We start from the raw sequence: 72,089 nt of genomic DNA on the forward strand, positions 1-72,089 counted from the left end.
AAATATTCTAACAATATATTTTTAACCTGCGCCGCGTAACGCGCGAGAATTCGTCTAGTATACTTATAAATGAAGCATTTTTCCTTTCACCACATTCATTTGAAACTCCCATTCACTTTTCCTTTCACCACATTCATTTGAAACTCCCACGGCTTTTCAATTTCTTTCTAATAATGATTATAAGTTGGTTAATAAGGTTAAATAAATATCAAACCTAAAGTGTAATCATATATAAGCTAAATTTCAATATTACAATAATACATTTTCTTCTACTTATAAAGTTATGTTTTTAACTTTGAACATATTATACTTAATTTATTAGGTCTAATATGTTGTTGTATGTAAACCATTATCATTTTAAAGCTACAACTTTTTAAAAATTTGTATAAAATACTTAAATAGTTAATTTAAATATAATTTTATAGGATCAACTTAAATATTAATTTTAGTTCAACTTAAACAACTCAAACAATATTTTAGAAATAGTTAAAAGTGATAAATTGTAGTGTCTTTCTAATAATGTTTATAAGTTGGTTAATAAGGTTAAATAAGTATCAAACCTAAAGTGTAATCATAAATAAACTAAATTTCAATATTAAAATATTATTTTTACTTCTACTTATAAAGTTATGTCTTTAACTTTTAACATATTATACTTAATTTATTTGATTTAATATGTTGTTATACGTAATCATTATCAGTTTAAAGCTACAATTTTTGAACAGTTTGGATAAAATACTTAAGTTGTTAATTTAAATATAACATTACATAGTCAACTTCAATATAAATTTCAGTTCCACTTAAAAAATCTAAAGAATATTTTGTGAATAGTTAAAAGTGATAAATTTTAGTGTTAAATGCAAAAACTAAATTGTAATATCAATTTAACTAATAAATTTCCTAAAGGTTAAAAGTTTTCAAATAAGTAGCTTAAAATAACTTATAATAACAATAGTTAAAAATAACTCTGTATAAATGATTATATTGTTACCTTTAAAATCAAAAAAAAATTGTTTGATGTTTTAAATAATTACAATGATAGAAATTAAAACGTTAAGCAAATAAATTTTAAAAAATTAATTAACAATAACAACAACTATAAATAACATTAAACCATATATTATATTTAACTTTATTCATGAGTAACCTGCAGGTAGAGATCATTCAAAAGATTGAGCTTATGTAGTTTTAATAGATGTATATATTATCATATAACTCAAAATAATCAATATATTATATCAACTTAGTATACGAATTATTATATCAAATTTAACAACAACATTATTGTTATATTTAAAAAAAACATATATTTTGTAAAGATTTCAGCTATATAGATGTTTTTGCGCAACACGCGGTCATTCGCATAGTCATACATACTTATAAAACTAGCATTTTTTTTCTTGAATCTCATGTATTTGAAACCCCCTTTTTTTAACTTCCTCAAACCACATTCATTTGAAACCCTTTTTCTAACTAATGCAACTCAAAAGTTTTCTTAATTATGATTGAACACTCAAAAGTTTTATAACTTTTATTATGTTTAATTAGCATTTAATGAAAAGTTTACTATAAAAAGGCCAATCTTTTGGGAAGACATGCATACAAATCATATACAAATTTCAAAAAGATAACAAACTTAAAGGTTTTTGTGTTGGGTTGAGGTCTTATGACCACTTTTGGAGATATATGCTATTATGTTAGAGCTTTTAATTTGTAAGTTTGTTATACTAATTCGTTTTTATATTTTCTTCGTTTTTGGATTATTGTAATACAGTTGTTCCATATTGTGGTTTAATCATTAATATATTGATCATATGTTATATAGGGTGATGTCGAAAATATTTAATTAAATATTTTAAATATGTTTGTTTTTGTTTTGTAATTGTACCGTTTCAAAAAGATAATTAATTAAAACTCATACATATGTTATACTTTCTATCTCTCTCTCTCTCTCTCCCTCTCTCTCTCTCTCTCTCTCTATATATATATATATATATATATATATATATATATATTATAATAGAGGTCAAAACACTTCAACCAAAATTCATTTAAAATCTAATATTTCAAATGCTTTTTAATAATGATTGTAAAAATTTCAACATGTGTTACTTCATTGATTGATTAATAAAAATATTAATGTTTTGAAACTCCTAACTCTTAAACTTATATTATTTAATTTGTTATTTAACTAAAATATTTTTCCTACATAAAGATAACATTTTTATGTTTGGTTACTCATATTTGTTTATGTAATTAGAAAACAAGGTGTACATAGAATGACTACTTAAATTTCACATAGGAATCGATACCACTAGAGATGTATGTTGTCTTTAACCGGTGGTAGGAGATCCACATACCCTTTTTAATTATTTATATTAATGCTTAGTAATATCTATTTTATATTCCTATTCACCTTAATTTTTTAGGTACAAATTAAGGAAAATGATTCTCGGCGCACCAACATAATGTCAAACGTACGCCTTGCAAAATATGTAATTAAAATTAAATATAATATTTACTAATCGACTTATTTTAAAACTCTTGATGGCATTTATGTATAATGATATATTTTGTATGACTTCATTCTTAATTTCAATGGTTAATATTTGAAAGTTCATATATGAAACATTGGATGTTTTGGTGTAATATAAGTAGTGTAATACAAAGTTTATTAGTTCAATATTGTTTATTAATAGCTCATTCAAAACAACTTATTTCTTATTTTATCCAAAAAATATTATCGAACATAAGAAAAGTAGATTATATTAATGTTATACAAAAACTTATAATATATATTGGATATTATAAAAGTAAAAGTAAAGTTTATAAGGTATGAACTATATTAGATAGTATCAAAATATAAGTTGATGGATTTTTATGTTATTTGATAATTCGGTTAATGCCCAAGACATGATTAAAAACGTAAATTTCAACATATTTCTATTTTTTTCCATAATTATTTTAACCACTTAAATGCATTCTTGTGCAACGCGCGAGGTTACGCCTAGTGTATATATATATATATATATATATATATATATATATATATATATATATATATATATATATATATATATATATATATATATATAGAGAGAGAGAGAGAGAGAGAGATAGGTTTTGGTGTTCAAAGTAATTATTGTGTGATTGTATGCATAAATATGGGTCAATCAAAATTAAATAAAAAATTAAATAATTAAATAAATAAATAAGGGTAATTTAGTAATTTGTTTAATAACTTCCAAAAATAATCCCTATAATCATGGTATTGACTTTTAACCTAATTTCTCCAGGTTTATATCTAGAGTCGTTCCCCTCTTTATCTAAAAACCAAATCTTGGCCAATCTACAAAATTGGAATAGACTACAAAATCGATCTTGAGTTCTACAAAAATCGATTGCCATCGCCATCTCCGATTGCCATCAATAATTACTCATCGACGTCATCTGCCTGCCATGTCTACCCCGTCACTCGTCGCTCCCTTCCGACGTCCACACCTCCGACCGATCCCATCAGGTGAAATTGAAGTTTATTCGAGTTTTACCGGTTGCCATCACCACCGCCGTATATATAAACTTTTTTTGATTCCTTTTTCGTAATCGATCAACCATGAAGACTCAGTTGGAGTCATGTTCCTTTTTCTTTGTGTTTCACTGCTGTGAAAAACCACCACTAAGGGGTGGTGGTGTTGCTGCTGTTGTCCATCAAACACCACCAAGAACCACTTTTTCCTCACCATTCTTACCGATCAGCAACAACTCAAACTACCTGCCATCTACAACAATCGCCACCTCTCCCTTTTCAGTGTTATTGGCGATTCTGGAGAGACCTCGAGGCAGCAGTCGCCTAGCATCGATTACATGTAAGCTTCATCTAACCTATCAATTTTGCAAGATTATTGGTATTTCTAGTTTTTTTTCTTTCATTCTTTGTGTAGCAATCCTTGTCCGCCAACTGTTCGCTAAAATGGCTGAAAGAAATTTTTTGTTCATTTCGGATGAGATCCATCTTTCTTTGTATATTCCGGGAGAATATTTACGGTATCCATCTTTCTGTGTATGATTCATATATTTGTCCATCAACTTAATTATGAAACTACTTTCTAGTAATCCCTTAGTGGTTTGTGTATTTTATACAATTCCAATTCTATCGGAATGGAATCACAAATTCAAATTCTATCGAAATGGAAACACGAATTCTAATTCCGTTGGAATGAAATATAGATATTTTCTCATTGATTATACATGTTCTACAATTTTTGGTTATTGGTTTTGGTGCAATTAACAAGTCCGTATATTTTTCCAAAGGAATATAGTTTTTTATTTATCATTTGCTAATGCGTTATTGGATTCTAAACTACAATTGGATTTGTTTTCACAGAAGTTGATGCTTGAAGAAGTTGATGCTTGAAGAACGGACAACAAAATTGAAAGTGTTTCTTAGCAACATTATTCTTTTAGAATGAATTAGTGTATTTGTTAGATTTTGATGTTTTTTTTTCCCGATTTGAAAGTTTTTTAGTTTTATTTTTTAACAATAAATGTAATTCTTAGCAATTGTTACATGTATTCTATAAGAATTAATGTAAATTTTGTTTTAATTCTTCAATTGATGGTTCGAGAATTTTGTTATTCTACAAGAAATTTTTAAAGTCATGATCAAGAAATATGTTCAAGAATTTTTTTATTATTTTATGGTTCAAAAATATTTTTATTTTTGAACATACTCAAACATATTCTGTCAGAATGTCCGAATTAAAAACCTTATAATTTGTAAAATGGGATTTTTAAAATTAATAGAATCTATGATCCCTTAAAATATGTAAATTTCCTTTATTAAAGTTATATTAATTGACTAAAATACCCTTCTAGTTAAATTAGATGGTATTTTTCAATTATATTTAATTCAATAATATGTATTAATCACTTTCTTAAAATAAGTAAAATGATTGGCCCACAATCATTCATACATTCACACAATAATTAGTTAAAATATAATAACCTAAGCTTTTATATATATATATATATATATATATATATATATATATATATATATATATATATATATATATATATAGGCACATTTTAAGAGGAACAACTATTATAGCGTCAAATACCATCATAAGATGCTTGGAGAAAATGCTGAATAATTTAAATGGTAACTCCTATTCTACCCACCAATCTCGGCCCTAATCATCCATTAAATCTCGCTACCATACAATTACTTTCCCCTTTGTGCATGGTTTCACCCTTCTCCGCCATCCATGGCCGCCCTTCTTTTCACCCTTGTCCGAAACCCTAATTTGTCACTTAGTTTTCGTCATCTTCTTTACAGATTTTTTTAAGCCACCCTTCCCCATTCATCTTATGAGTGTTTCTTCCTGTTCTCTCACTTTCTCAAAAACCTAGCCATCTCTGCCACTCTTAACGCGCCCTCCCCCTCTTCCACCATCTAGAAACTCTTTTCTGCCGCTTCCGCTGCCACTGATCGTCACCACATTCCCTCACCTCTGTTACGACCCATAAACAGCTTCACTTTTTCTCTCTATCCCCCACTATTTCTTCAAGAAAACCCTAGCCCTAAAAACAGTCGCTAAGTTTCACTAATTTTGTGTATGGTTTATATATATGATAGGCTTCGTGAAGAACAAGATTACCAAATTTGTGCAATGGTTGAAGGTTTGTCAACACATAACTAAACCGCTAGATGTTTAAGTTCATCCTAGTTCACTTTGTTATGATAAATCTTTGTATGTTTGAATCTTGAATTTGATTTAATTTTGGTTGATTTTAAGGTTTTCATTGAACTAGGTATTGTTTTATGGTTATTTACTTATTTATATAGAAAATTGATATATAGTGTTACGTTTTTAGGTGAAGAAGATGACGAAGATGAATTGAAATGGCCTGATATGGATAGATATTGACTCAAATGCAGACTCTGGAATGATATTAGAAGTTGTATGTGTAGAGTATATATGCCAGTGAGATTGTGTGCTGCAAAATTCGTTTTCGCAAGTTAAAGATTTCATTAAACTATATACTTGACAAATCCATTTGCAAATTACATAAAATTAACTTTTGTTGCATTTTAGTACAGGGCATAGTGTAATTTGAACTACGGTTGGTGTTGCTGATCTTTTTTTTTTCTGCAAAACACATATGCTTGTAGCGTTAGATGATTTTATTAGTTAATTAACTAAATGGTATAATCCATGAGTTGATCTAGGGGTTGTGAATTTTCTCATATCATAACCTTTGTCTATGTGAAGATATGGTACTTTCAATGTGAATTTTTCCCCTCCCTGGTATATGTTATGAATATATAATTTCAAATGACCGAATTCTGAAAGGTTAAATAGTTTTTTGGTTTCATCCACATAATGTGTTTGATGTATAGTCTCATCGAGTTATTTGATTGGTTTTTGTTGCTTCCAACATGGATATTAATGGATCTAAGGGATAAGATTCACAAGAAATGAAAGTAAGATGTTAAAAAATATACTGAAAATTATACATGTAGTCAATATATTTTATAGAGGATGTGAGTGAATGTTTTGAAAACTTGCAGATACATGGGGCATTAATGAAAAGTAAAGGTTTTAGGTTTTAACTTTTTTTGGTTAGATAGCGATGTACTTATAATCTGCTGTAGTGCATACCTTTTACTAGTAAAAATGTCATTTTTTTACCTTCAAGTGCATATTCTGCGTGAATAAGCAAGGTACATTCAAGCTTCCTCATGAGCTTTTTTTGTTCAATAGTTTTGTAATTTTAATGCTTATAATGTCATATTTTCATTGATATAGCAATGCATGTTGAACCACTTTTAGTGAACCTTTAAAACGACTATTTTTCCTAGTAATTAATTAATGTCTTTTTCCATCAAACTCTCATGACAGTATAAGATAGAAAGACAAAGCTAAGAAGAGAAAGAATTGGATTTTTGGTTTTGGTATATGGAGGTCATGCTCTTGTAAGAGACTGAGAAATTTTGTTATAAGACAATTTTTACCGATTAAAATAAAATTGGAAATATAGTATTAAAAGTCAAACAAGAAAAGAAGTAAATGCATGAATCAGTAAATTATTTTGCAAATTAAAATAATGAATACTTTCTTTTGGAACGGCTGAAAAAATAATAATAACTTAATAATTCTATGATGGGTACTGATTGATTTTATCCTTTCACTGAAAAGAATAATATATATAGACAATTATACCCCTAACTTCAACTTGTAAATATTTAAGAGAGAGAAAGATTTTTTTGTTTCCAAACTAATTACCATGAAACACACGGTTTCCTCCTTCCTTCAATTCAGCAATACGTTAGTACCTCTTCAACATGGCAGCCTAGCTTGGGCATTTGCAAACCTCCATTGCGATAATTGATTTTGAATAATTTCCAATAATATTGTTTGATTTGGATATCAATATTGTACAAAGTCCATCCATTCATCTTCTTCATCAATATGACCTTTGCAGTGGTCATAAAATTGGCGACTGTTCTTGTATGTGCATTGAAGGTCCACAAGTTAATGAGATGTGTTTTTTTCTTGGCAAAAATCGAACAAACGTTCGGTCTCCAGCCTTCTTTTTACCTGTCGGATTAGTAACGCCACTGGAAGAGGACGATGATTCATTCCCATTTGTTGAGTCAATTTAATGACAATATATTCAAGTTTAACAGAAATCAGACATCACCCATTGTTAAAAACTCAAATCAGATATCAGAGATGGATTCAAGTCGAGAGTGGGACGAAGAAGCAGCGATAGAAGGAGCAGCGCCGAAGGAAACAAAAAGGATCTTTCTCTCGTGCATCATTTGGAACAAGAATGATCTTTCCTTAATCAGGGGTATAATTGTCAATGTATTATGTTTTCAGTGGAAGGATAAAACCCTTCCGGTGGAAAAATCAAGACGCTTCTATGATGAGGCGAACGTGCGTCTCTGTAGGTAACTTTCGGCTTTCTTTGACGACATGATGTTTGTTGTGTAAATAATATCAGCAAAGCACCCACATCGGTGCAATGTGGCCATGTGGGGATCTTGTAAAACAATGTCACGTAAAAACAATTGAATAAACAAGTAATTAACTATTCATAAATGTGGGTGATCATTTTTTTTTTTGCAAGGCTTTCAAAACTTGAATGAACTAGATGGACGTGGAATATAAATATTAATACAAGTGGCATTGCAAGTTGCTTGAAAAATGGCCATGTGATAATAATATATATAAAGGAAAATAAGCTGTGTACAGTTTCAGAAACAAAATAAATAAATTGACAAAAACTAAACCAACTAATCCCTCACCAGGATCGCATCTTAAGGATATTGTATGGGGTAAGAGACATTTCCATAAAGACAACACTAAATATTATATATTTGTTTTGGAAGTTGGCAACCGGCCCATTGTTTTAGAAATAAATTAACCATAATCTACTTGTGTGTATGTGAGAGAGTATATATATATATATATATATATATATATATATATATATATATATATATATATATATATATATATATATATATATAGTAATCATTATCATTATATATTATATATTACTAGCTAGAGTGATGAGCAACTATAGGTGCGATAGATATGCGATAGATATCAGATCTACTAATCACTTGTAATTCTTTGGTGGTCTTAGTCTAGCTTGTTTTCTATCTTTGATAAAACATCAAGATGATGCCTGTCCAGAAACAGTTTCAACACCTGAAAATACGACTAGAAGTTATATTATTAGCAACAAACAACTTTGGTGAAGACCATCGCATCGGGGAAGGCGGATTTGGGAAAGTTTACAAGGCAAAACTTCTCCTTTCAAATGGGCATACCACAGTTGCTTTAAAGCGTTTAGATCGTATACGTGGACAAGGGGATACCGAGTTTTGGAAGGAGGTCATGACACTTTCGCTTTACAAGCATGAAAATATTGTCTCCTTGTTAGGGTATTGTGATGAGAGTGGCGAGAAGATCCTTGCATACGAGTACGCATCTAATGGAAGTCTGGATTCACATCTCAACAACAATGATCTAACATGGTCTCAACGCCTTAAGATATGCATTGGGGCTGCGCGTGGACTAGCGCACCTTCATAGTGATGTTGGGACTCAAGAAAGAGTATGGCATCGGGATGTCAAAAGTTCTAATATTCTTTTAGATGAAAAGTGGAATGCCAAGATCACAGACTTTGGTCTATCCAAATTTGGTCCAGCTAATCGGCACTACTCGCATCTTTACTCCAATCCTGTAGGCACGTTGGGGTATTGTGATCCGTTATATGCACAGACTGGGCTACTGACAAAGGAGTCAGATGTTTACTCTTTTGGTGTGGTTTTGTTCGAAGTTTTGTGTGGAAGGGTGTGTATACCCAATATTCATGAGCGTCAATCTTTACTTACCTTGGTACGAGAGAGTTATAAACAGAAAAAGCTAAATGAAATTATTTATGGTAACATAAAGCACGAAATAAATCCTAATTCGTTGAAGGCGTTTATATCAATTGCTTATCCATGTTTGAGTTTAGAGCGCGAAGAACGTCCATTAATGGACATGATCGTGAGAACACTTAATACTGCACTCAGCTATCAAGTAGGTTGCTTTTTTCCTTCTTATTTCACTGATCATTTTCTTTCAATTCATCTAAATCTACTTTTTATTATAATATCTAGATAACCAAAAAAAGAAATATGTGTTGGGACAAAATTTATTATCAATTTTGCGTTATGCTTTTTTACAAATTCTATGTTTCCAACTGTCATATACATGTACACCATCTACGTTTGTTTACAAATCATCATAATCATCTTATTCTACATATATATATCGATCATAATCATCTACACCTTGTGTTAGGTTCCAACTCCGGCTCCAACTCTACATCGTAATGTGCCACCATCACTTGCAAAGGTAATTCGAGCTCTATATATGTTCACAAAAATCTAATGTGACACCTCTTTCCATACTATTTGGTATTGTTTCATTACTTCCTAATTCGTAAAGATCTGGGGAGTCACATTTTAACATTACCAAGTACCAACTTAGATCTTTTTGTTGGTAGTTTTTAAGTACAAAAAGGAATTTCCTTATATTTTCTTTTGTGGTGTTATTCTTATCGTACAGACTTTTATTGCCCCGGAAGTGAAATATTATGGTGATGCTCGTAATCCAAAAGGGAAGGAAACTGATCATGGTATTGTTTCCCCTTTCAACAATCAATATTGGTTTTTTAGTTGTCTTATCTACCTATGGGTAAATAAAATTAATACGTTACTGTGTTGTGTTTCCCTTTGAATTCTATAAATATTCTTTTTTTAGGTGTCACCATCAGTATATATTCAGAACCGGGTGTGGCGAGTGTGGTAAAGGTACCACGAAATGTCAATAGAGAGACAACACCCAAAAAGCTTACAAAAAATGGGAAGGATGATAAGTTTTGGGATAAAATTGCACAAGAACAGATGAATAATCAGATAAAGGATATGCAAATTCATGGTGTTAAAAATAACAAAAACCAGCAGCAGAAAGGAGGACAAACAAAGAAAAGTAAGCAACCCCAACAGTCAAAAGGGTCTCAAGATCAGACGTTGCGATATTACAATGGGTATCCTGGTTATGGTAGTGGCGGTGGAGGAAGTAGCAGCATGATGAATCCAAAGAAGTCTGTGAAGTCTAAGGTGGTGGAGAGTGATGAGAGTGATGATGATGTGTACTATGACGATAAGGATGTGGATGAGCACGTTATATAGTTAAGAGAACGTCTACATGGCTACTTCGATAAATAAATAACCAGAGTTCCCTTATGTCAAATACACAACCTTATTTGACTAGAATACCAAAACTAATTCTGCTTCACACGTTGACAATGCCACACAGTCTTTTGTTTTTGCAATCGCCACATGATAGCGCTTTCTGCAATATAGAAAACCATGCCACTTATACTTTTTATCGTCCACCACATCTACTCCACCAAGATCACTATCCAAAAAACCCATTTAAACTTTTTCTTATTGTGTTATTTTTTTATTGGATTATTGTATATTAAAAAATATATTTTTTAATATATTATATTTATATATTAATAAATATTACTTTTTTTTAATTATGTTAATTAAATTTTTTTTGAATTTCTTCTTTATTACATTAATTCTTTTTTATTGGATTATTATATATTAACAAATATTATTCTTAACATATAATATTTATCTATTAGTAAGTGTTACTTTATTGGATTATTAATTTCATTTAATTAATTTTTTTTAATTTTTTTTTTATTACGTTAATTATTTTTATTGGATTATTATATATTAATAAATATTATTTTTAATATACTATATTTATATATTAATAAATATTACTTTTTCTGATTATTATTTTTTTTAATTAAATTTTTTTTAATATCTTTTTATTGCATTAATTCTTTTTTATTGGATTATTATATATTAACAAATATTATTTTTAACATATAATATTTATATATTAGTAAGTGTTACTTTATTGGATTATTAATTTCATTTAAATAATTTTTTAATTTTTTGTTGAGTTAATTCTTTTTATTGGATTATTAATTTAAGTTTATTATTTTTATTTATAATAAATAATATTTTTTTAAATTGTTTTTTTTTAATTTCTTTCTTTATTGTTTTAAATAAAAATACCAAACACTCTTGGTCAGCTCCTCCATTCATTGTTTTTTACCACCTTGCGTCGTCGTATCATCTCGCTGTAAATCATCGATCATCAACTAGAGTCAGTCATTCTCTACGAAAACTACACCAGTCGACTACCCACACAATGTACAATAAACCCAACAAAGCATACAGCCTCCGATCGACCATTCATAACAGATACCGCCATCGATGACGACAATGTTAGATAGAGGGTTTTTAAACCACCATAGCCACTAAAGGTGGTGGCAAGATTGTAGAACTCATTATTCGGTACTAGCGGCCGACCGCCGAGTAGCGAATACTAATATTTTGTAATTCATGTAGAAATATTTTTAAAGGGAAAATATATATATGTCAAAATCATAAGTTAAAATCATAAGTTTATTGAAATATATAACAAATTTAGATATATGTGAATACACAAAAACTAAAATACACACGATGATCTCAATTCGTGAATAATTACTGAAATTATATATATATATATATATATATATATATATATATATATATATATATATATATATATATATATATATATATATATATATATATATATATATATATATATAGCAACAGGGTTGAAGACGACCCGATAATGGTTTGTTGTGACTGAGTGATCGTGGTGGTGTTGTCTAAAATATGTTATCTTTCAAATATTTAAAATAATTTAGGAAAGGTGGGGTGGGTGAGATTTTTTGGTATTTTTATTTAAAACAATAAAGAAAGAAATTAAAAGAAAATAAAAACAATTAAAAAAATTATTTATTATAAATAAAAATAATAAATTTAAATTAAAAATCCAATAAAAAGAATTAACGCAATAAAAAAATAAAAAAAATAATTAAATGAAATAAATAATCAAATAAAGTAACACTTACTAATAGATAAATATTATATGTTAAAATAATATTTGTTAATATATAATAATCCAATAAAAAAGTTAATGCAATAAAGAAGAAATTTAAAAAAAAATTAATTAAAAAATTAATAATAAAAAAGTAATATTTATTAATATATAAGTATAATATATTAAAAATAATATTTATTAATATATAATAATCCAATAAAAAAAATAATACAACAAGAAAAAAGTAAAAATAAAAAATAAAAATAAAAATAAAAATAAATAAATTAAAAGAATTAATATACAATAATTCAATAAAATGAAAAACAAAAATTGCATAATTGGTCCTTGTAGTTTGGTAAAAAGATAAAACTGCAGAAATAGTCCCAGAAGTAAATCCGTCATTTGCCAAAAGTTAGCAGCCATGTTGTTAAACTTAACGAGGTAGAAACCAAAACCACAACAAAACCACCAAATAGGGACCTTTTTTGCTAATAAACTTTTTTTTGGACCTTACCCAAAGAAATTGACAAACCACAGGGACTATTTTTGCAATTTTGTCTATTTTGGGCATGTTAGTTTTTGAACACTAGACCTGGTATGTGGAATTTCACATCTCAACTTCTAGGTCCTCATCGCGGCTGCGGTTTCATACACCACAATAGAAGCAACTAAAGCAAATAAACAAAATAATGATTGTTGTTCATACATTACTAGTAACTAAACTTATCCTACAAGAAACGTTTTACTGTAATGATTAGGTGCTATTGACGGTTATGTAACTGTGTCCATTTTAAGTTTAATAATTATGAATTTGGTTCATAAGTGGTTAGTTTTAAGTTAATGTTTCTAACCCATTAAAAATCTTGTTACACATCTCAATATACATTTTGAACTTACATTTCACTGAAATGAATAGTCATGATCTTAGTAGGTAAGTGCTTAACAAGTGGGACAAAAAGTAAAGTTAATGTTGTTAGTCTTGCAAAATCCTGAAACTGTCCACTAATTTTAAGAAATTATGTAAAATCATTGGATTATCCAAATTGTATTAATCTGATTTGCATGTATAATATGTCCTTGAAAATGTGTGGATGTCTAGTTTCATCCACCAAGAGGGCTTAATCTGGTTTTGTCTACAAATATGAAGAATTTGCATCGGTCCGGAAAATTCACTGATCACTTTCGTTATTTTGTACAATTCTTAACTAAATCTAAGGAACTCGAAAATGCATGAAAAATATTTCTCAGCTACGTATGTGTAGTTTCATTCATACCAAAGGCTTAATTCCATTCTTAAGATGACGCAATTGGAATTATTTGCAGATTGGTCCAAAAAGATGGTTGTTTGAAATAGCCATCTTCTAAAATGTATAAATAATTCTAGCAAAAATCCAACTAGCATAAGTAAGGGATAATGTCATAAAAGGCCTTAAGTTTGGATGAAAATGTCGGTTTTACCCTCCGGTAGATTTTTGGTTCGTTTATACCGTAAACTTGTTATTTTTTTTGTCGGTTTTGCCATTTTTACCTGTAATAGCAGGTTTCCAGGTTACCGTGAAATATTATTTGCGAAAAAACCCCTTAATTTTACAAATATCTTGCAAAAAAAAATAACTCTTAAGATTATAAACATATAAAATATAACTATGTATTAAAATTTTAATAAAACTAAATAGTTTTTTTTTTAATTTAAATATCAAAAGTTTATATCAAACCAATATAAATTGTACCGTACTTATATTTTGAAATCAAAACCGAAACACATTTTTACCTTTAAGTATGGTAATTTTTTATTGGTTCGATATAAACTTTTGATATTTAAATTTTAAGAAATTATTTAGTTTTGTCAAATTTTGTATATATTCATTAATTAATACTTAAACTTTTCTATGCAAAAATAAAAAACGTATGTTAGCTAATAATTAATTACGATGCTACATATGCTAAAATAGTTAAATATATGAATAATATGATATTAACTACATTCAATTCATTTTTTTAAACGGAAAATAAAAATATTTTATCTGTTTAAAAGGTTTGTATTTCAGAAATAATAACGTATTATATTTTTTTATACAGATAAATATATTTGTATAATAAACTAGACAAAAATATTTATATTTTATATGTTTAAAAGGTTTATGTTTGTGTTTTAGAAATAATAACTTATACAACTATATTTATTTTTATAAAAAAATATGATATATTATTATTTCTAAAACACAAACTTTTTAACCATATAAAATATTTTTATTTTCCTTTAAAAAAATAATTTTATGGAAATAATGTCACCACATAGTGACTATTATCACCTCCAAAACTGATTTACGAGCCATGAATATATACAACGAATCCAAAAAAACCACGTAAATCACATATAAGAATAACATTGGATAAGTCTATATTGATTTTTCATTCAAAAAACTTTTTTTAATACTTCAAAAAATATTTTAATTAATTCTTTTTACTACTTTTAGGTAAAAGATAAGAATTTTGATTCCACGAGAGAGATGGATAAGTAATTATAGTTCACAAATCTAGGGCTGATACTTTATTATTGTGTAATTTAATGAAAATAGGTTAATGGGGATATATGTAATTTTAAAGAGTCATAAAAGAAAGGAATTAAATTCATGGGTTTTAGAAAGGATTTTTGAATTCCTATATATGGCTGGGGTATTTTGTAGATTTCAACAGAATTCAAATACTTATTTACAACCAAACACAGGATTTGTTTGGAATTGAATTCCAATTCTTGACAAATCCAACAAAATCCCACAAAGCAAACGCCCCCTCAAGTTGATATGTAACGAGTGTATACCTTCCAGGAATCCAAGTACCTAACCAAGCATCACTGAAAAGGTTATCCTTATAAAATGGTAAATAATGAATTTCAAGAATGAACTATAAGATGTTTCATAAGTGCAAGGTTTAGATAACAGTAACAAAAGAAGTCATATGACTTCAATATACAATGGCAAAGATTATAGGGAAATTAGTACAAGTAACAAAACATGACTTACCTCAGTTCCTAGCAAAAAGGTGAAAACTATATCTTTCAGCAACTCATGACAGTAAATTTAAGGGGTAATGCTAAGGAAAGGTAACAAACTATGTCTTTTTCTTTACTTTAGATCACTAAAGTTTTATACATTCTAGCCCATTGAACAACCGAATTTTGTTTCAAATTAAGACAGTCAACAGGACATAACGTTTTCAACCAGTTACCTTCTGATATGGCATGCTGGTGTCTACCTGGCATCCACATCCAACTTTATTTCATTGTAATGATATGAAAACTTAATATCATTTTAGTATACTAAACTTTAGAACTTATAACTTTATTGACAAACAGAATTAAGTTCTCCTGTGTTCCCCAATACCCACAGAATTCTTGATAAAGCCTTTGCTTTCTCATCTTCTTCTTTACAAAGCTTTGATTTTGTATCTACTTGTAAAATCCAGAAATATTTGTCTCTTTTTATCAAAGAAATAAGGATTAAAAATGGCAGACAGCAAAGGAACCGATGGGGAAAGTGTTGGATTAGGTGTCTAAGCCCATAACTATAATTGGTATGTACTTGAATTGATAGCAGCACAGTCCTTTTGGGTTGCCCTCAACCTAGCAACTGGACAAGGAAATTATGAAAGGAGAGATATTAATTTATAAGATTAATAAATTAATATATATATAAATGATTTATTAATATGTTAATGGATTAATATATTAATTAGAAATCATTATGTTTAATTAATTGTTAGCCAGAAATTAATCAGAATTGATTTTGGGGTTAAAAGAATTAATTATAAGGTGCAGGGACTAGTTTGCAATTATCTAATAGTTGAGTGGAAGGCTCTAGAACCCCCTTGGAAGAGGGTGGACGAAATCTTTAGGGGAAACCCTAATAATTTCGTCCATAGGGGCTTGGATAAGGCCCTTGGGTTTGCTTAGGCCCTAAGCAAAGGATAACTAGGGTTTCCCTTAAACCCTAGATCCCTCAGCTATATAAGGAGCCTCCTGGTTCATGTTTTTGGTGACTCTTTCTTTTGAAGAAACCCTAAGGCCGAGATTTTGCATACTCCCTCTCCCCTCTCTTCTTCTACTTTCCTTCTTGCTAGTTTGGGTGTGATTCCATTAGAGGCATTACACTTGTGGTGCTAAAGCTTCCAAGAAGATCAAGATCAAGATCAAGGGAATATCAATTGCTTGCTATAGCAATTGAAAGGTATGTAAACCCTAAACCCTAGTTTGTTAATTTCGAAATTAGCCTCTCTCCTCTAGGGTTCTTGTTTTGCAATTCAAAGTTGTATGTTCAATAGTTAAAACATAGATCCAAAGTAGGTTGCATGTGAACTTAGGAATTGTTTTCTAGTTTATTTATTGTACCTAAAACCCATCAGTGGTATCAGAGCCATTGTTGTTTTAAATTGAATTGCTGCAATTGTTGAATTGCAAATTAGGGTTTATAGCTATTAAACCCTAAAGGCCAAATTTTCGATTTCTAGGGTTTTGGATCAAAGGGTTTTTTTCGAAAACCCTAGCCTCCAAAGAACCCTAATCGAAATTAGGGTTAGGGTTTTGAAAACCCTAGCCTCCTCCCTTATGAATTTCGAAATATGCTAAGAGGATAACTAGGGTTTCTTGTTTTTGGATAATTGTTACTTAATTAGATTAATTGGATAATTATCCTTACCCTATTTTTCGAAATTAGAGGGATAAGGATTAGGATTAAATTAATTGATTAATTTAATTAGATAATCCTTACAAGATTTAATAATTTGATTAATAGTTAATTAATAGATAAATATTAAATCTAGTTAATTGGTTTATTTAAATTTGAATTTAACAGCTTAAATTTCGAAATTTATATAAACCCTTGAAGTTTTAAAAAGTTTTAAAACACACCTTATATATATATTATAATTAAAGGTTTAATATTATATGTATAAGAATATGGTCAGTCAAATCGCTTGTATGCCTCATTCACGAAGCTAATCTATAAGGGGGGGTATAAGGAAACTGCCTATAAAATGGTAGTTGAATGGGTGTCCACTCTCACCCACCGCTTCCTTGATTAGTGGAGGGTCGTTAGCAGAACGGATTTGATAGGACAACTACTTCTCATTAAAAGTATAATGACATTAAAGAAAGTACTAGAACATTATTTTTAAAATCCCAACTCTAGTTACTTTAGGAAAAATGTGAAAAGTATGTTAATCCATGAAATTGCACATTATGCTTTATTGGTCGTTAGTGGAGCGTGTGTGGTTAACCAGCACACTAAAGGGCACTAATAAAGAGTAGTAATGGGTATCTCATAATTGTCATTTTGATGGAGCGTGTGTGGTTTACCAGCACATCAATAGTTAATGATAAAGACAATGAGGTTACCAAGCACATTTGCATGGTTATTCACATCTTGTTTGTGATCCTCGGCATCCCAGTCACAAATAGAAGAGCATAATCTGAGATTAAAACATGCCATTGAATAGTTTCAATGTATCTCAAAAGAATTAGGAATTTCACTTCGTTTGTTTCGTCTAATGGTGGAATTGGTGAATCATCATTCATCTACCTTTATGAAATTTACACTTGGATCTCGGCATCCCATTTCTAAGTTATGAATCTTCATAGTTGGATCCTAACCTTGATATTATATCTTTGGGTTATTCTATTAAGGTATCTTGAAATCTAACTAAAACTTTCTTTCTTTTCAGATGTCTACTCCTGGAAACACTTCTGCTTCGTCCTCCTCCAACCAAAACTTCTCTTTGCTCAATATCTGCTCCAAAGTCGTTATGGATGGCTCAAACTATAACGATTGGATGCGCAACATCAAGATGGCTCTTCGTTTCGAGAACAAAGAATATGTTCTTGAAAAGGAGCTCAAAGAGCTTGATGAGAATGAAGCTACTCCTGAAGATCTTGCTGCCTACAAGAAACATTACGATGATGCTACCAAAGTGGCATGCATCATGGTGGCAACTATGTCCCCAGAACTGCAGAGGTACTATGAGGACTACTGGCCTTTCGAGATGAACAAGGACCTTATGGAAAAGTACCATAAGCGAGCTCGTCAAGAAAAGTTCGAAGTAGTCAAGTCACTCATGGCTTGCAAGATGAAAGATGGGGAGTCGGTTGTGTCACATGTGCAAAGAATGCAACGCTACATAGAGCGTTTGGTCAAGCTCAATATTCACTTTGATGAGGAATTGGCCATTGACATGGTCTTGAACTCACTTCCTGAATGTTATGGTCAGTTTATTCTAACTTACCATTTGAACAATACTGAGCAGACCTTGGCCCAATTGCACAACTTGTTGCAGACAGCTGAGGCAGGGATGAAGGGTAAAAGTATACCCTCCACACCTACGAGTGCCCCTGTTTTGGCTATTGGACAGGGAAAGGGGAAAAAGAGGAAAGGTCCTCCCAAGCAAAACTGGAAGAGCAAGGCTCAAGCTGGGTCATCTAGTAATGGCCCAAAGGCTAAGCCCAATGGTTCCACTCCCCATGTTTCTGATCCAAAAGAGGCAGTTTGCTTTTACTGCAACCAAAAGGGGCATTGGAAGAGATCTTGCCCACAGTATCTGCAAGATATCAAGGATGGCAAAGTGAAGCCATCTTCGGCAGGTATTTACACTATTTCTGCTAATAACTCATTATCTTCTCGTTCATGGGTCCTTGATACAAGATGTGGTTTTCATATCTGTTCTGATTTGCAGGGTCTAAAGGAAAGTGAGGAGATAGAGCGAGGAAGGATAAACCTGATCATGGGAAACAGAAAGTCTTCACCAGTAACCAAGATCGGAGTTTATCAGCTTCTGCTTAGTAATGATGTTAGATTAGATTTAATAAATTGTTGCTATTCGTCTGAGATGACGAGAAACATTATTTCATTTCATGCATTGTTCAGACAAGGTTTTACATATTCTTTTAATGATTTGAATGGTTCAATTTCTGTTTATAAGAATGGTGTTTTTATGTTTGAAGCTTTGCCTTGTAATGGTGTGTATGAAACAGTGACTTGTGTTGATAGCCTAGGAAATAGTGTACTTAATATTGACTTGTCTAATAGTGTAGACAAGGCATGCTTGTGGCATTGTCGTCTTGGACACATTAACAAGAAACGCATAGCCCAACTCCAAAAGGATGGAGTGTTGGAATCATTTGACCTAAAGTCAGATGATATGTGTGAGTCTTGTCTTTTGGGAAAGATGACAAAATCACCATTCATAGGGTCTTGTGAAAGAGGTGAAGGTCTGTTGGATCTCATACACACGGATGTGTGTGGACCCTTCAGATCAACTACAAGAGATGCTAATCGATTCTATGTGACTTTCACTGACGATTATAGCAGATATGGATATATCTACTTGATCAAGCATAAGTCAGAAACTTTTGAAAAGTTCAAAGAGTTTAAGCATGAAGTCGAAAATCAATTGGGCAGAAAGATAAAGATACTTAGATCCGATAGAGGCGGGGAGTATCTTAGTATCGAGTTTAACGACTATCTGAAAGAATGTGGGATAGTCTCGCAATTGACTCCTCCTAGGACACCACAGTTAAATGGTGTAGCTGAGAGGCGCAATCGAACCTTGTTAGACATGGTTCGTTCTATGATGAGTCGGGCTTCGCTTCCTATTCACTTCTGGGGGTATGCCTTAGAGACAGCCGCCCACATCCTCAATCTTGTCCCTACAAAGAAGGTTGCCAAAACACCTCACGAAATGTGGACAGGGAAAGTTCCCTCGTTAGCACATATTAAAGTCTGGGGTTGTGAAGCTTTCGTAAGACGAGAGACTCACGACAAGCTAGCAGCTAGAAGTGAGAAATGTGTTTTCATTGGTTACCCAAAGCAGTCTTTTGGATATTTGTTCTACAGGCCTAGTGAGAACGTGGTCTTTGTAGCACGAAGAGGAGTCTTTCTTGAAAGAGAGCTCATATTCAAAGAGGACAGTGGGAGCACTATTGATCTTGAAGAAATTCAAGAGTCAGCCAATGAAGGAACCTTAGATGACACTAGCACTCAACCAGAGGAAACAGTTCCTGTTGAACCAATCGATAACTCATTACCTCTTAGAAGATCCACTAGGGTGAGTGTGCCACCTGAGTTGTATGGTTTTCATATTACTTCAGATGGTGACACATTCATAAGTGACAGAACACTGGTAAACTTAGATGAACCAGTCACTTATAAGGAAGCAATGGCAGGCCCAGAGGCTTCCAAGTGGAAAGAGGCAATTGACAGCGAGATTAAGTCCATGTATGACAACCAAGTTTGGAATTTGGTTGATAGTGCACCAGGTCGTAAGACAGTTGGGTGCAAATGGATCTTCAAGAAGAAGACAGACATGGATGGAAATGTGCACACATTCAAGGCTCGACTGGTTGCAAAAGGTTTCACTCAAACCCCAGGGGTTGACTATGATGAGACCTTCTCGCCAGTGGCTAAGATTAAATCTATTAGGATATTGCTCGCCATAGCTGCCTTTCATGATTATGAAATCTGGCAGATGGATGTCAAAACTGCTTTCCTTAATGGGAAGTTGGCTGAAGATGTTTACATGAGTCAGCCAGAGGGTTTTGTTGATGCAAAGTTCCCCAATAGAGTGTGCAAGCTTGAGAAATCCATTTATGGATTGAAACAAGCATCTCGCAGTTGGAATCTTTGCTTCCATGAGAAAGTCAAAGAGTTTGGTTTCTCTAGAAGTGAAGATGAGTTCTGTGTGTATATCAAGGCTAGTGGGAGTATAGTAACTTTTCTGGTGTTGTATGTCGATGACATATTACTCATTGGTAACGACGTTCCAACCTTGAAAGAAGTTAAGTCTTGGCTTGGAAAATGTTTTGCCATGAAAGACCTTGGAGAAGCTGCCTATATTCTTGGGATTAGAATATTGAGAGATAGAAAGAAGAGACTAATTGGACTTAGTCAGAGCACATACTTGGATAAGGTACTAAAGAGGTTTAGTATGGAAAATTCCAAGAAGGGAGAGCTACCTATCCAGAGCAATACCAAATTGAGTAAGACTCAATGCCCGAGTACAGATGTTGAAATAGATGACATGAGTCGTGTACCTTATGCTTCCGCTGTCGGATCGATCATGTACGCTATGACATGTACTCGTCCTGATGTGGCATTTGCTTTGAGCATGGTCAGTCGCTATCAGGGAAACCCAGGTAGAGCTCATTGGATAGTAGTTAAGAATATACTCAAGTATTTGCGAAGGACAAAGGACTGGGTCCTTGTGCTTGGTGGCAGTGATACTTTGAGAGTAGATGGTTACAGTGATGCCAGCTTTCAGACGGATAGAGATAACTTCCGTTCTCAGTCAGGCTGGGTGTTTTTACTGAATGGAGGAGCAGTTACTTGGAAGAGTTCCAAGCAAAATACGGTGGCTGATTCTACTTGTGAATCAGAGTACATAGCAGCAAGTGAAGCGTCGAAAGAAGCAGCTTGGTTGAGGAACTTCATCGGGGATCTCGGAGTTGTTCCAACCATCCAGGAGCCTATGGAACTGTTCTGCGATAATGAAGGAGCGGTTGCCTTGACAAAGGAACCGAGAGATCATGGTAAGACCCGACATATCGACAGAAAGTACCATTTCATCAGACATAGAGTAGAAGAAGGCCATCTTATAGTAAAGAGGGTGTCATCTGAAGATAACCCAGCAGATCCTCTCACAAAGGGTCTGAGTAGGGCTAAGCATATTCAGCATGCTCGAAGCATAGGACTGAAAGATGATATTAGTTTTAGTAGTTAGATTAGTTTTTGAAACTTGTAACAAAGTAAATGTAATTGACTTTTGGTGATTAAATAATAAAGTATTATTTATAAGTTTGGCTACTACCTTTTGTCAATTGTTTATTATTGTGTTTCATTTTTGCATGTTTTACTTTCTGAATAATGAGATTATTCAAACTCCACAGTCGCTCGTACTCTTGGAAGTAAGTAGTGAATTAAGACTGTCATGAATTGGATTGCAGATTGTCTAAGGATAGACATGACAATAGAATTGTTGCAACGTTCATGAGTACTCAGAAATTGAGATTTGAGTATTGGATAAACCCTCGCTCAGAGTATTACTTCATGGAATTCATCACTAGTAATACTGAGACGATAATATCTTATAATCTTGAAACGAAGATATATGAGTTGTAATTTACAATTCGGTTGTGCATTGGTGATACGAAAACGCATCAGTAACTTGGTGTTATAAAACGTATTGTCATGCATAATTTGATGAGTAAAAGATACAAGCATATGAGTCAACGTTTATTCGTTCCTTTTGCCCTAACAGGAAAAGCGATATCTGTGGGCCCCTCGATGATTTGGTGTTGACTTATGTGCTGGGCCCAGCTAGGACTAAATTGATGTGTTCGATTAGAAGTCCTACATCATCACAAATCAGGAATCGGGAAACATAGATTCTGGACAAAGAGATTGATTACATTCCATGTCTTATGTCTAGGGATATCTAGCAGAACGAAGGATTATATGATCACTTATCTTAGGACACATAACTGACTGGGTCAGAGTTCGGCAGCAGCTTTTGGAAGCTACAATTTGCTGGTCAAATTTAGAAGGCATACTAGCAATTATAGTTACAGACTTATCCAAGTGGGAGACTGTTGGATTAGGTGTCTAAGCCCATAACTATAATTGGTATGTACTTGAATTGATAGCAGCACAGTCCTTTTGGGTTGCCCTCAACCTAGCAACTGGACAAGGAAATTATGAAAGGAGAGATATTAATTTATAAGATTAATAAATTAATATATATAAATGATTTATTAATATGTTAATGGATTAATATATTAATTAGAAATCATTATGTTTAATTAATTGTTAGCCAGAAATTAATCAGAATTGATTTTGGGGTTAAAAGAATTAATTATAAGGTGCAGGGACTAGTTTGCAATTATCTAATAGTTGAGTGGAAGGCTCTAGAACCCCCTTGGAAGAGGGTGGACGAAATCTTTAGGGGAAACCCTAATAATTTCGTCCATAGGGGCTTGGATAAGGCCCTTGGGTTTGCTTAGGCCCTAAGCAAAGGATAACTAGGGTTTCCCTTAAACCCTAGATCCCTCAGCTATATAAGGAGCCTCCTGGTTCATGTTTTTGGTGACTCTTTCTTTTGAAGAAACCCTAAGGCCGAGATTTTGCATACTCCCTCTCCCCTCTCTTCTTCTACTTTCCTTCTTGCTAGTTTGGGTGTGATTCCATTAGAGGCATTACACTTGTGGTGCTAAAGCTTCCAAGAAGATCAAGATCAAGATCAAGGGAATATCAATTGCTTGCTATAGCAATTGAAAGGTATGTAAACCCTAAACCCTAGTTTGTTAATTTCGAAATTAGCCTCTCTCCTCTAGGGTTCTTGTTTTGCAATTCAAAGTTGTATGTTCAATAGTTAAAACATAGATCCAAAGTAGGTTGCATGTGAACTTAGGAATTGTTTTCTAGTTTATTTATTGTACCTAAAACCCATCAGAAAGGTGGCAGTCCCTCCGACCTGTGATGGAGGGGTAGGCCCAGTGTGAAACCCACTTTCTTTAAACCCATCAGCCAATGAATGAGCATGTGCCTGATGTACCCCTAAGAAATTTCTTCCCAATCTAGAAGAAAAAACTGCTCTCCTTTTTAGAGGTCTGATGTACCCCTAAGAAGGGGTAGAAAATGGAAGGAACCGTTGAAGGATGCCTATGAAGTTGGCATATTCTGGTTTACCCGTAAAAGGGGTAGACCAATACTGAAAGAGGAATGGGATCGATCTTGGGGTTTCATCCATTGAACATTTGAATGTGATGGTGATTTCAATTTTCAATCTTAGTTATTCTATGGGTGAAACCCTAAGATTGAAATCTCATTCCCCTTTCATTATTGGTCTACCCCTTTTACGGGTAAACCAGAATATGTCAACTTCATAGGCATCCTTCAATGGTTCCTTTCTTTTTCTACCCCTTCTTAGGGGTACATCGGACCTATAAAATGAAGAGCAGATTCTTCTTCTAGCTTGGAAAGCAATTTCTAAGGGAAACAATGGGCACATGCTCATTCTTTGGCAAATGGGTTTAAAGAAAGTGAGTTCCACACTGGGCGTTCCCCTCTAGCACAGGTCAGAGGGACTGCCACCTTTCCCCATCGGTCCTTTGCATTCTGCCATCGTTAATGTATTTTTCTTTGATAAAAGAGACGGTACTTTCGGGATTTGACAAGGATCGTATACAAAATCAGTTATTTATGAAGAAAAACAGGTGAACTCAAAGACATTCGGTCAAGAATTATGTAGAGATATTCGAGAAAACATGAGAAATCAAAGGGTAATTGTCAATAAAATCCAAAGTTTCAAGTTTAATAAACAAAAATAATTTTAATTTTTGATAAAATTAAAATTAAATAAAAAAGTCCACGTGGACGGTATGCTACATAGACACCAAGTGGATGTATTTAAGGGTAACCGGTTGAAAAGGCTATACCCTGTTGGATTGTCATAATTTGAAACAAAAGTACGTGTGTAAGGGATAGAATGTATAATTAAAAACTTTAGTGAAATAAAATAAAAAAAAATGACAATATTACCCCTCTTAGATGATTTTAGGGTTTTCGGTTGTGCCGCTGGAGTCCACCCTATGTGGCTAGAAATGATGAAGACTGCAAGATTTCGTGATCCATAGATCACCAACCAATAATAAAAACAGTAGAAGACAATGAAAATGAAAAAGCCTCGAGAGAAAAACAACATAGCAGATCTTAGGTGATATAGGTGATGATGGATGTGGGAATCTAGTGCCTATTAGGGATTTATGGAGTCAAATGGAAGCAAGTGCAAATATGGATAGTATTGAAGGCGATCAATATCATTTACCAACAATAGAAATCCTTTATGCTTCCATTATCAAAACCATAGCACTGCTTTTTCACCTAATGGAAAACTTGTTCAAACAGATCCACCATTTGGGAGAGAAGGAAATGGTGAATGTGTTTCTTGGGATGAATGATACAAGGGAGAGCCTTAATTTATACTAGAGCCTACCTCACTAAACAAGGAAAATACGTAACAAGAAAAAGATACGCATTAACTTTACAGCTAATTTACAGCCAATATACAATAAGAATTTAATGAAAAAATAAATTTCACGGTTGACTGAGGCAAGCGGTGGACGCGTGTTCCAAGCTGATCCAAAAGGGCAGATGGGTAATTTTACCAACAAAAAGGGCATAACTGATGAAAAGTGGGCTAACCTTATTTTAGAAGACAGATCCTCAGATTCTGAATCTGCTTGATGCTCTTCGCCTCGACCACTAAAGACATCAGACCATAACGAAAGAATATCAATCTCCGCCAGTGCACGCAAACTCAAAGCTGACTCAGAACGTACCTACCAATCATGTCAGATTAAAATTTTTAAGTATTTGACTAGTGAATAAACATAGAATGTGAAATTGCGAGTTTTTTGCCAAAACAAATAAGTTGTCACTAGTGCTTGGATCAAGAAATACCAAAGTTGAAAAGCAAAACAAAGACAGAATTGAAAAGGATGCATTAAGATATTAATTATTGTGCCAAAGACAACTTAGATTAGCATTTTGCATCTGCTAAAAGGCATATTGTGAATTACATATTGCTATTATTGGCATAAAATGTAGGTAAGTTGCTATTATGGGTAATAAATCATAAGTATATTGCTATTACAGATAATTAATAAAGTACATTGCCTATATTGGTAAAAGGGGTATAATATGTTGCTATTTGTATTTCCTTCAATTTACCCTTTGCTAAATAACATCACTGTAATTTCCTTCCAGTGTCACTTTCATCAATATCATTCCCTTCCAAAACAAGCATAAGGCCCAAAGCATCTCGTATTCAACTTAAAAAAAAAAAAAAAAAAAAAAAAGATAACGAAAACATCATAATATCTTACAAGAGGTGAAGAGTTAGACAATGCTACTACTGCTGTGTCATCAAGAACCTCCTTGAATTCAACATGAACCTGAAAATTCCTAATATTATTTCAACATATTATGGACTTAAGTAAATTCCTAATCCATCCTTAATATTACTCAAATAATGATTACAAACTCATAGATTTCCTTAAACTGTATCTAGAGATGTTATGAGTTTTACAACACACTTATGGACATAATTTGTTCAATTAACCACTTGAACTTCATAAAAATGATCTAACTAATTCCTTTTCATCATTTTAAAAAATTTCAAATGCATTTCATGTTGTCTTCTAACTATAATGTTCAATTCCTAAACCACAATCTCCATTAAAGCCGTATGAAGCTTAATTTCACTAAATTATCTATAGATCAAACTCTCTATTGAATATTGATCATAACAATTTAATATTACATTATTTATTTAGCTAAATTAAAAAAGATAGTGTTTATATGCTCATAGAAGCTCAAACCCCCCAAATTAGCCAAGTAAATGATGAGACGTACGCCAAGAGATTAATGTACTAATGTTAACATTGACCTTAAAATTACCATCTATTATCAAACTAACATCATAACTCAAACCTCATCCAAAGTATAAACTCTAACTTGAAAGATGAAGAACATAAGTAGGATTTTATCTCCTTAACGCCTTTAGTAAGTGATTTGAACTAATAATATTCAGTTTCACCTTCGATCACACTCCAATCTTGCTCCAAGGCTGAAAATTGCCGATTCCCCTCTCTCAAGCTTATTTGGGTGGAAATGAGGTGTGAAAAAAGTGAACTATTATGTCCATCAAACACATTACCACTCGACTTTCTAGTTGTTTCTACTTTGACCACCACTTAAACAAGAAAACAACTAGACATTTGAATGCTTACTTCCCATCATAAACTTATATCATAAATGGTCCAAATCTATTTAGATTGGTCAACCATTAAGTCAACACTAACTCTTCTATTTTATTCACTTTTAACTTAACTTTCACTAAATATTTTTAATAACATTTTCTTATACAAAATTTAATTTATTATCATTACTATTTCTATTAAAACTATTTTTATTAATTTTATCATTTATTTATTCTACTTATTATTTTATTTAATAAATTCAAAACTTACTCTAAAAATAGGATGTTACAAGAATACACACACCTACCTAGTCCCATTAACTATAAATATCTAAAGCAATCGTAAAGCGCTCTTACAAACTCTAAAAGATACCAAAACAGATTAGAATACAACACTAGTAGCGATTGTAGCAAGCAAAAGTGTTTGTTTAGATGGAAATATGATGAACTTCAAGTTTCTATTTAGTGATTTAAGGTCGAGTTATTATAAGTGAGAAGCAAGAGTCGATGCATATGAAGAAAATGACCGAGGATGTGTCAAATTACATCTTTTGCCTTTTGGAATCAAAGGAACAACTTCAACACATTTTTTAAAACATAAAAAACACAACTGCCCACCCATTTTCCTGATTTATTTGTGATTAAAATAACCAACTTTGTCTCCTTTTTTCTTTTATGTTTCTTTTGGATTTTTGAATATTTTCAATTGTTATTCGAGTTGAGTCCATTTCGGATCTTCCCAGGATTATAGCCTTGGGTTTGCACCCAATACGTTTGTTGTTTTGCCTTTGAGAGTGACAGTTTTGATGCAAAAAGAACTCAATTTGTGTTGATAAGATTACTATTTTATATTAGATGCCATGCATATACTTAAAATGGTCGATAATAAGCAAGTCACACAATGTGTGTATGAGAGAGAGAGAGAGAGAGACATGGTTCAAGCTAAGTATATATTGATTTGGTTATTGTAATTCATAAGCTTGTATAAAATATTATAATATATATATATATATATATATATATATATATATATATATATATATATATATATATATATATATATATATATATTGATTTAGAGGACCAAAGGAAACATGATTCAAAAGTAAAAGTAGAGTAGAAGCCTTACAGATTACAAGGTTAAACAAGCCTACACCTACAAGATTTAACTTCTTAAGTAAAATGTTCAAAAGTCAAAGAGATACGACTATAAATATTCCACAAACAAACAACACGAAACGTTTTCAAGTGACTGTCAAATGACCTTTTTGCCCCAACGATTTCCAAGATGATTCAAGCCTCAACAAATGCAACTTCTCCACAAATGGTTCCAAGATTTCCGCCTCTTCTTCTGGTGCAAAAGCCATGCAAATGCTTAGTTCTTGAACTGCCTCTCCATATTCCCTAAACATTCATTAAAAGTTAAAAACAACTTGAGAAACCAAATAGAGTGTGGAAAAGAGAACACTATATATATAAGATGATGTCATCATACCTACTGAAATACAACATCATGCCATGATCTCTCCTCAAAGCCCAATTATGTGGCTGCAATATAAGCAATCTCTCGGATGCCATGATAGCCAGCCTAGGCCAAAAGAAAAAGATTCCACATGCCAACACAAGAAAATGACTCATTTAGAGCACAAATTCAATTTATGTGTTATGATAAACACTCTCTCTCTCTCTCTCATAAACAAGTACCCAAGAAAGAAAACATAAGGTCCACTTGTTATGCGCATCAGGACCAGACAAGACAAGACATATCAGGTTGTACTGTGTTTGGTATACACTGGACTTGGACTCAGACTGATGTCAATAGGACAAAAGTTGCATTTTGTCCCACCTACAAAGGTGGTATATGGATTCACTATCGATCTCTTTTCTATGCAAAAGAGATGAGAGTAATGAGAGTATTCCTAGAAATTTTGTTAGGCCTATACAATGTAACAAACACAACTTAAAAATGTGCACATTTAATTACTGAATATTATATTGGTAACGTTGTAATTTCGAGAATAAAATTTATAATGTAAATATTTAATGTTTGAGGAAAAGTTGTAAGTTTATCGGAAAGTGGAAGATGTCATACAAATTAGAATAGGTATTAGGGTTAAATGCAAAAGAATATATAATAATATATAAAAATAGACTTAGAAACTGAAAGAGGAGAAACAGTTTTCTATTTTCTAAGCAATGAAAACAGTCAAAATATGGTAGATATGCATGTCATAATCAATGAAATCAAAACCAAATTATTTCCACCGTTTTTTAAGTCTATTTTCTACAAAAATGCCAATATAAATTCTTTACACGAGCAGCTTTACAAACATTAAATGTGTCATTCATGGTCTAATTTAGCACACTTAAATCAGTTTAAAGCTTGGACACTTGTCATGTTTTTGATGGATTGGATTCCTTATTAAAACTCGTATTTTCTTTTATACACTTTCATTCATTTCTATTAAAAGATTTTAATTTTAATTTTTTTTAAGAATACATTTCACTTTGGAAAAGGTACCTAGTAATGCCATAGTACTTTCAAATTTTATTTTTTTTCTTTTTAAGACATTATACTTGGAAAATACCTACCCATTTATAACAGTGAAAATCCCTTTGTATTAGGAAAATATTGCTATAATTGGGTAAATTTCCAAAGTACAATGCCTAAATAGAATGATCCAAAAGTATGTTGTTATTTATTGCAATTAACCCTTTTTGTATATTTGTCAAAAAAAAAGTGGGAGATTATTGGGTAATGATCACAATTTAACAAATTCTCCTCTCAATTCTCATGTCAATCTTGAAACCTGTAGGGAAAACAGAAACAAGTGCCTAAATAATTAGGAAAGTGGTGGTGTGATACTAAGGGCAAATTAGTAATTTCACATGTGTACCTAAGATCTTGAGGACGTAATAAGGGTTTGCTCGAACTATCAGTCTTTTCATCATCAACCGGCCTAAGTGGAGAAGTCAACATTAAACCACGATTCATCCTTGAAGCACGTTTCCAATGAAGCCTCTATAGGGAGAAAAACAAGAATCAAGAAAATAAAGAACTAAAAAAAACGACTAAATCAAAGAAATAGCAATGTACACAACATCGTATTTTCAATTCCTTCTATTCTACCATTTCAATTTCAATATTTTTCTTATTATGGCATCGTATTCGTATTCGTGTAACTATATTTGCATTCAAAGCTATAGAATAAAAAAAAGTTTTGTGAATTTCTTACAATTAAATTAGCGAGATAAATCCCAATAATATCCCGATTTGTAGCAATATCAAGGCCCAAAAGTGAATTGCTGTTTAAATCCGATGCCTTTGACCTTGGGTTCTCAACACATCGCCCATTAACAATCCCAAATAAAGTGTTCCCTGATTTGACCTTAAAAAGCTCCTGTTAAAAAAGATCAAAAGTGAGTAAAATATCACTAAAAATCCAACATTTAAGTTAAAACTAGAACAAAACCCATGCTAAGAAAAGGGGTAGGGGTTTTTTTTTATGTATTATCAGCAGTTTAGTAAAAGCCAACGGGGACAAGTTTTGTAATTAGTTTTGTACACAGGGGTCAAACCTGCCAAAATACCAAAATTTTACACATTTGGACTTTTTTGAAAAAAAAAAAAAAGTTTACAGGGACCTTTTCTATAAATTAAAAAAATTGCAGGGACTAAATCTGCCAAAGTGTAAAGCCTTTGTTGCAGGGACTAAATCTGTCAAAATATATAACCTTTGTTGCAGGGACTAAATCTGCTAAAAGGTTTTGCAGGGACTAAATCTGCCAAAATATAAAACCTTTGTTGCAGGGACTAAATCTGCCAAAATGTAAAACCATTGTTGCAGGGACTAAATCAGCCAAAATTTAAAACCATTGTTTGCAGGGACTAAATCTGTCAAATAGGAAAACCTTTGTTGCAGGGACTAAATCTGCCAAAATGTAAAACATTTGGGGCAAAGGTCCAAAAGGGACTAAATCTGCCAAAATGTAAAACCTTTGTTGCAGGGACTAAATCTGCCAAAATGTAAACCCTTTGTGGCTAAAGTCCAAAAGTGAAATAATTTGTATATATAAAGTGGGTAAATCAGTAAATACTACCAAGTGTGAAGTTATCTTACCTCTGGATTTCCTGTTTGGGGCCAGATTAAAAAGTCTTCCCCAACTCGGGATCCAACAATAGTCAAATTTAGTCTTCGACAAACCTCAATGTAGATTACACTAAGCAAAATTGCTGCAAAAAAAAAAAGAAAAAAAAATTAAATAAACAAATCAATGGAAGTAGAAATGTAGAAGTACTTTCATTTCTTTCTTTCATTAAAATGAAAAGTTTATGTGAAAAAGAAAGAGCATGAGGATTCACGGATTTACCACTACCACATTTGGAGCTTAACACATGATGCAAATAGGAACATTTGGAATCGACAACAAGTGATCTTTTAAAGCCTCGTGACTCAAAAAGAACTTTGTTCACAGCTTCCAAAACTTCAATCAAATGGCAACCTATGTCTCTTGAAATTAGTTCCACCTCGACCTCTTTAGCAATGGCATCCAACTCTAATAACCACTCTTCGATTCTCTTTCCTTCCATCACCATGGAGTCTATTTTATTTGGATCTTGAACATCAAGTGACACTTTTCCACCTTTTCGTTCATTTTCAAATGAGTGTGCATCCATTTCGCGATTGAATGAAATAAACGCCTCGTCTTCAGCAGAAATATGAAGCAATGACTGAATTATTTCAAGAAAACGATTATATTAAAGCAATCTTTGGAATGCAAAAGAAGAAATTACAAGACAAAACAGTACTACAATACAATACAGGACAAAACAATACTACACTGCAATACAATATATGACAAAACAGTACTACAATACAATACAGGACATGACAAAACAGTACTACAATACAATACAAGACAAAACAGTACTACAATACAATACAGGACATGACAAAACAATACAACAATACATTACAGGACATAAAAAAACAGTACTACAATACAATACAGGACATGACAAAACAAAAACAATACTACAATACAATACAATACAATACAATACAATACAATACAGGACATGAGAAAACAAAAATAGTAATACTATACAATACATGACATGACAACACACGACTACAATACAATACAAGACATGACAAAACAGTACCACAATACAATACAGGACAAGACAAAACAGTACTACAATACAAGACATGACATAACAAAAGAGAAAAGTTTGTAAACGGATGTGAAGGGGAAAAAATTGTACTTTTTGTAACCCAAAAATGTGAAACAAGGAAAATCAGGACTCCCTATTGATCTCTATTTAGTGCAAAAGACATAAATGTCATCCTCATCATTATCATTGAATATAGCAGTAGAAAGCTATATTCATGGCTTTTGCAAAGGACAAAAAGGGCATTAACGTCATTTGCACGGACAACCTCATAGAGTACTATGACCCATAAAAAGATATGTCAATAATTAGAACTTAAAGACTGGAAACTAAATTCGGTGAGAAAAGTAGGGAATTTTAGGAATAATTAGTTAAAGGGAGTGTTCATGGACCAGAAAAGATAAAAAGAGCATGAATCATTGAGTCTAATTTACAATATCCATCAAATATGAACAAAAACAAGTAATCATTAAACAAAAACAGCCGAAACAAGATCCAATTTTTCACTCCACTTCCACTCTTCCTCCTTATAAGTCTACCAATTGCCCGAAAATTGTGCAAAAAATCAAGAAATTATAAATTCATGACACCGCGTCACACCGATTTTTATCATATTTTAATGATGATGATGATGATGATGATGATGATGTATTCAACTACTTGCACTATGGAAAGAAAAGTATGGGACCACAGGAAAAGATAATATCTTTTTCATGAAAAAATGTCTTTTTCTCCTAACCAAGGAAAAGTTAAAAAATTTTCAAGAAAAAAATGTCTTTTTCTCCTAGCCAATAATTTTAAGATAAAGTAAAGTTTTTTAAAGAAAAGATCACCTTAGCAAGGGATATGTCTTTGTCTTTAGACTGGAAAGATATCTCCTGTGCAAAATTTGCTCTTGCAGCGATCAGAACCTGAATTTTTTCATGATAATAAAGTCAGAATTTTTACCATAAAAATAAGAATTGGATGAATTTAACGCAATAAATCGATACAGGTTATTAATATATGTGGAAAAAACCATGAATTCAGACCTCCTGGTAGAACTTGGGAGAAGAAAAACCACCGGTCTTCACCGGAGCAGCTGCAGCCATTGGTGATAAGCTCGACCACCTCCTCTTTTGCTTGATCACGGTGGTCGGAGTAGTGAAATCGGCCAAGTTCCTGGATTTCTTATCAGCATTCCGATCAATTCCGGACCTGATTAACGCAATTGAGAACGAACCCATGTCAGAACGCACAATTTATACACGATTGAGCTAAAAGTACAAAAACCCTCATCCAATTTTGCAAAATTAACCAAATCGATCAAAAAGAAGGAAACCCATTTGATAGAATCTTGAATTAAGAACAATACCTTAGAAGAGGCCGAAAAATTGAAGAACTAGTCATCTGTTGATGACGAAAAACCCCAGATAGTGATGCAAGCAACATCATTTCTTTAGGTAGAAAGAGATTAAACTTTACAGGAAACAAGTGGTGAAATACAGAGAAAAGATGATAAAAAAGATTATCTATTCAATTGTATTCTTCAGCGGTAAAATGGGTACAAATGGGGTTACAAGAAGGGTTTGATGAAGACGATGATGATGCGGTCATCAAATTAGAAATAATCCCAAAAGACATCGAAGAGCGAGCTGAAGAAGATGAAAAGAAAGAAAAGTGGTGGCAGAAATCGTCGAGAAAGATGACACTGTTTCTTGGAGGATTAGAAGAACTCCAAAGGTCCATTGATGGTACTTTAGTGCTTCTTTCTCTTTCTCACTCTATATACAGATACATATAGAGAGAGAAAGGAAGAAACAGGTGGGGTTTTGTCCGGCGCAAGGATGATGAACAGGAGTTGTTGTCTGTGGGTTTTATTGTGATAAAGTGATGATTGCAATTTATAGGGTGGTGGTTGAGGGTGTCGTAAGAGAGTGCAAAAGTAGGCTAAAGGTGGAGTCTTGATCAGTCTGGATAGATGGATTTAAGTTAAACTCGGTTAATTTCGAAATTAGGTAATAAACTATTAATTTAGGTGAATATTGTACGATGTCAAATTTTCTTTTTTTTCTTTTTTTAAATTGTGTATTGTATTGACTTTAGTTGTTGGTAAAAAAAAAATATATTGTAATCACCTTATCAAGTATATTTGGTATTAGGGTAAGTTTTTAACCGAAAACCAAATCGGAAGCGGTTGGAACCGATTAATGGTATCCGGTCAGGTTTCAGTTTTCGGTTCAAATATCTAACACCTTCTTAGATAACACTTTCTAGTAAAACCGAATTGAAACCAATTGGAATATGTTACTGGTATTAGGTCCGATTCTTGATTTCTGGTCACCCCTTAATCGGTCTTCGATTATTTCGATTATGGTGCGATTCAGTCCAGAACCAGTTACATGCCTACTTGGTATCAACTTATTTGGAAACCAACAAGTTTGTTTAGTACAGATTGATAATGATATATCAACTTCTAACTAATTTTCAATTCTTTATATTATTGTTGACGGTGAGTGAAAAATCGTCGGATCAATCTCAGCCCTTAAAACTCCCCCATCTTTCAATATGGATCGTAATAACTCAACATTCACAGTTAATCGAAGGTTCCAACCGTTTTCAGCTCCCCCCTAACGTTCCTCGCAGTCAATTGTTTTCTCCTCCCACGTTCAATCGGTTTTCAGGTTCCTTCGAAGACATGGTAGTTCTCCTTCAACCAACCACGATATAGAGATAGTTTCCTTCTTAGTCGGTAACTGCCCTAACCACGACATAGAAATTGGGCCTATATAATGATTGGAATATGTTTAATGTTTCTATCTTTCACTTAGTATATTGAATTGTTTCTTTTGATGTCAACATTTATGGATTCAAGTTCGGCTAAAAATAGTTCACCTAAGGTAAATTGATCTACTTCTGCTTAATTTTTCAATGTTTCAATGAGTTTCTTCAATTGATTCCTTTTGTTCCATCCTCTGAACAATTATCGATATACAGTTTCGTCTGAATAGTCTTCAACTAAGGTAAAATCTTTACAATTGGTTAATTTTAAGTTTTACATTCGTAGGTTTTTACCATCTGACTTCGATTTCTATTTCATTGCATCTTCAATTTCATTGTATAATCGACTTTAATGTTCATTTATGTTTGTGTAATTGATTTCATCTGTACTTAATTGTGTACTATATAATATTCAAGAAGAAATTTGAAGATGTTGAGGTAAAAGTCAATCTACACTCAGATGTATCAAAATCGTCATGTCATTCTGCTTCTGAGAGTGTTGAAATAATCGACTTCTGTAAAAATCCCAATTGGAGAGGGAGATTTGTGAAGAGGTAAAAAATCTATGTTTTTGTTTTTCAGATAAATAAGCATGTAAAGTTTCGTTTATTCTTTCAAGATTCTTATTAGACAGTGATTGGTGTGCTAAATATGTCATTGATTGTAATTATCAGTTAGTGTTATTAGACAGCTAGTTTACCATAATTAGATTGAATATGACTCTATATATAGAGCTCCTCTATGTATAGTAAGATATCAATACACAATATACAGAATTCTTATACCAAGTTTGTAATGGTATCAGAGCCAATCATCCAACCCTAAGGCAACCGCCACCTCTCTTCTTCTTCTTTTTTTCCCTGTTCCTGCAAATCGGTCAATAATGGCCATTGTAGCCTTCACCACAGTGGAGAAAACTAATCACAACTCTCACAAGTTTGGATTTACCTTAAACCCTACCAATTATGGATATTAGAAAACAATGATCCAACCCTTCCTCATCACAAATGGTCTTTTTGGCTATATCGATGGATCTATGTCTTGTCCATCTAAAACCATTGCAGCTACACCAGCCCTCAACCAAATCCTATTATTCTACATGGATATCCAATGATGCTCATGATCGCATGTTGTTGCTTTCAACGATCTCTGAAGCCTCATTCGAGCATGTACAGGGTCATACTTCTCGTGAATTATGGCTTTCCTTGGAACGTGCTTATGCACCACACACATCCTCACGAGAATACACCCTCAAAACTCAATTGCTCAAGATTGAGATGAAACCTGAAGAAACATCTGCTACCTATCTTGCTCGAGCACAATAGTATTCACATGTTTTAGCAAACATTGGTGAGCCTATGAAAGAAAAAGACATTGTTATGTTGGTTATTTCAGGTGTTAGAGAAGAATACAATTCCCTAAAGTCCACCTTGATTTCAAGATAGCATCCTGTTGCCTTTTTGGAACTTTTTGGATTACTTGCTGATCACGAGTACATGATAAAAAAGATCGATTCCACTGTTCCGGCTGCTCAAGTTTTCACCACTACAAGCAATTATGATTCTGCTTCTTCCTTGCTTACTCCCGAAACGATACAATCTCTTCAAAAATTGATGACACAATTGGGGTTTAATGTACAACCTGCACAACAACCAAATCAACCTGCACAACAACCAAATCAGGTGTTTTATACTGCTCGTGCAACAGCCAACCATGACCGTGGCCCCTCTAGTCGATGTGGTCGCGGGTACTACAACAACAACTGGTCGTACAACACCAACAATCAAAACAACCGAAACTCAGGCTCCACTGCAGGCAACAATAATAGATTTGATTGGGCTTCTAATCAGAATACAGTCTATGGTTCTTGTAACAAGTTTGGCATTAGACACGTTCCATCACAGTGTCCCAATCGTGACCCAACAACAATTCGTCCACCAAGACAGGCTCCACAAGCAAACTTTACTGATTATCACTCACACGCATCATCATCATGGTTGTCGGACACAAGTGCAAACAGTCATGTGGCGCCTAATCTCAGCGGTTTTGACAGCTCTGAGCCTTATTATGGTGATGATACACTTCATGTTGGTAATGGAAAAGGTTTTCCTATTCTTCATATTGCTTCTACATCTTTTAACTCACCAAAAAAACCTTTTCAATAAACAAAATTCTACATGTCCCTCAAATCAAACAAAACCTTCTTTCCGTACAACGTTTTTGTCAAGACAACAATGTATTCTTTGAGTTTCACTCTACCTTTTTTTGTGTCAAGGATACGGTTACCAGGACAATCCTCCTCATGGGTCCCAGTAAAGATGGTCTCTACTCTTTCTCTCTACCAAAGATTCATCCTGTTTCCAATGTTGCCTTTTCCATTTTTCGAGCTTCTATAACAACTTGGAATTAAAGACTTGGACACCCCCACCCGCAGCTTTTACACTCGATGATTTTGAAAAACCATCTTCCTATTACAAACAATTCTGCCATTTCTTTTTGTAATTCGTGCCCTATGGGAAAATCCTCAAAAATGAAATAATCTTCTTTAAATCATAAAAGTTCACATGTCTTGGATTTAGTATTCTATGATGTTTGGGGACCCGCTCCTATTACTTCCTTTTATGGTCATCGTTATTTTTTACTTTGTGTTGATCATTATACTAGATATATGTGGCTATTTCCCATAAAACAAAAATCTAATGTCCTCAGCATATTTAAACAGTTTCATACAATGGCTGAAAAACAATTTCAAACTAAACTCAAATCGGTTCAAACAAACTGGGGAGGGGAATTTATAAACTTATCCTCCTTTTTCACAACTCTTGGAATCATACACCGTCTCTCTTGACCTCATACAAGCGAGCAAAATGGCTTTGTTAAGCGACGACACCGCCATATGGTGGAAACCGGTCTCACCCTCTTGGCTCAATCTGGTGTTCTAATGTATTTTTGGAACTTTGCCTTTGAGACTATTATGTATTTGATAAACCGCATGCCCTCTCCCACTTCATCAAATATCTCTCCTTTTGAACATCTTCTTAATCGCAAACCCAATTTGTCTTTCTTACGTGTCTTCGGGTGTCAATGTTTCCCTCACCTTCGTCCATATAATCCACACAAGATGGATTTCCACTCTCTATCTTGTATCTTTTTAGGGTATAGCTTATATCATCATGTGTATCAATGCCTAGATCCTACTACAGATCGCATTTATGTTGCCCGACACGTACGGTGTGACAACCATCACTTTTTGGTCAAGTCAAAGTCAAAGAAAGTCAACAAGTCAAACCATCCAACTCAATTAACCCTCGTATATTAGGGTTTACATTAAGTTTACTATTGTACGACACACCATCCTAACACAAAGTATCACTTAGAGTTTTCACGTGTTGAGAAAATCTAAACCCTAATCAGGGTAAGTGATGGAACTAGTCGATAAAACATTAATACATACCCTACGGGGGCGTATAACACTCATAACAAGGTTTAACAGGGCTTACGAACCTTGCATTTCGAGGCTAAACACTCACAAAAGTGACAAACAAAGTCTCTCTAAATCTCTCTCACTCTATCTCTATCTCTATCTCTCCCAAATATCTTCCAAATCTCTCTCAAAATCTCTTTCAAATTTCTAGAATCATTCGTGGCATCCCGACCCATAACTTAGTCAAAAACCACTCGAAACGGGAAGATTTCTCGAAAAACAGCCATATAGGGCCGAAACCACTATATGAAACGAAACTAGCTATAAGAACCGAAACCACAATATGAACCGAAACTAGCTATAAGAACCGAAACCACTATATGAACCGAAACTAGCTATAAGAACCGAACCCTAAGGACCGAACCTGCCAAGACCGAAACCCTAGAAACCGAACCCTAAGAACCGAAGTTGCTAAAGAGCCGAAGCCGAAGGTCCCTTTCGGGCCGAACCCTCCTTTCGCTTCTATCCAATTTTGGGTTCGCTTCCAACGACAATTTCAGCTTTGGGACCGAGAGTAGGGTTCGGGTCTTTATGTCTCGAACCGAAGGAGAAGTTCGGGTCCACCTGTTTCGGACCGAACCTTCGGCCAGTTTCGGATTCTTCACCTCCTTTTCCCGGTTTTCGACCACTTTCGCGTTTTAATCTCGTTTTTCATTATTTTCGCATGGGTTTTTCACCCAAACTTATATTTTGACATATAAGACCCTGTATATTCATATTTTAAATCACATGTTGAGGGAAACCTTTATCTAAGAATAATATCTTTTGTGCAAGATATTGGCTTTGAGTGTTGACTTCCCCATAAAGTAATGACACAAGCTATCTCCCATACCCATTCCATGACATCTTCCAGTCACTATTCATCTCTATCTAGTCAACTATTTGTCCTCTCACACTCTTCTCCAGCAAGATACATTAATCAAAATCTGGAAAAATCCTTATCTCTCCTTCCAAAATATTCACTCTTTCACCAAAAAGCAAACATACCTCTCTCACTTTCCCTCTCTAAAACTCGAGATTTCAAGGCTGATATTGAGCTATTCACTCACTCTTGGTAAGTATCTTCATCCTACTCTTGAATATTCTACTCTCCTTCACTCGAATCATGGATCTCTCATACAAATATTGTCATATTTGTTCTTAGATCCTCAAATCTTCGAGCATCATCCAAGTGTTATTGATTTGGAAACTCCTTTTCTTCATCATTCATCTCAGAAGATCACTCAAGGTGAGTTCATACCCCCACATTTTCATGTTTTCTTCAAGTTTTAGTGGGGGGGGGGGGGGTACAAGTTAAATCACTTTAACACAACTCAAACTCATACTTTAGCTTTTCACAGAAAAGTTGAGTCCTATTCACGGACTATTTTGACCATCTTAAACTTAATATCTTTCAAAACTGTCTAATATGCAAGTAGTTCAGGTTTATACCTTTCTAATGACTACTTGCACATCTCCATACGATTTTTATACAATTTATGGTGATTTTTACAAAACTGCCTAAAATTTCAGAAACGAATCCGGGCCGAATATGAACATTTTCACACAAGTTAGAGACTTCTAAAAATCATAATAAAAATTATGAATAAACTAGACACATTTATAAACTTTCAGAGTTTACGGATTCAGTTTTCGACTTCGTATGATTTTTCTGTGACTTTTCTAAAACAGTGTAGAAAAGTTAAAAACAAGTTACATAGCTTACAATATTAACAACACTTTGTAACATGTTGAGCAAAGTGTATAACCATAAGTTTCTAAATGTTGAATGTATTTCTTGTTAGTTTAATATCATAAACAGAATTAGACATTTATGATAAAGGTTTTCATACACTTCAAATAAATACAATAAACTATAATAAGTATAGTTTATGGGTTTTTACAATACAAACATACTACGTAGAAAGGGGATTCAATTCTACCACAAAAAAGGGTTTTACTCTCAATACAAACGGGTTTTCATTTACCACATGATAGACTATAATAAGTATAGTTTATGGATTTCACATTACAAACATACTACACGAAAGGGGATTACAATTCTACCACAGAAAAGGGTTTTACTCTCAATACAAACGGGTTTTCATTTACCACATGATAGACTATAATAAGTATAGTTTATGGATTTCACATTACAAACATACTACACAAAAGGGGATTACAATTCCACCATAGAAAAGGTTTTACACGCATACTACACATAAACTCGTTATCGTAATTTGTGAGACTAGTCTTCATTGTACTCTTAGAGTACGGGTTAAAATTCCTGCAAGTTATAACCAGAGTCTCTTGTAGGGAGAGCGTGATAATTGTGTATAGATCTATATTGGGATTGACAACCCACACCCAAGCTGCTTGCAACAGCTCAGCCGACAGGTCAGGGGTGACAAATGTCATTTCGATTCCGACGCCTGAAGAACGTCGCAGCAGGCCTCTCTGTTATAGTATGGTTATAGCGACTCACATAAGGAGATAACGATACATATAGTTTACGGGAATTTCTACTTCAAAAAGGAGTTTTATCTATCTAAAACTGCATACATCGTTATAAGTATGAAATACACACATACTCTCGGTCTTGGGATTTAAGACTACATGACTTTTTATAAGGAAAATATTGGATTTTCTTGGGTACACATTACAATTACAAACACGTTATAAGTACGAAACACACTCATACATTCGGTCTTGGGGTTTAAGACTACATCACTTTTTATAAGGAAAATATCGGATTTTCTTGGGTACACATTACAATTACAAACACGTATAAGTACAAAACACACACAAACACTAGGTCTTGGGATTTAAGACTACATGACTTTTTATAAGGAAAATATCGGATTTTCTTGGGTACACATTACAATTACAAACATGTATAAGTACAAAACACACACAAACACTAGGTCTTGGGATTTAAGACTACATCACTTTTTATAAGGAAAACATTGGATTTTCTTGAAGTATACATTACATTTACAAACAAAGGTTTTCAAACTCTACATCCAAAAGCTTATGAACTCACCAACTTAATTGTTGACACTTTTTCGAAACTACTTGTATTCTCAGGAAATCAATGAAACTGGAAGTCAACAGCTTTTGAGGATGGGACGTTAAGACGTCAAACATTTCATTTTGTCATCATAGTGTAATTGATTTTGAAACATGTAAACTCATACTAAGGTGTAACTTTTTCAATTATATTTATGATGGTTGTATTTGCTTTGATCACTACTACACTGGTTGTTATGATACTATACATGAAGTCCGCCACCCCCAGACGTTTCCGCCATCCTTGGTTTGGGGGTGTGACATACGGTTTAATGAAGCATATTTTCCTTTTCTCCAAACATCATCACCTACACCTCCTACGCCCTCACCTGATCCATATTTCTCCTCCTATCCATCACCTAGCCCACTTAACTCAAACCCAACCGAAACACCTGCCCCATTTACAACCCAAAATACAACCAACCTTAACCAAACAGCCTCCTTACCTTCTTTTCCAACACCCTCCTTACATACTTTTCCAACACATAACACTGGCATTCCCACCACCAACACCTCATCACCTCCTAATAACCATTCACAACCACCTCTGCAACATACCTATAGTCACCGAAAGACCACCCAACCCACTACTACTACTCAAGCTCCTACAAATACCTCCACAACCGAAAGCCAATAACGTATATGACCTCTAAACCTTCGTTAAAACCCTAAGCAGAAAAATCCATACAATGTATCTTCATTTCACACCTCAACCGACTCTTCCATTACCGAACCCTCCACCTTTGCCATTGCCAATCGAAGTCCTCAATGGCGTGCTGCCATGAATGAGGAATTCACTGTCTTGATGAGAAACGGCGCATGGACCCTAGTACCACCTGTTCCTAATGTTAATATTGTTGACTGTAAGTGGGTGTACAGGTTGAAACGTGATCAAAACGGCAATATAAAGCGTTACAAATCACGTTTGGTGGCAAAAGGTTTCAACCAGCAGTCGGGAATTGATTATCATGAGACGTTTAGCCCGGTGGTAAAATCCACAATTGTTCGTGTAGTTCTGTCGCTTGCTGTTACAAGGCAATGGTCTCTTCGTCAACTAGATGTTCGGAATGCCTTCTTGCATGGTGATCTCCAAGAAACCGTTTATCTACCACAACCACAAGGTTTTATTGATCCATATAAGCCGAATCATCTGTGTCTGCTTCACAAGTCCTTATACAGACTCAAACAGGCTCCAAGGGCCTGGTTTAATCGCCTTTCCGGAGTCTTGTTACAACTTGGATTTCTGGGGTCTAAAACAGACCCCTCATTGTTTATTTACTCCCACAATGGTAATCTTCTATATATGCTCGTTTATATGGATGACATCATCTTAACCGACAATAATCCCCAACTCATTGACCACATCATTCAGCGACTAGGCACTACTTTTGCGATCCAAGACATGGGTCGACTTTCATATTTTCTCGGGACCGAGGTAGTTCCCAAAGGTAGTGATTTGCTTCTTTCCCAGAAGAAATACATCTCTGAAATTATTCACAAGGATGGTATCTCAAACTCCAAACCGGTTGACTCTCCCATGGCCACAAACTCAAACTTGGCTCTTGCTGATAGTCCTTTGCTTGAGAATCCAGTTCAATACAGACAAACAGTTGGGGCGCTACAATACCTAACACTTTCCAGACCAGACATTACCTTTGCAGTTAACAAATTCTGTCAGTTTATGCACTCCCCCATAGAAAATCATGTTGGATTAAGTGTCTAAGCCCATAACTATAATTGGTATTTACTTGACCCGATAGTAGCATGGTCCTTTTGGGTTGCCTTCACCGGAGAATTTTGATAGGATGGATTTTTGAGAAGAGGTTATTTGTGATTTATTAATATATTATAAGTATAATATATTAATTGAGAAATCATATTATTTAATTAGTATTGACCAAGAATTAATTTGGAATTAATTTAGTGATCAAAAGAGACTGATTAAATTTATGGGGGCTGATTAAGTAAATCAACAATACTTATAGTTAGGCTAATGATCCATGGTTGATTAGGGATGGGCTAAACCTATATGATAGTCCATGAAGGTTTAACCAAAAAGGCCTAAGAAATATGAAGGGTCATGGTGAGTTAGGGTTTGCATGGATGAAACCCTAGGCTTTGCCACACTATAAAAGAAACCCCTTAGTCACTAAAATCGGTCCCATGCATTCTTGTGAAGAGTCATAACCGATTTTGTGTTATCTAGCCACTTCTCATAAGCCTCCTCTTGCATTTGGTGTTTGTGACACATTAGAGGCATCACATTTGAGGTGCTAAAGCTTTTGAAGGCCAAGAACTACAAGCTACACTAAGAGGTATTCATCTAACTTTGTTTTATGTTGTATATCTTCAATTGTATGCTAGTTAGGGTGTGTGCTTTGGAAAAATGAAATTGCATGTATAATTAGAGAAAACTTAGATCCAAAGCATCTAGGGTTGCATGTGCACCATAGGAGTGTTATAGTGCTCATAAACCAACAGTGGTATCAGAGCCTAGGATTGTTTTCTATTATATTGATGCATTGGTAATTTTTCAAAGCAAAAAAAAAATCGTTTTTTTTTTTGGAATCTGACTGGTGACCAGGACGTGGTCAATGTTACCACGACGTGGTGACTGTTCAGTGGACGGTTTTTTCAGTTTTTTTGGCCAAGGTTTGGATTAGAATCATTACCCCAAACTGTTTTGACTATTAAAAAATTGTTTTTGTGATAAGGTAATGATTTCCATTATCCAAAATTAAAAAGACAATTATCAAATTTTAAGATAATGTTTTGATTATATGATAATATGATTATTCGTATTATTTGATTAGAATTGTCTTGCAATAAGAGTTAAATTAGGTCAAATTGGTAAATGATAAGTTATATGATAATTGTATTAGTTTATATTTTGATCTAAGTGGTTCATGAAGAGTTTCATAACTTGTCCTCAAGTTATGAAATATGAAAAGTCTCATTCATGAAACTTTAAACTCTTTAAGTTATGGAATTGCAAAGGTCTTGAAGAGTTCATAACTTGTCCTCAAGTTATGGAACTTGGAAAGTCTCATTTATGTAACATAAATTCTAAAACTCAAGAGGATTTGAAGAGTTTCAAAATTTGCCCTCAAGTTTTGAAATTTAAAGAGTCACATTTATGAAACTTTGATTCCAAACCCTAGAATTTTTAAAAGTTTAAAATTCAACCCTATACTATTATAATATTAAAGTTTAATACTTATATATATATATATATATATATATATATATGTATAAGACAAGTCAGTCTTACTTAAGTAGGCCTCATTCACGAAGTCGGTCTATAAGGGGGGTATAAGGATATTGCCTATAAAATGGTGGGTTAATGGATTTCCACTCTCACCCACCGCTTCCTTGACTAGTGGAGGGTCGTTAGCCGCACGGGTTGGATAGGACATTAATCTTCATTAATAAGTATAATGAAATTATAAAATAACTAAACTTTTATAAATTCCCAATCTTAGTTACTTTAGGAAAAATGTGAAATTGGTGCTATTCTATGAAATTGCACTTTGCACCTTGCCAAGTTGTTAGTGGAGCGTGTGTGGTTAAGTGGCACACTAATTTGGGACTGACAAGGGTGGCAAAGGGAAGCTTGATGTTTTTCATAGATCAATGGAGCGTGTGTGGTTAACTAGCACATTGATTAGGTGATAAGTGACATCAGGAGTACCAAGCAATTTGCATGGTTATTCACACCTTGTTTGTGATCCTCGGTATCCCAGTCACAAACTTGAAGGGCGTAATCGAGATTTAAACATGTCATTGAAAAGTTCAATGAATCTCAAAGAATCTAGGAATTTCAATTCATTTAAAGCTTAATAATCAATTTCGTTTTTCATGGTGGACATTAGTAAATCATCATTTACCTACCTTTAAGTATTTTGCAATTGGATTACAACATCCCTCTTCCGAATTGTGAAATATTGTGTTGGGTCCTAGCCTTAACATTTTATTTGGGTGTTATATTAAGGATTCTTATCAAATCTAAACTTTGTTCTTTTTCCTTTTCAGATGTCTATCCCAAACAATGCTTTAGGCTCCAACCCTTCTAGCTCGTTCTCCCTCATGAACTTGGTTGGGAGAACTATCTTCGATGGGTCAACTTTAATGATTGGATTCAAAACATTTGTATGGCCCTTCGCTACGAGGACAAAGAATATGTCCTCGATAAATATCTAAAGGAGATTGATGAACAAACTACTACTCCCGAGCAAATCGAGGAATACAGGGTTCATGAGAGGGACGCGACAAAGGTGTCGTGCATTATGATTGCTACCATGACTGCTGAGCATCAAAAGTCCTATGAGGACTTTTGGCCCTTCGAGATGCACCAAGATTTGATGTAGAGGTACCATCAAAGTGCTCGGCAGGAAAGTATTAGATCATTGTCTCCATGATCACAACCAAAATGAAGGATGGAGAGTCCATCACGGCCCACTTGCAAAACATGCAGAGGTTTGTGGACCGCTTGCTGAAGTTGAATGTGAACATCGATGAAGAGTTGGATATTGATATCATCCTACATTCTTTGCCTTCCTGTTATGATAAGTTTCGTATGACTTATCATATAAACAAGGAGGAAGCCACTCTGAGCAAGCTTCAAGGTCTACTAAGAACTGCAGAAAGTAATTTGAAAGGTAATTCTGTTGTACCCACTCCTACTGCTGCTGCCCCCGTCTTGGCAATTGGACATGGGAAGGGAAAGAAGAGGAAGGCTCCTTCTAAGAGCCACAAGAGAAAGTCCCATGATGGATCCTCTTCTAGTGGAACCAAAGGTGGTCCTGCTAAACCCTCTTCCAATCCAAAGGAAGCAGAGTGCTTCCATTGTCATGAAAAAGGGCACTGGAAATGAAGCTGCCCCAAATACTTGCAGGACATTAAGGATAGGAAGATAAAGCCCACCTTCACAGGTATTTACACTATTCTATCTAATAACTCATCACATGCTAATTCTTGGGTCCTTGATACTGGTTGTGGATTTCACATTTGTTCTGATTTGCAGGGACTAAAAGGAAGTAGGAATGTGGAGCATGGGAAGATAAACTTAATCATGGGGAATAGGAAAGTGTCGTCTGTCACCAAGATTGGAGTTTATTCTTTATTGCTTAGTACTGGGTTAAATTTAGAGTTGAATAATTGTTGTTACTCGTCGGATATGGCGAGAAATATTATTTGCTTTCATGGTTTGTATAAACAAGGTTTTAGTTTTTCATTTGATAATGAAATTGGTTCTATTAATGCTTTCTATAATGGTGTATTTTATTTTAAAGCATTGCCTTGTAATGGTATATATGAAACTGTGATGGTTGTCGATAACTTAGGAAATAATGTGTTGAATATTGATTCGTCCAATGGTTTGGACAAGGCATGCTTTTGGCATTATCGTCTTGGACATGTCAACAAGAAGCGCATAGCCTAACTCCAAAAGGACGGAGTCTTGGAGTCATTCGACTTAAAGTCGGATGACACTTGCAAATCTTGTTTGCTTGGAAATATGACTAAGTCACCCTTCACTGGTTCTTGTGAAAGGGGTGAAGGTCTGTTGGATCTTATACACACCGATGTGTGTGGACCCTTCAGATCCGCCACAAGGGATGCTAACCGCTTCTATGTGACTTTTACTGATGATTATAGCTGATATGGCTATATCTACTTAACGAAGCATAAGTCAGAAACCTTTGAAAAGTTCAAAGATTTTAAGCAAGAAGTGGAGAATCAATTGGGCAGGAAGATAAAGATGCTCTGATCCGATCGAGGTGGTGAGTATCTTAGTATCGATTTTCACGACTATCTTAAGGAATGTGGAATTGTTTCACAGTTGACGCCACCTAGGACACCGCAATTAAATGGTATAGCTGAGAGGCGCAATCAAACCTTGTTGGACATGGTTCGTTCCATGATGAGTCGAGCTTCGTTACCTATCTCATTCTGGGGGTATGCCTTAGAGACTGCCTCCCATATCCTTAATCTAGTCCCAACTAAGAAGGTTGCCAAAACACCTCACGAGATGTGGATAGGGAAGGTTTCCTCGTTAGCACATATCAAGGTTTGGGGTTGCGAGGCTTTCGTAAGATGAGAGACTCACGACAAGCTCGAACCTCGTAGTGAGCGATGTATTTTCATCGGCTACCCGCAGAAGTCCTTTGGGTATCTCTTCTATAGACCGAGTGACAATGTTGTCTTCATTGCAAGGAGAGGGGTTTTCCGAGAAAGAGAACTCATATGCCAAGAGGACAGTGGGAGGAAAATTGACCTTGAAGAGCTTCAGGAGTTAAGTGATGAAGGAACCTCAAACACTAGCACTCAACCCGAGGAGGAAACTCCTGTTGAACCAATTGACGAATCCGTACCTCTAAGACGTTCCAGTAGAGTTAGTGTTCCACCTGTGTTATATGGTTTTCATATAACAACTGAAGGTGATACATTTATCAGTGACAGTACATTGATAAATTTGGATGAACCTAATAACTACAAGGAAGCCATGGAAGACCCCAAGACTGCGAAATGGAAAGAGGCTATGGACAGCGAGATTCAGTCCATGTATGACAATCAAGTTTGGAACTTGGTTGACAATGTACCAGGTCGCAAGACAATCAGATGCAAATGGATCTTCAAGAAGAAGACCGACATGGACGGGAAATTACACACATATAAGGCGCGACTGGTTGCGAATGGCTTTACTCAAACTCAAGGAGTTGACTATGATGACACCTTCTCACCAGTAGCGAAGATTAAATCTATAAGGGTTATGTTAGCCATAGCTGCATTTCATGATTATGAAATATGGCAAATGGATGTCAAAACCGCTTTCCTTAATGGAAAGTTGGCTGAAGATGTTTACATGTGTCAGCCAGAGGGTTTTGTCAATACATAGTACCCTAATAGAGTGTGTAAGCTTGAGAAATCCATCTACGGATTGAAACAAGCATCTCACAGATGGAATCTTTGTTTTGATGAGAAAGTAAACGAGCTTAGATTTTCGAGAAGCGAAAATAAGTCCTATGTATATGTGAAAGCTAGTGGGCGTATAGTTAGCTTTCTGGTATTGTATGTAGATGCCATACTGCTCATAGGAAACGACATCCCAATCTTGCAGGAGGTGAAGTCCTGGCTTGGGAAGTGTTTCGCTATGAAGGGTCTTGGGGAAGCTGCTTACATTCTAGGGATAAGGATATTAAGAAACAGGAGTAAAAGACAAATAAGACTTAGTCAAAGTACCTACTTGGACAAGGTGTTGAAGCGTTTCAACATGGAGAATTCCAAGAAAGGTGACTTGCAAATCCAGAGCAATACCAAACTGAGCAAGGCTCAGAGTCCGAGAACTGATGAAAAGATAGCGTATATGAGTCAAGTGTCATATGCTTCTGCAGTTGGCTCGATCATGTACGCTATGACGTGTACTCACCCTGATATGGCTTTTTCTTTGAGCATGGTTAGTCGATATCAAGGGAACCCTGGTAGAGCTCACTGGAATGTAGTAAAGAACATTCTTAAGTACCTGCAGAGGACTAAGGACTGGGTTCTTACCCTCGGTGGGAGTGATGACTTGAGAGTGACAGGGTATTGTGATGCCAGTTTTCAGACCGACAGAGATAATTTACGCTCTCAGTTGGGCTGGGTGTTTACCCTAAATGGAGGAGCAGTAACGTGGAAAAGTTCCAAGCAGGAAACTGTAGCTGATTCAACGTGCAAACCAGAGTATATAGCAGTGAGCGAAGCATCAAATGAGGCGATATGGTTGAAAAACTTCATCGAAGACCTTGGAGTTGTACCATCCATAAAGGAGCCTGTGGAGATTTTCTGCGATAATGAAGGAGCGGTCTCCTTAACCAAGGAACCGAGAGATCATGGAAGATCCAGGAATATCGACAGAAAATACCACTTCATAAGACATCGAGTAGAAGAAGGACTCCTCGTAGTTAAGAGGGTATCTTCGGAGGATAACCCAGCAGATCCCCTTACGAAGGGACTGAGTAGGGTTAAGCACTTGCAGCATGCTAAGAGTATCGGACTGAAGGACGATATTAGTTTTAGTGATTAGATAAATATTTAGAAACTTGTAATAGCTAAAATGTAATTGGCATTTGATGATTGAATAAAAGGAGCTTTAGTTATATGTAAAGTTACTATCTTGTGTTAATTGCTTACTATTGTTTCACTTTTACATGTTTTGACTTCCGTAATAATAAGATTATTCAAACTATCCATGGTCGATCATACTTTGGGAGTAGGTTATGAGGCTAGACTATAATGAATTGGCTTGTAGATTGTCTAAGGTGTTAGACATAGCAAAAATATGCTACAACATTCATGAGTGCTCTTGAAATAAGATTTGAGTATTGGATTAAACCCACGCTCACATGAATCACTTCATGGAATTTATCACGAGTGATTGTGAGACGATAATATCATATAGTCTTCAAACCAAGATATATTAGTTGTTGACTGCGAGGTGGTTGTGCATTGATGGTATGAAAACGCATCAGTAACTTGATGTTATAAAACGTATTGTTGTGTATGATTTAACGAGTAATTAGTACAAGCATATAAGTCGAATTTTATCTGTTCCTTTTATCCTAAGAGGATTAAAAGCGATATCTTGGGCCCCTCGATGATTTTGTTTTGGCTTATGTGTCGGGCCCGGTCAGGACTCAATTGATGTGTTCAATTAAGTTCTATGTCAAACAAATCGGAAATCGGGAAACAAAATGAAGGACAATAAGTATGACTATGTTCCATGTATTTGTCTGCATGATATCTTGAAGAACAGAGGATTATATGATCCCTTATCTAAAGGACACGTCACTGACTAGGTCAGAGTTCGACAACGGCTTTTGAGAGCTACAAATTCTAATCAGATTTTAAAGTTGCATTGGCAGTTATAGTTATTAGACTTATCCAAGTGGGAGACTGTTGGATTAGGTGTCTAAGCCCATAACTATAATTGATATGTACTTGACCCGATAGTAGCATGGTCCTTTTGGGTTACCTTCACCAGAGCAATTTGATAGGATGGATTTTTGAGAAGAGGTTATTTGTGATTTATTAATATATCATAAGTATAATATATTAATTGAGAAATCATATTATTTAATTAGTATTGATCAAGAGTTAATTTGGAATTAATTTAGTGATCAAAAGAGACTGATTAAATTTACGGGGACTGATTAAGTAAATCAACAATACTTATAGTTGGGCTAATGATGCATGGTTGATTAGGGATGAGCTAAACCTATATGATAGTCCATGAAGGTTTAACCAAAAAGGCCTAAGAAATATGAAGGGTCATGGTGAGTTAGGGTTTGCATGGATGAAACCCTAGGCTTTGCCACACTATAAAAGAAACCCCTTAGTCACTAAAATCGGTCCCATGCATTCTTGTGAAGAGTCATAACAGATTTTGTGGTATCTAGCCACTTCTCATAAGCCTCCTCTTGCATTTGGTGTTTGTGACACATTAGAGGCATCACATTTAAGGTGCTAAAGCTTTTGAAGGCCAAGAACTACAAGCTACACTAAGAGGTATTCATCTAACTTTGTTTTATGTTGAATATCTTCAATTGTATGCTAGTTAGGGTGTGTGCTTTGGAAAAATGAAATTGCATGTATAATTAGAGAAAACTTAGATCCAAAGAATCTAGGGTTGCATGTGCACCATAGGAGTGTTATAGTTCTCATAACCCAACAAATCATTGGTCAGCGGTCAAACAAATTCTTTGGTATCTTTAAGGAACCACTCATTACGGCTTGCTGATTCAACAAAAATCAGCCCCTGTCATCCACCCATACACTGATGTCTGCATTCGATCTCTCACAGCCTTTTCTGATGCAGACTGGGTTGGCTCTCTCGATGACCGTCGATCCACAGGGGGATTTTCCATCTACCTTGGATCTAGTCTCATTTCATGGTGTGCTCGTAAACAACGTATCGTCTCTCGGTCATCTACAAAGTCTGAATACAAAGCTTTAGCAGACACGGTTGCTGGGTTAACTTGGCTTGAGGCGCTTCTAAAGGAACTTCATGTCTCTATGACATCTGTTCCTATTTTGTGGTGTGATAATTTAGGTGCCAATTACCTTTCAGCTAATCTGGTATTTCATGCCCGCACAAAACATGTGGAAATTGATTTTCACTTTGTCAGAGAAAAAGTCGCTCAAAGAAATCTCTCAGTAAAATTTATCAAGACAGATGATCAAATTTCCAATGTGTTCATAAAGGCTCTTTCCTCTCAATGATTTCTACTTCTTAGATCCAAGCTACAGGTCGCACCCCGGCCTTAGCTTGAGGGGAATATTATATAGTGATTGGGGTGCTAAATATGTCACTGATTGTAATTATCAATTAGTGTTATTACAGAATTCTTATACCAAGTTTGTAAATTCTTTAATTGCCAAAGAAGATGAGAAGCTGGCAAAAAAAGAAAATAGGAAATTGGCTTTGTCATGTTGGAAGTGGGAAGAAGTTGTGGATCTATGTGAAGATGAAGACTTGGTTATGGACCTATCATTCATACCACTGAAAAAGAAAGTGAAAGTTTCCATTCAATCTCGAAATCGAGTCATGAAACTTTTTAATGAATCAGATGATGATGAGTGATTTTGGTTTAAGTTTTTTTTAGTTGTATTGTTTTTTTGCATTTACTTCACTTAGTTGTTATGTGTTTTTGTGAATCAGTGTTTCAAAGTTTTTGAATTTTAGTAAAATGTTGTTTCTGTTTTTATGTGTTTATGATGTAAAATATATAATTTTTGTGAAATGAAACAAATCTTCAGCAGTTGTTTGGTAAAATGACCCACTTATATATTTTTCTTCTCATCTTTCGGTAAGCAGCTTATCATTGGTACAAAAGTCAGTTTATAACTTACACATTTTTATGATATTTATATTTTACTTTGTTTTGTAGAATTTCTTTCAATAGTGTAGGGATGGAGCTGAAAGAAGATGCCAATTCCGCACTGGTAACTTTACTTTCTTTAATTTTACTTGAAATTTCGTTCACTTATTGCTCATAACAACTTTGTTTTAAACATAATTGTGCATTTTCTTCAATTATGTTTCTCTATGTTACCAACTTTATCCGTTATAATATAATTAAATTTTTTTATAAATGTTTTGTGTTTGTTGTGGGAAGTATGAAGTTATTTGTTAAATCGTGTTGCAAAGGACAAGAAATTCAAACCAATGCTTATTTTGAAGTTAGTTGGAGTTTTCATTTTTCTTTTGACCTACTACAAAGTTATCTCATTATTTGTAATGAAAGAACAACAAGAACAAAGTCAAAAGTTTGATTACCTTTTAAAACTTAAAAAGAGTTAAGTGACCAAATGAGCACAAAACCAAAAGTTAAGTGACCAAAAATGACCTAAAACCATGAAAGAACAACAACCACATGGTACAAATCCACTCATTAGTTTCTATATTATTGATTGCTTAGAAGACTTGATAATCTTTTTTAAGCTTTTTTTGAATTTGTGTTTCTTGAGAGTGTTTATTGATTTTGTTCCTGGAGCAAAGGACAAAAAGTTGAGAATACAGGGAACAGTTACAATGCCTACCAAGGTGCTTATTATCACAAGCATGAAGTTTCCTTCTGATTAAGGTAATTCAAATTTTCATTTTTTTTTGTTATATTACAAATCTATATTACTTCTAATGAAATAACATCTAATTTAGTGCAATTTTCTTGGAGCTGTTACATAAAAGAAGCCATTAATGTTGGAGCTGTTTTGTTGCTTGAATGATGATATTTAGGTTTGGAGAAGCAGGTTAATTAAAGGGCAATTTGGTAATCTTTATTGGGTAAGTAATGGAACGGTTCATTCCTTGGAATGAAAAAAGTTTGTTTTATCTAATCCTAAGGAAATGGCATGGAAATGGAACATTTCCTTCCTTCATTATTCCAATGCACCCAATCAAATAAAGAATTTTAATTATGGATGAAAATTTAATAACTACTCAAGTTTTGTTATTGAATTCCTTTTCGTTTATTGCCAACTAATCAAGTTATAGATTCAAATCCTTGAGATTCCAATTCTGAAAAGTTCTAGATTCCATCCCATCGCATGTTTGGCTGCCTCGGATTCCTTCGGATTCCATGTTTTATGAATGGATTTCACAATTCTTAGGGATTGGTGTAAAGAATTCAATTCCACTATTTTCACAAAAAAAAGACAAAAAATACCCTCTCTTTATGTATGTATATTTATTGTAATAAGTAAACATAATGAAATTAATTATAAGTGAAAACTTTCTATTTATTCAATTTTTATTTTTGTTTCCATTCCATTTCCAACCAACCAGAAATGTGAAATTCCAATCCCCCGTAGATTCGAATTCTGACAGAATTTATCGAAACCTCACTCATGCATCAATTAAGTACCCTTATTGGTAGGAGGAAGCTTGATGATTTGACTATTGGCCTTTTTCTTATAGTTAAGTGTGTATTAAATTATGCAACTTTAAAAATGCCAACATTAAGAATTTAAGATTATTATTTCTATATTTGCCCTTGAACTAAATGTTTTATCCCTACAGTTCACAACAAAACCAATGCTGGACCACAGGAACAATTTTCTTAAGATTCCAAGAGCAAAGCTACTATTTGGTGGTGAAGAATTGGAAAATTATTCTATTCCTTCAATATATGGCTCTATAAAACCAACACCTAATTTTCTTTTTTGTTTTCTTGAACTTGAAAGTGCGATGCGTAAATGGTATGTTGTTAAATTTGGACCTGTTGGAGATCCAAGAGGTGCGGGAATAGGAACTCCTTAGCGTTGAAAATGTTTTAACTTTTTTGGTTTCGTTGTTAAAATTGTTTTGCCCTTTATGCTAAAACTTAGATTTGTATATTATAGGAAAGTGATGTACTTTTATTACCATTATCAACAATGTTCTTTAAAAAGCAAAATACATGTGATTTTTTTTTACAATTATAACAATTTCCTAACTGACGATAAAGTACTTAATCAATAAATTCCATTTTTGTTGTTTTTAACTTAATTTCATTTAATTATGTTTTAATCGATTGGTATTCTTTTTATTTTATTGTCTTTTAATGTTAATACCAGTTTGCAATCGTAGGCGTTAAACTATAAGAAACACTTAGGGAATGGATCATTTTACACTTCTTTAATGAATTTTTACCATTTTACCCCTCCTCCAGCATCATTTTTGATTTAGGACCATTTTACCCCTCCTCCCCCATTTGTATTGATATTGAAATGTTTTCATGTTGTTGTTGTATGTTGTCTGATCCACACTTTCATTTATCTTTTGAACCCATTAAAGTCATTAATAACTTAAGCACTTACTCACGAAAGTTGTTTGTTGGAATATAAGGGTCAATGTCTGTGAAACAGCTCAAATGTTTAACTTGCGATGATGGTAATTATTAAACATATCTATAAATGGGGGGGAGGGGGGGGGAATAATGGTGATTCTCTATTTTACATATTTTAAACAAATGTATAAATGGGGATGGGGCAAAATGGTAATTCGTCTTTTAAAATAATAGCATTGTACTTATAATGGTTTTTTATATCAATCACTTTTAGTTAATGTCAAATCATTTAGGTTATAGATATATTGAGTAAATTAAATATGTTTTCCCTTTGCTTAGATGTTTCTTTTACCTTTAATGTACATCAATTGTATCATCTTCTTTATTTTAATGAAATTGTAATTTATAGAAAATAAAATTAGAACAAAATTAGAACAGGGTAATATTGTTTTATTTTATCAGTCACGATATTATGTTTAGGTAGTGGATACTGGCGGTTATTTTTCTGTAACCACAATCATGCACTTCTCCATGTTTTTCTCACACATGTTGTCCATTTTCTTCCCCATGATGTTCATTGTTTTTTCTGCCCTATGTACATTAACTTTCTGAATTCATTCATATGAAACTGTTTTTTTTACATCTTTGTTACATCCTTTTGTTTATTCCTACAATCAAGAATGAAGGATATTGCAGACTATGAAATCGATCATCAAAAGCAACACCATCCAAAGGTATCGATTTCAATTGTGTTTAATTCAATAGCAACATTAGATGAATTTTGAATCTTCTTCTGCTTTTTTTTTGTGTCGTGCTCTGTCGTACGATTTGTATATCTCTGATTTTAACATTAATTTGTATTAGGCAATAGACTCAATTTTACGTACCTTAGCCTTGAATTCATTATTATATTACAAACTGTTGTATGTGATATGGTAGCTCTACGTACCCATTATGTATAAATTGTCTTGACTTGTATGCAATACATAGAAGAGAATTATCAATTCTTATAATTTGGTAAAAAGTTTCATTTTTTATCCTTTTACTCTGACTATGATTGTTCTATTACTATCTTATATAATTGTATACTTCAAGCTAACTTTTTTTACTATTCATATGTTGTATGAATTTGAAAGATTTAATTTTACTTTTTGTTTTTTTTTTCATCATATGCTTATTTTGATTGTTTTATAGGTAGAATTATTCTTGACTGACGTGTTTATTGAAATTCTTTCAAAAAAATCATTAAAGACATTTCATATTTTATGTTGTAAAGTAAATATTTTGAAAAACTAACATACAACTTCGATGTTCTTGATGATTACAAGAGAAAAAATAATGTGGTTCATGGAGTTATTATTCAACAAAAAAAACCATGGGCAACTATAGACCGTCAGTTTGTTCCGTCATGTGGTGCAAAATTTTTTGACATTGGTTGTCCACCAAAAGTGTATACAATTTTAGCATCTTCCTTAAAAGGACTCATTCTTGGTGAATGTGATACTCCAGATGAATATCCAGAAAAGTTTTTATTTGTCTTTAAACCAAGGACTTTAGATTCCAGATAATTACCATTTCCAATTTATAAGTTCATCGCGGTAAAGTTTTGTAACATCCCAAAATCCCGATAAAATTTTCCATTTTTAAACCAAGTAAAATCATTGTTTTTGTGACATCCCCATTTTCACGGCCAGAAAAGACCAATTTCGTTTATGCTTTTTAAAATAAAATCAGAGTAATCTTTTAAAAGGTGTTGCGGAATTTGTCCCCAAAACAAAACATGATAAAAATTTATCAAAGCATTTCTTAAAGAAATGTATTTTTATTATATTATAAAACATTGGGATGTCATGTTCCGATACAGACCAAAAGCATAAACAGTACGATATAGGCCTTACAACAGTTATTTACATCTACTGGCCTATAATCCAAAATCCATCGTCATCATCCAACTATGCTCTTGTTCCACTACCTGTAATATAAAAGCTGAGTGGGTCAGGCTTGGGAGCCTGGTGAGCATATAGGGTTTTCAACCCACAATAAATAAATTTATTAATTTTCATCAACCAACAATAAATTTATTAATTTCATCAACTAACAATAAATTTATTAATTTCATCAATAAACAATAACCCTGATTACACGTTCCCGTTATCCTCACTTTATGTCCCTAAACATCTAATAAAAGGGACCTAGCTTAAGGATCATCATCGGGCTAACAACACTGCTTAAGGGATACTTATGCAATTTCTTAAGGTTCCACCCTAAAAATCATCTATCATTCACTCATTCATTCCAAAAGATTGTCCTAAGGAATAGCCACGAAGTCCATCGCTGCGAGGGTTCTTAAATTACAACTGGTGAACACGTAGTTTAAAACATCTGGTAAGCACTCAGTTAAAAAATCCCTAATGAACACCTAGTTCAAAAACACCTATTGAACACTCAGTTCAAAAACACCTAATGAGCACATAGTTCAGAAATATCTAATGATCACATAGTTAAAAGACACCGGATAAACACATAGTTCAAAAATACCTACAGATTACGAGCCTGTTAACGTTCCACTGGACTGTCTAGAAAAGTCTGTGGTTGTCATCTATATTCCGCTAGATGACTGGAACATCGTCAACATCGAGACCTCTCATCATTTTATTTTATCACACATCAACTATTTCATCTACCCATGTTATACCCAACATATTTGTAGATAAAAATACATATACAGTTTAAATCATTCTAAACATGTATAAAACATTCATTCAACAACCATCTCAAATAAACAAACAATATAGATACACAAAGCACGTATTTTATATAAAATACTTCATATCTATGTGTAAGATGAAAGTGACTATACACTCACTTGATAAGACGGTGATTGGACAACACTTCGTCCCTTAAAACAATCTTTTTCGATAAAACCGGGATGTTTTCTGAAAAATCGGGCTTCACGCGGGCAGAGTTTCGACTCGAAAACTCTTTTTCTCGGGGTCTTCGGGGTCTTCGGGACTTGCTTCGGGTGTTAGGGTGGTACCCTAGACTTTGGGGGGGGGGGGTGTTAGGATAGCTTAGAAAAAAGTGGAGGGTGTAAAGGTGTGAAATGTGTAATCAAAATCCGGAGAGTCTCGCTTTCTATTTATAGTAACCGAAGTCTGGATTACGTTGGGCGTAAACTTCATGTACGCGGGGCGTACTGCCTTGCGAGACTCTACGCTGGGCGTAGACCGAGTACGCTGGGTGTACCGTGATACGTGGCTCTGGACGTGTCAAGTGTGCGAGATACGTGTTGCATGCGAGGGAGTAGGTGACGTACCGTGTACACGAGTACGCTGGGCGTACTCCGGTTTTTCCAACTTCAAAAATTCGTAACTTTCGCATACGAGCTCCATTTTTGACGATTTTTATATCCACGCGTAGGTGAGACCGTGCTCTAAAACTTTCGTTTAGACTCCGTCAGCTAGTTTTGATTTATTTTTAAAGTTATATTTTTAACAGGTCGGGACAGGAAAAGTCCGTTAAAAATTCATAACTTCTTCATCCGACATCCGTTTTTGTCTGTCTTTTTACCGTTAAACTACTATCAACGAGATCTTCGATTCTCGTTTAGGTTGTGTAGGCTAAAAATCGCTCGATCTATATTTCGAATTCCGGGCTGCATACTACTATGCCAAATCTTAGAAAATTCATAACTTCCTCATACGAAGTCAGATTTGGACATTCTTTTTATGCACGCTCTCGGTTTAACGTATAATACGACTTTCATCAGATCACTAAGGCTAAAAAGCACTTTATTGTAAATTCACTTTTTACGTCACACGGCGTTATGCCGGTTCTGTCGCGAAATTTCGACAGGTCATAACTTCTTCGTTATAACTCGAATTTCGGTATTCTTTATATCTCCGGAATCCTTGTTTCGACCACTACTACTTTCTTCATAGATATCGGCTTTACCTAACATTTTACTTTCTATGCTTATTTTTATCCTTAATTTATTATATTATCATAATTATATATAAGGCACATAATTTCACATAATTCATTCTTATTACTTCAAAACACGTTACAATAGTTGACCTAGACTATTAAATCATCTTTAATGCTTAGCCCAGAAACACGGGCATTACAGTTTTCATATATCATCCAAATAAAAACCATTCATTTACAAAACATTTTTCTCAAAATAGAATTCATAAATCAGAGTATCCCAAAATTTGATAACATAAAATTTGAGGGATGTGCACGATCACGCCTTCGCTTGACACGATCATCTGAAGTACCTGAAACATAAAACTTAAACCGTAAGCACGAAGCTTAGTGAGTTTCCCCAAGGTACCACCACACAAACATATAACATATACAACAAGCATGCATTCAGGGTTTGTTGGTCCTTGACCTCAACCCAACCACCCAGGGTTTGTTGACACATGGCCTCAACCCAAAAATCTAGGTGTGTTGGCATGTGGCCTCAACCTTGCCATACTGGGTTTGTTGACCTCCAATCTCAACCCAACCATACCGGGTTTGTTGGTACGTGTCCTTAACCTTACCATACTAGGTTTGTTAACTGAAAGCACAAAGCAGTACATTCTCAACCCAACCACACTATGTCAATATATGCATCAAATAAACATATAACCAGTCAGCAGAAAAACAGGCAGATCTACAAGTCACTATCACATAATAACATCCTATATACTAGGATACATAGCCTAGTGGGTCGGTATTGGTGCCTTCGACCCATAAGTACAATGAGGAAAACTCACATCAGTCCGCTGTCAATCCAACTGATGCTCAGGTCACTGGACCAGAGAATCCTCGTGCTAACCAATAAAATAAAATAATGATCAATAATCAGGTTATAACCGTAATCAGGACTTAATTCACTAATCCCGGCTCCTAAGGTAAAAGACTATTTTAACCTTCCCCTTAACTGGCCTAAAGACCAAGGCCCAAACTCAATGGCACTAAAAGCCCAATAACCAGCCCAAAATATCAATTATCCATCCTCATGTCATGACCAGTCCTTGGTCACGTTGTGAGATCTCACTCGGTCCGATTCGAACTCATTCCGACTCAAATCAGTCAACTCGAAAATGAGAAGTGACCGGAGCTGACCTCACGCCGTGAGAGACTCCTCCCACATCGTAATCTCCAAGAAGCTAACCAGAAACAGGGTCATTCAACCCTCACGTTGTGAGCTCTATGTCCCACGTCGTGAGATCGGTCTGAAGCCAAAAGTCCAACTGTAAGTCCTTAATCCGTTAAGACTTGAACTCTAACTTTCCAGAAGGTATTATAACTCCATAATGCACTAGAAAATCGATGCTTTTAAGACATATATGTCAAATAAATGTCTAGATCTCATTTTGGGTCAAAAGTTGAAGAAAAGACATCCAACTTTCATGCAAGGTTCCAAAACTCAACCATTCCCTAGATCTGAACTCCATAACACTCTTAAGACCCTAATAACACTTAAAGTTGCCAACTTTATGGTTTCCATTCATCAAACTTGCACATTCAAGAGGAAAAGTGGGACAAAACCTAGATCTAATCTCATAGAACAATAAAGGAGGAATCTTTGATACTTACAATGATCCATAAACAATGTAAGATGATGATGATGAAGATTCCTTGCAAGCCTCAACTCAAGATCACCTTCTTCTTCGTTTTTTCTCCTTCTTCCCAAACCAAGAAAAGCTCCAAAATGATCAAAGATCAAGCAAGGATGAATACTAGGGTTTTTATGAGGTGAAAGAGGGTTTGGGGTTGATAATAAACCCTAAAATGAGTTTAGAGATGCTTAAATACGAAGGAATCCCTAAAATGATCATGGGCTTGGGCTGCATCAGTTCTCGCGTCATGAGCTCCATGTCTCACGTCATGAGATCAGTCTCGGACAAAAGTTTTCATGCAACCCATCTCACACTGTGAGCCTCCAATCTCACGTCGTGAGGCTTATTTTCTTCCAAAATCCAACCTTTTGACTCCTCAAAACCCTAATTCGATTCATCCTGGAAAAACGGGTGGTACAAGTTTGCTTTGGTGGTTATGCGGTCGAATCTGTTGCATTTCAAGATCATTTGTTTATCATATGCAGACTCATTCTAAGAATTCATTACTATTATTATGTAACTATTTTTCTGTTTATCATATGTAGACTTATTGTAAGACTTCATTACTTTTGTGTTTTTTTCGTTGTAGTGAATTGACAAAGGATCAAGTCTATGAAAACTTCCATCTAGAATTATTTACGTCCATTACATAGGAATGGAGGGAACTTGGTAATATATGCTTACCATCTTCTGTTCATCCTGTATAAGATGAAGCAATTATAAGTAAAGGTGTTGTTTACATCTTATTGTCAAACAATGAAATTTTGCGATTCGATGCATATTCGAAAGAATATGAAATCATATTGTCACCTTCTACACATATATGTTACATGTCCTATACATCGAGGCTAATAAATTTTGAGGGACATTTGGGATTTTTTTTTTGTCTAAATGGAGATCGTATGTGGGGTATTTGGGTTCTAATTCAGAATCAGTGGGTTAAAGTTGTTACTAATGACAATGCAGATGCAAATGAATGGTGGGATTATCGAAACAATGAACTTTCTTTTTTTAGAGGAAATACGATCCTATATGTTGTTCCGATTCATGGTTCTCATGAAGTCTTTTCATTTTGTTCAGATTTTGAGACAGTAACTATGCCAAGTAGAAATATGTGATTGTAGATCTATGACATTGCATTCATTAAGCGTTGACTTTTATTTGTTATTATTATTTTTTTATTTTTATGATCTAAACTTTGTTTTTATTGTACTATATAGTTTTAATGATCAAATTATGTTGGTTTATGTTTTATGATTTTAACCCCCCCTCTCCCCCCCCTTATAATAGCTATGTACTCTTAAGAATTAAAAATATTTATCATCCAATTTTTTTCTTTTTCTCATAAACGTTGGTCATGTTAATGACTTTCTTCGAATCCTTTACATAATCAAAAACAACCAGGGGTATAATCATCATAACTATGATTAATACATCCCAAATTCATTCCTATATTGTTCATTGTCGTAAATATCTTAACAAAGTACTTTGTATTGTTCATATATTTAACTCAACATATAAATGAAAGATCAAATAAACAATTAAGCACATGATGGAAACTATGTCAATCTAATATGACTCATTGAAATTAGCAATGTAATTTTCATGTATTGTATTTTTTTTCTTTTGGGAGTCGATGGCAATACAATGTGCTTTTTTACTTATCGGCAAAAAAAGATACTTTCAAGAAAAGCCACCAGAAAATATAATAAGGGCGAAAATACCCTTTCCTCTCAAAAGTTCTTGAACCATCATCGTTATCAAACACATTTCCTTTGGTCCGATCATTCTTTTGATTCCAGTTTAAAAGAAATCATAATGACGAAAATACTCTTTTCTCTTAAAATCGGTTTTACCATTCACCCTATCCAACCCATTTCGTTTGGGCAATTTGGTCTTTTAATTCCACTTGATTTGGTAATTGATTGGTGGATTTAGTTATATTTTGTTTGAAACCATTTTTTCATTTTTAGCTCACAATTACTATTTTCGTCTGAATATAGGTTTCAATTGCGATACAATTTTCGTCTGAATATAGGTTTCAATTGCGATACAGTGAGGTCTCACTCAACGTTGTCTACAAAAAAGTCAATTAACAAGAGTAAACCTGATTGCTTTTTAAAACTGGTAGGGATTAAATTTTTTAGTATTTGTATATTTTTCTTTTGTGAATTTATAATTGGGATAATGGCATTAAGAGCCAACAAATTATTAGTTTTTGATTTAAAGGTCCTTTGTATGTTTTTTGTAGTCTAGATCCTTAAAGATTCAATTGACCTTTTTTTAAAAAGGGAATAAAGATTTTATTTTCCCGGTTTTCAGCGGTAAACTTTGAAAATTTTCATGACTTTCAGTGGAATGCCATTTTCCCTATGGATTCATGTTATAAACTTCTCATGAATATGACCATCATACCCCTCTCCCTCTCTTTCTCTATCTCTGTTTCTTGAATTTTTTTATTAATAACTTGAATTGTATAGTTTATCGATGCACGGTCTAAGCAAATATACAATTTGTATGAGAAAATATACAATTATTGTCTCTCTCTCTCTCTCTCTCTCTCACACACACACACACACACACATACACACTCACTCAAAAACTATCTTCTCCCCAACTCCTCTATAAATTTAAATTTCTGAAAGATCACAACGAAAAGTAAAAATAAGAACAAAATCACCATTACAATTTGAATAAACATTTTTTTCCATCTTCAGGTAGAATAAGGGTAATCAATGAATCGTTGAAGTGTAATCAAAGAAAGATTGTTGCAATACCTACACCTTGTACACCAACAAAAACCAGCAAACATGAGAGAAAAATAGAGTACCAAAACAAGGAAGAAGAATCGAAAATGATGTTGAAAAAAGCATTTTTAAGAGTTAAGTGATTTAAAAACTGCAAGGCTATGGGAAATTTCAAGGGTATAAGTTCATTCTTTTTTCATCTCACATGTTAGATGACCTTTTTCTATTAAACTTCCAAAAGTTTCCAATAACTTGAGAGTATCTTTTACAACTTCCAATATTATCATCTAGCATTGTTTACTTATTATTATTATTGTACGTTTCACAATCAAGTTGATGCATATGAACGCCTTGGATTGGCCTGAAGCATCCGTGATCGAGGTTGATGAAGTCTCTGGCATGGTGTAATTGAAGATTTTGTTTCCCCTCCCCATTCAATTTAAAATGAAGGTGCTATAGTCTTATAGCATCCTACATTCAATTGTCTTGGGTATATTTCATGTGTAAAGGACATCATGTCATAGTTTGTTACCGAAGATGATGATTTTCCATAAATTGACTTAACTTTTAATGGTTTTTTAGTTTCGGTATGTTCTGGAATTTAGTAAAATTTTCATGCTTTGTAAACAAGTATAATGTTATTACATGTATCAAATCATTTTAGATAATTGTTTTATGACATATGGGGTCCAAATATTGAATGATGGGAAACCTTAAGGACTACAAATTATACCGATACAACAATCTTTAACTTTTATCTAGAAATAGCAATGTAGTTTCATCTTTTTACCAAAATATAGCAACCTACTTAACTGTTTGAGAAAAATAACAACTTACTTCTAATTTAAACATAAATATCTACACACTTTTCATTATTATCTGAAATAAAAATGCACTTTCAGTGTTTACCTTAAATAGCAACCTACATATACTCTTTAACAAAAACAACTTACTTATACTTTTTGACAAAACTAACAAATTAAACATTTTAGCAACAATATGAGCATGATGGAGACAACATCTATTTTACATCTATATTTCAAGTCATTATTGTATGAAAACCTGGAAAATTTTATCCTTATAAAAGTCAACTTTGGTCAACAAAAATGAAACTTATTCAATTAAAGGTCAAACTTACTTCTTTAATTATCTTAATATAGTTAGAGTAATGATCTATAAGTGTTTGAACATTGCATTCAAAAGTGTAGTGTGTCTACATTGGAAAGTCCCGTAGGAATCGAGAACCTTCGCATGGCTACAAACCCTTCGGAGCCGTGAACAACTTCGGAACCGTGAACCTCGTGCGAGCCGTAAACTCTTCACCGCCTTCGGCCGTGAACCGAGGCCGTGAACTCCTCGGCCGCAAACGAACCCTCAGCAGTGAACCCTTCTCGGCCGTGAACACTTCGGGCCCCACATTTTTCCCAATATATATAAGTGTTGACTGATTTTATTCTCATTTCTTCACTTCTGGCCGCAAACTCCATCATTTCTCTCTCTCAAGATCTTCAACCACAAAACACCAATCTCTCTCAACTATCATCCACTCTCCTTTGAATCTTCTTAAGATATTGCTAGGATCTTCAAGTGTTCTTCTTTCCTTCAAGAACTTTCAGTCGTGAACACTTGTATCTTCTTCATTCCACCAAGAACACCAAGAACACACACACAAATCTCCAGCCTAAAACACTTGATCTTCATCATCCTTCAAGAACAACTGGCCGTGAACTCAAGAACACAAGCTGTTCTTGGGCCGTGAACACCTCCAGGTGGCCGTGAGCCCCTCTTCAACCTTCAAATTTCGATTCTAACACCTTAATTTGTAAGTTAAACTTGCAGATTAATTCGTTTTCCTATTACTCTTATGAATATATTCATTTATAAGTATACATGTATATTGTATGAATCGTGTTTAGGAATCGTTTTGTTAGCAAGACTTCACTTGTGGAGCTAACGTCCTATAACCAAATCTTCAATCAAATCTCCAACATAAGGTGAGTTCATACCCCTATAATCTACCTTTTTTAAATGATTTTAAATGCTCTATAGGGGGGAATACAAGTAGAACACAATAAATCTTGTATTTAAAATCAAATTTTACTTGTTATGTTATTCTTACCATTTATATGAATTTAAACATGAAATTTGTTAATACGTGAAAATAAACTAATAAACTATAATAGGTATAGTTTATGGAATAAAGGAAATCTTTTTATGAAATTATTTGTTTTTTATAAAAAGGTCTTTACATTATTACTTGTAAATTAGTTGTAACTAATTGTGAGTCTCGTCTCCGAGTACTTACCTAAGTGCCAAGAGAAGTCTAGTCTTATGAACCAGAGTCTCCTGTAGGGAGAGTGTGAGTTTGTGTATAGATCTATACGGGATTGACAATCCCGCACCCTGACTGTTAGCTACAGTTTGACCGGCAGGTTAATGGGTGACAAACGTCATTTTTGATATTGACAACAATTCAAGTCATATCAGGATATCCGTAATATTAGTATGGTTATAAGACCTCACAAAGAGAAAACAACAATATATTTACGTAGTAATATACTTTTACTTCAACCGTCTCAAAGGATACTAACTATATGATTTCTCAGTATATACAATAGGGTTAGATAAAATTAAAGTCCGATAGACAGTGAAATGTGTGACTTCCACCTCATTTCCTGTTCCTTGTTTGGTTGTGGGCTTAGGGCAGATTCACCCATTCAACTGTCTATTTAATCTCGGTATTATACAACTCGTGTGTACTAAGTGATCATAGGAGGGTAGTATCGCCACATCGAGTTTTCAGGGTAATTACATGTTCAGATAGAGTTACTGATAAACAAAACTGGGTATCATTAAGCTAAGTATGGTAATTATACTTGTGCTTCTCGGTCTTGGAGTGTTTAAGACTATGAATCGATTTTATAGAAAATATAGGATTTTCTATGGTTTACATCGTTATTTTGGAAGATAAACAGTTTTCGATAGAACTTTCTGAAAACAATAACATTTATCACCGAAAACAATGTTTCACAATAGAGTTAGTGAAACAAGAAACTTATTTACAAAAGGTTTAATATTTATTATTAAAATAGTATTACATAAAGGACCTTTACTAGTTAATTTTATAATTCTTTAGTTTATATATCCGAATTATATATAAATAATATCCGATAGGCAGTGGAATATGTGACTTCCGCCTAATTTCCTGTTCCTTGTTTGGTTGTGGGCTTAGGGCAGATTCACACATTCAACTGTCCGTTCGATATTAGGTTATATATATAGTTAGTAAAAACTAAGTGATTATAGAAGGAACTATTGTGGTTACCATTTTACCAGAGATTCGTTAACGTTAATTATGTAATTACTTGATGAATACATTAGGATTATATATAATAAAGATCTGGTAGACAGTGGAATGTGTGACTTCCGCCTCATTTCCTGTTCCTTGTTTGGTTGTGGGCTTAGGGCAGATTCACACATTCAACTGTCTAATCGATCTGTATTATATATAATTAGTATTCACTGAATGATTACAGAAGGATTAACTACAATCATTTTACTTATTAAGAAAATATAGGATTTTCTTAAGGGACGTTTTCAATATAAAGGATCATTAAACTTAATGATAAAAGTACTTAGTGAATACGTCAAGGTTATATACATGAGGATCCGACAGATAGTGGGATGTATGGATTCCGCCTCATTTCCAGTTCGTTGTTTGGTTGTGGTCTTGGGGCAGAACCATATAGTCGACTGTCTGTTCGATCTAAATGTATATGACTTGTATTCACTAAGTACCCGTAGAAGGAACAATCATGAGACATTTTTTTTTACTTATCATTCATCACATCAGAAAATATAGGATTTTAAAGAGAAACAGGCGAAATTTTCCAAAAGAACTTAGAGTATACTTTTTATAACAAAAATACTTATGAACTCACCAGCTTAAATGCTGATCTACTCTTTCAAAACAACTTGTATTCTTAGGAAACTAGTAGACAGGTACGCGCACTGAGATTCAGAAGACGGAGTTTTACGTCTTAACTTTTGTTGTACTTTAATGTATTTCAAGTAATGTTTTGAACATAATGTAAATATTATATTATCAATACGATGGTTATTGTTACTTTGATTACTATGATGCATGTGTTGTGATACTTAACATGAAGTCATCCACCCCCGAACGTTTCCGCCGTTCCGGTTTTGGGGGTGTGACAGATTGGTATCAGAGCATTGTTTATAGTGAACTAAGTATATCAACCTATAAAAGATATACAAATAAAAATATAATGGGACTAAAACACTCTGACCAAGAATTATATTTTAAAATATAACAATATTTTATAAAAGTATAAATATATACTAGAACAAGTATCACAAGAAGAACAAAACAAAAGTATTTGGATGTTGGACACTATTGTTAAACCTGGACAGTTATGTAATCATATCTGGAATCAATATATCCTGATCAACTATATTTATTTGAGATACGACCAACATGTGTTTAGTAGTGATGGTGGTGTTGTAGCAATTCTAAAACTTACCAACCTTATATATAAAGAAATGTTAGAACAAAACATAAAGTTAAAATACTATAGGAGTATTTTAAGTACCAGAACTAACCCATGTGAAAACTAAAAGACCGTTATTGGTAAGGTTATAATTACTGAGTGTATACATAAGGTTATATATAATTGATATTTTATAGACTTAGAATTGGTAATTTTCACTCTACTTCCTTTTCCTTGTTTGGATGTGATTTTAGAGTAGGATCACTTATTCGAAGGTCTATTTGATTTGGAATATATATAATCTGTATACACTAAGTGATTATAGAAAGACCTAGTAAGGATCATCCTCATTAGAATTTATTTTTAATAAAAGTGTTTTTATTAATCTCGTAGATTCTTTAGACACTTCCAGTCTCGCACAACCAATACACCTAGACATCGTAAACAGCCAACAGAGGAGTCGAGACAGAACCAAAAGAGGGTTTACATGGAGAATTATGAGAAAGGATCGGACGAAGAGAAAGGTCCTAGAGAGATCATTGTCAAACCTTACCTTATCAGGAACAAACTAGAAAGTACCGTATACATCATACTAATAAGTAAGAAACTAATTTAACTTAGTGAGTTACAGATTACACCGCTCACATCATATGTTAAGTTTATCACGTATTTCATCACAACTAGTAATTGCAAATCAAGTCACAGAAATTTCAGTAAGGGTAGTTACTATTGAAAAATTCATAAGTTTATGTTCACATAGACTTCTATTATGAATTTATTTCAAAACACTTTCAGAAACATGATACACTCAAACTACAATAACCTGGTCTTATGTCATTCGATTTATACTACCAATATCTTGCCAACCTTTCATCTTTAAACTTTATGACAGAAAGATGCCACCTCGTAAAAATATCAGGCGTAATAACAACACAACCACAAATCCACCGCCACCACCTCCACAATATGATCCTGTTATGTTCGAGGTTGCGGTGACTGCCGCCGTAATAGCCGCCTTGTCTCATATCCATGCAAGTGGTACCAATGGAACTGGAAGTGGTGCCAACCCGTCTAACTATGGAAATAACCACGGACACCCTAGGGAGTGTACATATAAAGACTTCATGAATTGCAAACCCAAATCCTTTAGTGGAAATGGAGGAGTCATTGCTTTGATGCAATGGTTCGAGAAAACAGATTTGTTTTTCAAAATTTGCACGTGTCGAGAAGGGAGCAAAGTCAAATTTGCTGCCTGCACTTTCTCCGATAGAGCCCTGACGTGGTGGAATGGCCATGTCAAGTCACTAACCCTTGCAGTGGCTAACTTGATTGGCTGGGAAAGCCTAAAATCAATGATGCTAAGGGAGTACTGCCCGAGGGGCGAAGTTCAAAAACTAGAACAAGAACTGTGGGAGCTTACTATGATATGTTCAGACATAGTAACCTACACCAATAGATTTAGTGATCTATCGGTACTATGCCCCGAGATGGTTACCCCGGAGAGCAAGAAGATAGAGAGATATATCTGGGGACTGTCTCCTCAGATTTAAGGAAATGTATTAGCTGCAAAATCTCTCATGTTCGACAGTACCAAGCAATTGGCACAGATACTCGTGGACCATGGGGTTCGCCAAGGAATAATGACCCCCAACAAAAGAGGGCAACAATAAGAGAAAGTCTGGGAGCAAGAAGAAAGGACGGTCAACACAAGAGACCTCGAAAAGACAACAGATAGTTGTTGTTCATGCTACCACGACACCTACCCCTCCGACACCCGTTAGTCGATATGCTGGAAACCTTCCGAAGTGTAAAAAATGTAACTTTCATCATACCGGAGTTTGCCGGAAGATGCATTGCCAGAACTGCAACAGGAAGGGGCACACTACCCGTTTCTGTAGGGCACCTGCACAACCCCTTAACCGAGTCCCCGATATTGGAGTAAACCCGACTTGTTATCAGTGCGGTGAAATTGGACACTTCAAAAGGGATTGTCCAATAACAAAGAACTTCGACGGAGATGGAAGAATACTGATGATTACCGTAGGAGAGACTGTCCCGGAACCCCTGTGAACAGCGGTACGTTTTCCCAATGAAAATATTTTTAAAACTTAAAACCTTTTATAAATAATTATAAATTACACTCTCGTCCGAACAAAATACATCATTCATAAAAGAAACTAAGAACCCTTTGCAGATAAGCTATGATGGCTTAGTGTATACTTTAGGGTCATTTATAATTAAGATTTGTAGGCTTAGAGTGAGTGATTCCGCCTTATTTCCTGTTCCTTGTCTGGTTGTGGATTTAGGGCAGAGTCGCTCAGTCGACTCCCTTTCCAATCTTAATTATACATGACTTGTATACACCAAGCGATTATAGAAAGACCTGTTAGGGATTATTTTATAAAAAAATTAATCAGTCTCGATTATTAGAACACTCATACTGCTAGTACTCGCTTAATGCGGTACACATAGTTCGCAGTAATAATAACAAGGATAAAACCAGAGGGTACTGAAAACATATACATAGAATAGTACGTCGTTCTATTCGACTTAACAGCCGTCACGATAAGAAGTTCCAATGTCGTCTTTTGAAATATATTGGTTTTGTCCTCACCATACAAATTTCTTGTGCTACATAAAGACCCTTCGCTTTAATCAACCGTCTAACGAAATCCTTATAATCTATAATGACAAACTTGACACGAACCTTCGCATCGTCTCTCGTTTCAAAACTCAGAAGTACCCATACGAGGGGTACCACATCTTTCTAGTTTATTCTGTAGACAAGAAACTTAAAGGACACACACCGAAGATATTATGAAAATATCCAATCCTTTCGAAGTATTTCCAATAGATCTCCTAGGAACACCACTTATACAGTAAGTCAAGTTCAAGCACAGAGGCTAAGGACAAATATGGTTAACCTATCACTATTAAGTGTATACGCGAGAGTGGTATATAATTAAGATTCGATAGACCTAGGATGTGTGTTTCCGCCCTATCTCCTGTTCCTTGTTTGGTTGTGGACCTGGGGCAGAGTCGCACATCCGACCATCTTACTAATCTTAATTATATACGACTTGTATACACGAGACAATGATGGATGAACCAAGTATCAGTCTTACAATGAACTTCAGGACAAAGCAGTCCAGAACTACTAGTGGACATCCTACCAGTTGGATAAACGTAGTCAAGTAAGCCAAACCCGCACACTCTCTTTTTCCCAAATTCATGAGTAATCACTGAGAATTTTGAATTTCGGGACAAAATTCCCTTTAACGGGGGGATAATGTGACAACTTGGAAAATTTTATCCATATAAAAGTCAACTTTGGTCAACAAAAATGAAACTTATTCAATTAAAGGTCAAACTTACTTCTTTAATTATCTTAATATAGTTAGAGTAATTATCTATAAGTGTTTGAACCTTGCATTCAAAAGTGTAGTGTGTCTACATTGGAAAGTCCCTTAGGAATCGAGAACATTTGCATGGCCGCAAACCCTTCGGAGTCGTGAACAATTTCGGAACCGTGAACCTCGTGCGAGCCGTAAACTCTTCATCGCCTTCGGTCGTGAACCGAGGCCGTGAACTCCTCGGCCGCAAACGAACCCTTGGCAGTGAACCCTTCTCGGCCGTGAACACTTCGGGCCCCATAACTCGTGTGTACTAAGTGATCATAGGAGGGTAGTATCGTCACATCGAGTTTTCAGGGTAATACATGTTCAGATAGAGTTACTGATAAACAAAACTGGGTATCATTAAGCTAAGTATGGTAATTATACTTGTGCTTCTCGGTCTTGGAGTGTTTAAGACTATGAATCGATTTTATAGAAAATATAGGATTTTCTATGGTTTACATCGTTATTTTGGAAGATAAACAATTTTCTATAGAACTTTCTGAAAACAATAACATTTATCACCGAAAACAATGTTTCACAATAGAGTTAGTGAAACAAGAAACTTATTTACAAAAGGTTTAATATTTATTATTAAACTAGTATTACATAAAGGACCTTTACTAGTTAATTTTATAATTCTTTAGTTTATATATCCAAATTATATATAAATAATATCCGATAGGCAGTGGAATATGTGACTTCCGCCTCATT

At 34.1% G+C, this 72,089-nt stretch overlaps 2 protein-coding genes and 1 long non-coding RNA gene across 5 annotated transcripts; 1 reads left to right on the forward strand and 2 right to left on the reverse strand.

The window, feature by feature from the left end:
- The first annotated feature begins 8,578 nt into the window (after positions 1–8,578).
- LOC145110893 (putative serine/threonine-protein kinase PBL23) lies at positions 8,579–11,115 on the forward strand. Its single transcript, XM_079047206.1, has 4 exons — positions 8,579–9,605; positions 9,870–9,923; positions 10,137–10,206; positions 10,332–11,115. The coding sequence occupies exons 1-4, from the start codon at positions 8,697–8,699 to the stop codon at positions 10,760–10,762; spliced, it is 1,464 nt and encodes a 487-aa protein (XP_078903332.1). The 5' UTR covers positions 8,579–8,696; the 3' UTR covers positions 10,763–11,115.
- A 4,064-nt stretch (positions 11,116–15,179) lies between these two features.
- LOC145114810 (uncharacterized) lies at positions 15,180–26,527 on the reverse strand. Its single transcript, XR_013711240.1, has 3 exons — positions 26,461–26,527; positions 25,778–25,914; positions 15,180–15,373 (listed from the first exon to the last, which is right to left on the reverse strand). It is a non-coding gene; the product is annotated as an uncharacterized LOC145114810 (long non-coding RNA).
- A 1,903-nt stretch (positions 26,528–28,430) lies between these two features.
- Positions 28,431–34,408, reverse strand: LOC145112811 (uncharacterized). 3 transcript variants are annotated; one of them, XM_079048939.1, is made up of 9 exons: positions 33,866–34,401; positions 33,543–33,708; positions 33,345–33,422; positions 31,707–32,067; positions 31,457–31,569; positions 30,572–30,736; positions 30,233–30,357; positions 28,831–28,923; positions 28,431–28,739 (listed from the first exon to the last, which is right to left on the reverse strand). In XM_079048939.1, the coding sequence occupies exons 1-9, from the start codon at positions 33,943–33,945 to the stop codon at positions 28,580–28,582; spliced, it is 1,341 nt and encodes a 446-aa protein (XP_078905065.1). In that variant the 5' UTR covers positions 33,946–34,401; the 3' UTR covers positions 28,431–28,579. The 3 variants fall into 3 exon arrangements, with proteins under 3 accessions (XP_078905065.1, XP_078905068.1, XP_078905066.1); XM_079048942.1 differs by lacking the exon at positions 28,431–28,739 and adding an exon at positions 30,102–30,145 and having other exon boundaries at positions 33,866–34,408; XM_079048940.1 differs by lacking the exons at positions 28,431–28,739; positions 28,831–28,923 and adding an exon at positions 29,548–30,145 and having other exon boundaries at positions 33,866–34,407.
- Between the last annotated feature and the right edge of the window lie 37,681 nt (positions 34,409–72,089).

This window comes from Lactuca virosa, chromosome 5 (assembly GCF_052849685.1).
Source record: "Lactuca virosa cultivar CGN04683 chromosome 5, Lactuca_virosa_CGN04683_v6, whole genome shotgun sequence".
NCBI lineage: Eukaryota > Viridiplantae > Streptophyta > Magnoliopsida > Asterales > Asteraceae > Lactuca > Lactuca virosa.

Bases quoted from the DNA above. Each gene is read 5' to 3' on its own strand.
- LOC145110893 (XM_079047206.1), top strand. From the start codon at position 8,697: ATGATGCCTGTCCAGAAACAGTTTCAACACCTGAAAATACGACTAGAA. The intron at 9,606-9,869 runs GTAGGTTGCTTT...ACCTTGTGTTAG, and splicing joins ATACTGCACTCAGCTATCAA to GTTCCAACTCCGGCTCCAAC. The intron at 9,924-10,136 runs GTAATTCGAGCT...CTTATCGTACAG, and splicing joins TGCCACCATCACTTGCAAAG to ACTTTTATTGCCCCGGAAGT.
- LOC145112811 (XM_079048939.1), bottom strand. From the start codon at position 33,945: ATGATGTTGCTTGCATCACTATCTGGGGTTTTTCGTCATCAACAGATG. The intron at 31,570-31,706 runs GTAAATCCGTGA...TTTTTTTTGCAG, and splicing joins AAGCTCCAAATGTGGTAGTG to CAATTTTGCTTAGTGTAATC. The intron at 30,358-30,571 runs GTAAGAAATTCA...TTCTCCCTATAG, and splicing joins TTTATCTCGCTAATTTAATT to AGGCTTCATTGGAAACGTGC.